A 60948-nucleotide genomic window follows, 5' to 3' on the forward strand; every position below is an offset into this window, starting at 1 on the left:
AAAAGAAATGGGTGACATTTCGGCTCCCGGCTCTTCTTCAGACAATGGATTCATGATAAGGGAATATGGTGCTGAGGGAAAGTATCAGCCCCCTCTCCCTCCCCCACCTCCCCCCCTTCCCCCTCTCCCCTCCCCCACCTCCCCCCCTTCCCTCCCTCCCCTCCCCCACCTTCCCCTCTCCCCCTCCCCCCCTTCCCTCCCTCCCCCCCCCACCTTCCCCCTCTCCCCCCTTCCCTCCCTCCCCTCCCCCACCTCCCCCCCCTCCCCTCCCCCACCTCCCCTCCCCTCCCCCCCCCACCTTCCCCCCTCTCCCCTCCCCCCCCTTCCCCCTCCCCTCCCCCCCCCCTCCCCCCCCTTCCCCCTCTCCCCTCCCTCCCCCCCTCCCCCCCCCTCTCCCTCCCCCCCTTCCTCTCCCCCCCTTCCCCCCTCTCCCCCCCCCCCCCCCCTCCCCCCTCTCCCCCCCCCCCTCCCCCTCCCCCCCCCCCCCCCAACCCATATCCCCCCCTTCCCTTATGTCCCTCTCCCCTCCCCCCTTACCTTCCCCCCCCCCCCCACCTCCCCCTCCTCTCCCCCTCTCCCCCCTCCCCTCCCCCCCTCCCCCCCCTCCCCCCCTCCCCCCCCCCCCCCCCTCCCCCCCCCCCTCCCCCCCCCCCCCCCCCCCCCCTCCCTCCCTCCCCCCCTCCCCCCCTCCCCCCCCCCCCCCCCCTCCCCCCCCTCCCCCCCTCCCTCCCCCCCCCCCCCTCCCCCCCCCCCCCTCCCCCCCCCCCCTCCCCCCCCCCCCCCCCCACCTCCCCCCCCCCTTCCCCCCTCCCCCCTCCCCCCCCCCCCCCCCCCCCCCCCCCCCCCCCCCCCCCTCCCCTCCCCCCCCCACCCTCCCCCCCCCCCTTCCCCCCCCCCCCCCCCCCCCTCCCTTCCCCCCCCCCCCCCCCCCCCCCCCCCCCCTTCCCTCCCCCCCTCCCCCCCCCCCCCCCCCCTCCCCCCCCCCCCCCCACCCCCCCTCCCCCCTTCCCCCCTCCCCCTCTCCCCCCCCCCCCACCTCCCCCCCTCTCTCCCCCCCCCCCCCTCCCCCCCCCCCCCTCCCCCCCCCCCCCTCCCCCCTCCCCCCCCCTCCCCTTCCCCCTCTCCCCCCCCACCCCCCCCCTCCCCCCCTCCCCTCCCCCCCCCCTCCCCACTCACCCCCCCCCTCCCCCCCCCCCTCCCCCTCCCCCCCTTCCCCCCTTCTCCTCCCCCCCCCCCCCCCCACCCCCCCCTTCCCCCTCTCCCCCTCCCCCTCCCCCCTTCCCCCCCCCCCCCTTCCCCCTCCCTCCCCCCTCCCCTCCCCCCCCCCTCCCCCGCCTTCCCCCTCCCCCTTCCCCCCCCCCCTCCCCCTCCCCCCCCCCCTCCCCCTCTCCCCCCCCCCCCCCCCCCCCCCTCCCCCTCCCCCCCCTCCCCCCCTCCCCCCCCCCCCCCCTCCCCTCCCCCCTTCCCCCCCCCCCCTCCCCCCCCCCCCCCCACCTTCCCCCTCTCCCCTCCCCTTCCCCTCCCCCTGCGCTGGGCTGTTGCCGGAAGCCGGCGCGGTGAGTCAGAGAGAGGAAGCGCCGAGCCGGGCCGCCCCTCACAGGATGCTCGGAGCTCGGAGCGTCTCTGCCCAGAGACGGAGCCGCCGGCATGGGAGAGGTGAGTGTAGAGGCCGGCGGTGCAGCTGCCGAGACCCAGCCAGACTCCCTGTGCGGCCGGGATGTACCGGCGAGAGTCCGGGGCCTATGGCCGGGCGGGGCGGGGGCTTGGAGCCAGGGGGCTGCGGGCCGGGCCGGGCCTGGGGTCCACGGCCTGGGTCAGTGATCAGTGGTCTGGGGTCTGGGTCAGTGATCAATGGTCTGGGGTCTGGGTCAGTGCTCAATGGTCTGGGTCAGTGCTCAATGGTCTGGGGTCTGGGTCAGTGCTCAATGGTCTGGGGTCTGGGTCAGTGATCAATGGTCTGGGGTCTGGGTCAGTGCTCAATGGTCTGGGGTCCTTGGCCTGGGTCAGTCAGCCCGGTCTGGGGTCAGCGATCAATGGTCTGGGTCAGTGTTCAATGGTCTGGGGTCTGGGTCAGCGATCAATGGTCTGGGTCAGTGTTCAATGGTCTGGGGTCTGGGTCAGTGATCAATGGTCTGGGTCAGTGTTCAATGGCCTGGAGTCTGGGTCAGTGATCAATGGTCTGGGTCAGTGTTCAATGGCCTGGAGTCTGGGTCAGTGATCAATGGTCTGGGTCAGTATTCAATGGTCTGGGGTCTGGGTCAGTGCTCAATGGTCTGCTCAGTGATCAATGGTCTGGGTCAGTGTTCAATGGCCTGGAGTCTGGGTCAGTGATCAATGGTCTGGGTCATGGTCTGGGTCAGTGTTCAATGGTCTGGGGTCTGGGTCAGTGCTCAATGGTCTGGGGTCTGGGTCAGTGCTCAATGGTCTGGGGTCTGGGTCAGTGATCAATGGTCTGGGGTATACAGCCTGCTTCGGAGATCCATGTCTGGGGCCCATAGCCTGGGTCTCGGGGTCTATGAGGTTTGGGCCTGGGCTGGAGCCTGGTAGGATTGGGGTTCTGTTAAAGGAATCGGTGTGAGTTCAGCATGTGGGGTGACGTGATCTGGATTTGGTCCCTTCAGGGATTTGGATTTGAATCAAAGATGAAGGTTGGGGGGTAGGGCTGTGGGGTGGCGGTAGATTTGTATGGTCAGGGTTGCTGCTCTCGGGTCCTGACAGTTGGGGGCTTGTTTCTCCTTTCTTGCTAACACTCAAATGTCTCCCTCTCTCCCCCAGGAAGGGGGCTGTCAGGGCCATGCTGGCTGGGTCCGCAAGCAATGCAGCCGCGGGCTCCTGGGGGGTGGCTGGAAGGAACGCTACATCCGACTGGACAGAGGCCGCCTCCTCATCTACGAACAGCAGGTAAAACATTGGGGCCATGACTCGAGATTCCAGCTCTGTGATCATGGCTTGTGTTTAATGTTTCCTGGGTAATGGGAGTTGGCCTCGGTTAACCCAGAACTCTGAGGACTAGTTTACCTCTGGGAGTGGTAGGATTAAATTGTAAGTTAATTAGGATTTGGTAAAAAAAATTGTAAATTGTGCTTAGTGTGTAGAATTGTGCTAGAGTGCGGGGGTTGCTGGTCGACAAGGACTCAGTGGACTGAAGGGCCTGTTTCCGTGCTATATCTCTTAATAAATTAAAAAAAACCCGCTTCAATCCAGGAATTTGGGGTCTTCTCTGGTTTCTCTTGAGCAAAGAGGTTATTATCTTTCTGGATGATTCGCATGATCAAGATAAGGAGAAGAGCCCGTTTCCATACTCATCACCTGCAGGTCTTGTACCTGAACCTGGTTTGCTTCCAGATCTGGTATATGTGGTTAGCCTCTTGTGGTCATTCTCTGGGGATTTCGGGTCAGTTTTTTTTTAGCCTGGGGGCTCACATCATTCGGTACACATCATTGATTTTTTTCCCTAGGATGTGATCTCAGTCACAGGGTTCGGAGTTTGCCTCTGATTACTAGCTGATACTGATTTGGTGTCTGTTTCTCTTGGATTCTGAGGATTGCAGTCCGTTAACAGTTTCCCTCGTACCAAACTGAAAATCATACTACCGTTTCAGGGTGACATCCAGTGTGAGGAGACAGTGGACCTTGCAAAGTACCAGTGCTGTCAGGAGCTGCGAGGATTGATAAAGAAAAGAAAACAATTTAGACTGGCTCTTGTCCGTAGCACAGGAACTAAGGTAAGTAACTGTTGGATAAGAGTATCAACATGGACACATTCATGATGGGAATTAGCACAGGGGACTGCATAGTGGTGGTAATGATTGGCTGCAGAATTGGAACATGCAGTGGTGTCAAGAGCAGGCTAAACTCTGAACGATGGTGGACTTAGATGCAGAGTGGTTGTATGTGCTGCGTTCAGCATAGCTGGAGTTTTGCTCGATCACGTTTCCCAAACAGGAATACATTTTGTGCGAGTGATGAATTAGGGAACGGTATTTCATTTGGAAATTGACAAGCAGAAAAAAGAATTGTCTTAGATTTAAGCAGTGTTGGGTAAAGATCCTGTTTCCATGTTACCTCTATGCACTAATCATTGTCACCACTGTCTTATAATACAGCAAATGCTTGATTGAAATTGACAAGTAATCACTTCTGTTGACATTTATGCAACGATACGCTATTAAACAATATACCTTTAGTATTTTGGCTTACAGTAACAATAATACGTTTATTGCTATTGAAAAGATCCTGTAGGGAAAAATAACATTGCAAATCTGAAACTCCCCAGCCTCTAAACCTCTTCCCCATTGCAAATTGTCGTGATAAGATTAATTTATTTGACACAAAGTTTCTTTGCAATGCAACTATTGTGTTACAACAGACCTATGTGCGTCAAACGGGCTTTACACATTCTCCCTGTAACCACACATAGGTCGGTAGTTTAAACAGCTTCTGTAAATTGTTTGCTTGATAATCAAAGAGTTTGATTGATAATCTTGTTGTTAAGGCATCTTTGGGAGGTGGTGGTGGAGCAGAATGACCATCAGATTTTACTTTGGGGTTGAAAGTGATGTTCAATGCACAGATATGGTTACAAATCTACACCAAGGGAAGAATGAGAGAAGTGTTTACATTGTTGAAAGGCTTTACAGTGGACTGCGATTGAAAGAAATAATGCACAAATTACAAAACAGTATTGGTAATTCCCCCATGATCTGCATCCCAGATATTGAATTGGTGGTGTCAGAGACACACGTTACGATCTTTCAAGATTTTACAGATGCTGGAATTGTTGCTTGTGGTTTGATGGGTAACAAATGTGACTCCACTGTTTAAGAAAGGAAGGAGAGATAAGTTAACACAATGTTAGCCGGCATCGACAAAGATATAATGACAGAACACATGGAAAATAATATTAGGACTTTGCAAAGTCAATATAGATTTATGATACATCTTTGATTAATCTATTGGCTATTCTTTGACTATGTACATAGTTGAATAGAGAACCAGTTGATATGGTGTATTTAGATGTCTGAATGACTTGGGATACATTTCTTGATAGGCAATTAACTGACAAGTTTAGAGCAAATGGAATTGGGAGGCAGGGTAATGTGCTGAGATTGATTGTGAATTGATTATTGGACAGAAAACAAATAGGGAATCAATGGATCCATCAATTTGGCTGGTGATGACCATTGGCTGTATCTGATTGGCCGGCTGTTACCAGTGGACCTACAGGGACTGATGTTTGAGTTCCAGCTATTCACAATCGACATAAGTGAAGTTAAATAATTTTAGGTTTAGGTTTATCATTGTCACATGTACAAAGGTACAATGAAAAGCTTTGTTTGGCATGCTAACCAATCAAATCAGATAATATACGTAAATACAATCTAACCAAACTCAAGTGCAATATGCAGAGCAAGAGAAAAGATACAGAATGCATCTTTCCCAGTTTGCTAATAATACTGAACAAAGTTGATTTGAGAATACAGAAGAGTATGTATAAAATTCTATCAATCAATCAATCAACTCTGATTATTAATAACCCATTATCTGTTATTTGCACTTTATCAGTTTATTTATTCATGTGTGTATATATTTATATTATGGTATATGGACACACTGATCTGTTCTGTAGTCAATGCCGACTATGTTCTGTGTGCAAGAATTTAATTGTCCTATTAGGGACACATGACAATAAACTCACTTGAACTTGAACTTGAACTAGTCCCTGGTGAGATAGGAGTTTACAGTCCTAATGGCCTCTGGGAAGAAATTCCTTCTCATCCTCTCTATTTTCACAGCATGGCAACGGAGGCGTTTGCCTAACCGTAGCAGCTGGAACAGTCTGTTGCTGGGGTGGAAGGGGTCCCCCATAATGTTGCTGGCTCTGGATCTGCACCTTCTGGTGTACAGTTCCTGCAGGGGGGCGAGTGTAGTTCTCATAGTGCGTTCGGCCGAACACACTACTCTCTGCAGAGCCTTCTTGTCCTGGGCAATTCCCAAACCAGATTGTGATGTTTCCGGACAAGATGCTTCTCACAACCGCTGAGTAGAAGCACTGGTGGATCCTCAGAGACGCTCAGAATTTCTTCAATTGCCTGAGGTGGTAAAGGCGCTGCCTTGCCTTACTCACCAGTGCGGTAGCATGTGATGTCCATGTCAGATCCTCTGAGATGTGGACGCCCAGGTATATTTAAAGCAGTTCACCCTATCCACAGTATCCTCATTTTCTTCAATGGTGTGTATGTCCTCGGATGATGTGCCCTCCTAAAGAATTAAATATTCTTTTGAATGTCTCCAACTTGTTATAGGTTTACCTGTTAATAGTTTAGGTCTCAAAGAAGTTAGCCTCACTTAAGAACTGCAGATGCTGGTTTATACCAAAGATATAGACAGTTTCACGAGCTACAAGGAAAGGTATTGGGATAGGTGATATTAAAATAGAAGCTTGGTCAAAAATAAGGTATTTAGGAATGTCTTGAAGGATTTGTACAATCTATAGGAAAATCATAGTCACAATTAGTTTTAGCATCCTTCTCGCAAGTCTTAATTATTTCTTGATTTATATTCTCTGACAGTGTAGCTGCCATCAAGCTCCTATAGATAATTCCCATCATTTTCTTGCTCTTTCTTACCTCCAACCGTTGATTCTACTTCTTTGTCATCTCAGCCATGATCATCTCTCACACCTAAACCAACCAATTAACAGAACCATACCATCTTCTTTTCCTACTTATCTATCCTTACAAATGTTAAGATCCCTGGATAATTCAGTCCCCAGCCTTGGTCATCATGCAATCACATCTCTCCAGTGGCTATTAAGCCAGACATTCTCTGTGTGCCATTAGTTCATCTGTCATTATGAATTCTGTGTGCATTTGGGTAGAGCTTTTAAACATGCTTTTTCACCATTTTCTCCACTCTTGCCTTTTCACGCTGTTCTTTCTCGTCCCACTCTGGTTAGGGCATCCAAATCAATACCTGCACAATTATCTTCCCCTTTTCCTTTCCTTTCTGGCATCTGAATATTCCATTCCTCCCTTCCTCCCCTATGCACACACATGCTCACACACATCGGGTTTTAGTAGCATTTTGGAGATTTGTTGTTGATACAGGAATCCCTCTCTTTACAAATTGTTGCTGTCACACAATTGATTCTATGTGTTCTCAATTTACAGGTGGTAGGAAGAGGACGGGGAACAGGGTTCATGGTTAGATTGATGGTGGAAAGAGTGGCTGGAGCCAAAGGAGAGAGTTAGCAAGAGCCAGAGTGGGAACAGTTGAGGAGGTGATATTGCATGTGTGAGTGACTAGAGGGATTAGATGTGGTGAGAGGAGGGAGACTGCTCTGAAGAATTGGAAAAGAAGAGTGCCCACAAGAGCTAAAGAGAGAGAATAGGCTGGTGAGAGTGGGGGCATAGAAAGCACCTGAGATAACTGTGAGAGGGAGTGGACTGACGAGGATGGGAGAGAGGATGGGCTGACAAGAGCTGGGGTGGGGTGGGGTGGGGAGAGAGAGAGAGTTGGTGGGTACCCTAAAACAGTACATTATGTATGTTATTATTGTCTTATTTTACTGATGAGATTAATAGTATATTTCATTACTTTCATTTGCATTTTTGATCAAAATTCTTGAACTCCAGAATGTAGCAAGTGGCTTATATTGAAAATAATGGGATACACCTTCCAATTTATGAAATATTAATGCAGATCACAACACTAATGTGGCCAAATTTTCACCTGATGAATCGTTTATCCAGTAAATATCCCCTTGCATGACAATGACAACTGGAACTTGTCCCTCCAATTTCAAGTCGTCCTCCAACCCCAAGGAGATATCTTTATCCACGGCACTGGGCAGCCACACAACTTTTGAAACTTATGCTTGTGACTTAACAAGACCGCATGTAGATCCTTCCTGTGCTATTCCTTTTCACTCTTTCAACATGAATGGCTTCCTGTATCAGTGCTATAGTCAATTTGTGTAATTTCCTAAGGTCTCTGCTCCTATCTGCAATGTACGAAGGCAGAGACTCCAGCAATACCATATTCTGGATCCCCAACTTGCCTCACTCCAGACCCAGCCTTCTATCCCTGACCTCTGCTCAAATATACATTAAACAACTTATGGAATGTGACTTCTTCCCAGAACAAACTAATTTTATTATTTCCTGGATGTTATCCTTCCTATCAAACTGTGAAACTCTGATTGCAGCTCATTAAATATGAGAGCAATTTCATCTGATTGCAGATATCTTCTGCCAATGTGGCTGCTGTGGAACACAATGGTTCCTAACACCCTCCACATTACTAAACAGCAATACATCACCTGCCCAACCACCTCGGCTACAATTCAATTTATTCTATCTGTAATTACATTTTCATCTATTTATAACTTTAATTATAATTTAGATTAATTAATAATCTGGTTGTAAAGTACCAACTGTGGTTACATTGTTTGCTGTATATTGTAATTTACAGTAAATGTATTTAAATCGGAGAGGAAGAAGCTGCAAAACCTACCAGCTAATAGTCTTCCTGTGATGTTACACACCGATTTTCTTCCCATAATTGGGAACACTCGAGTTGATTGTACCTTCTGGTACCTCTCATTAATTCATCCCTCCCACATAAGACACCAATGCAACACCTTTTTGCCTACTCACAGCACGAAAACACGCCCTTTGGCCCAACTTGTCCATGCCGACCAAAATGCCCCATCAATGCGAGCCTCATCTGCCCGCATTTAGCCCATATCCCTCTAAACGTTTACTATACATGTCCATATTCAAATATCTTTTAAATGTTGTAATAGTACCTGCCTCAACTATCTTCACTGGCAGCACGTTCCATATACCTGGCAACCTCTGTGTAAAGAAAGTTACACCTTAGGTTCCTTGATGCCCCTACTCTGAGTACATATTGCAATTACACAAGAGGTTTAAGTTTACCTTAGGATTTAAAAAGGTAAAGTACATTTGTAGAGTCTTTTTCAGTGCAGACAGTTACCACGAAGAGGGAGAGATTTAGTACTTGAGGAAAAGAGTTTGTAACCAGTGTCTTGGGCGGATATTCAGGGTTTCATGTAATTCAGATGCCATCAAATGATCTAGTTTATTAGCATAAATACTTTCAATGTAGTTCACCACAAGCTTTCTCTTCAGTACCATCTTGGCAACGTGAGCACTGCTTGGGCTCAGCATGAAAAATATTTTCGTTAATATTTCCATGTATTGATAAAAGAGTTTGGCCTTTGGAATACACTATAACTTTCTTAGCTTAAGATGGACACAAAATGCTGGAGTAATCTGCACTATCTTTAGTATAAACTGGCATCCACAGTTACTCCAGCATTTTGTGTCTATCTTTGGTATAAACTAGCAGTCTGAAGTTCCTTTTTACTAGCTCTCCATGCAGACACACAGTCTGTGTACCACTAATAAAGCTCTGTTGCAATGCTGCCTGTGATTGAGAAAGATTTTCAACAACTCATCTAGGCAGCACTGTGGCACAGCTGGCAGAGGTGTTGCTTCACAGAACCATAAACCCAGGTTTAATCCTGACCTCAGGTGCTGTCTGTGTGGAGTTTGCACATTCTCCCTGTGACTGTGCGGATTTCCTCCCACATTCCAAAGACGTGCAGGTTTATAGGTTAATTGTCCTCCATAATTTGTCCCTAGTGTGTAGGAAGTGGGTGAGAAATGGGAATAATGTTGAGCTACTGTGAACGGGTGATTAGTGGTGAACGTGGGCTCAGTGGGCTGAAGGGCCTGTTTCCACGCTGTATTTCTAATAAACTACTGGCTTGATGATCTGTGTGGATTTGTGGCCATATATATATATTTCTATGATCCTGTTAAATTGCTGCGCTGATGTATGAAGCAGTGACTTTAGCTCACCTCTGGAATTCATCATTTGGTCTATGTTTAATTGTATAAATTGTTGTGCTGAATGGTGGTGTTATCGGATGTAAAATGTTATCATGTCATCGTGAGAATATATAAAGAAATTGTTATGAAAATCTAAGCAATGCTGAAGGTATTTTTTTATACGAGAGCTAAATTAACTAACTTACTGAGAAAGCAGAAGGTTACTGTAAGGAGAAGTGGACTCTTGCCCCAAGATGTTTAAGTTAACATAGAGGTATGTGGCGTCAGCAATGGCTGCCTCGCCAGCAGCCTGTCACGTCCCCTTTCTGTTTTTATTATTTTAAGTATGTTTTAAATGTGTGTTTCAATGTTTCTTGGTTAGTTTATATGTGTGGGGGGAGGGGGGAATAAGGGAAAACTTTTTCAGTTACTTACCTCGACGGAGATGCGACTTTCTCAGTGTCTCATCACCCCCCCCTCCCCCCGGCAGCCTAACAACTGGAATGGTGCGGCCTTTCCTGGAGACTGGCCTGGAGCTTCAAGCCACAAGTTGTGGCGTGGAATTTAACATCGCGGAGCTGCGATCCTTTGCCGAGGATCACCAGAAGAAGTGCTCCAACCACGGGGCATGTGGACTTTTAACACCGTGAAGCCGCAGTCTACGGGAACTCCATGCCGCGCGCGGAGTGTTCCGATCCATCCCGACGTCGGAGTTTCGATCATCCCGAACATCAGAACAGTCTGGAGCGGTGAACTGCGGAGGGTTCAAAGGCCCCGACCAAGGGTAAACAAAGGAGGAAGATAACTGAACTTTATTGCCTTCCATCACAGTGAGGATTGTTGATTCCACTGTGGTGGATGCTTATGTTTAATTATATTTTATGTGTGTATTGTGTTCTTTTCACTTAGTATGGCTGTATGGTAACTCAAATGTAACTGTATCTCAATTGGTTAAGTGACAATAAATGCGAACTTGAACTTAAAAGAAAATTGCATGCAAGCCTCTCGTTTCCAATTGGTATCTATTGACTAATAAATGAAACTACTTTATTTTATTTTATTTCTCACATGGAAATTTGAGTATTAAAGGTTGTTTCACAGTTTGTGAAATGTGAAAGGCTCCCTGTAATCATCCCTGTACAAGTTAGCCAATAGTATCTGTGAGATTAACTCAGCATACAGAGTTCCTTTAGCGTTAGGAAATTGTGTCATTGTTCTGTGTGTTGCAGTCTGGAGTTCCATTGTATAGTTTTGCTTAATTCTACAGTATGTCTCTCGTTCAGAGGTTTAGGCAGAGCTCAATGTTACTTGTTTTTTGTGGTAGGAACAGTCTAATGAGAACTGGTGACTACGCAGCAGATGGTCACTTGGATGACTGAATATGACATGCTGGTGCACTCGAATGACCAATCTGAATACAGTTCAGCTGTCTTGATGTGCACTGGCTTGATAAAGCTATATTGCAATTGTCTGTATTTAATTAATTTTGCAAAGAACCCAACTTGGCCTCCTGTCATTCTCCCTTCCTACCTCTGCAATATGTGTTTGGCTGACTATTATCTTTGGCAGCATCTTTGGAGAGAGGGAATGGGTGATGTTTCGGGTCGAGACCCTTCTTCAGACCTGACCAGAAAGGTCTATAGGAGCAAAGAGGTCCTTCTGCAAATGCAATATGGACAAATCGTGGGCAGGTGGGACAAGTGTAGCTGGGACATGTTGGCCAGTGTGGGCAAGTTGGGCGAAGGGCCTATTTCCACACTGTATCGCTCTATGACTCAAGTTCCAACAGATTTGTCAGGCAAAATATCCCCTTCAAAAAACCATGCTGACTACGGCCTTTTTTATCATGTGTTTCTCAGTACCTGGAAACCATAATAATCATCAAATCTACCAACTACTGGTCAGGCTTCTGGCCCATAGTTTTTCCTCTTTTGCCTCTCTACCATCTTGAACAGTGGAGTAACATTTGCCATTTTCCAGTCAAACCCAACAAATGAGGGACGATCTTATTCAAACAGGAAAGATCCAAAGAGGGCTTGACGGGATACATTTTTAAAATTCACTAGTTGGAGAATCTCAAACAAAGAGAGATAGCTACAAGATAAGGGACCAGTCATTTAAATTGCAAGTGTATCAACATTTCTTTTCACAGTGGGTGTGACTTTTAGACAGATAGACGTAGGACCGGTTTAGAGGGATATGGGCCAAACGCAGGCAGGTGGGACATGTTGGCTGGTGTGGGCAAGTTGTGCTGAAGGGCCTGTTTCCACACTCTGTGGCTCTATGTATGATTCTAGAACCCTTTGCTGAGTCAAGTTGCTTTGCAGGAATCCACAGCCCTTTAGATACTTTTCAGGGTGGGGGTCTGGCATAGATCTACAGATGTTTGTTAGTGAGCAGGTATTTAAATGTTTGTCGTGCCCTGGCCATTAAAGGAGAGAAAGCAATCAAGATTTGATATTGCAGGACCAAATCCACTTCGATCTAATAACTGGTGGTAGACAAAAATGCTGGAGAAACAGCGGATGAGGCAGCATCTATGGAGCGTAGGAAATAGGCGATGTTTCGGGTTGAAACCCTTCTTCAGACTGATGTGGGGGTGGGGGAGGAAGAAAGGAAGAGGTGGAGACAGTGGGCTGAGAGGGAGCTGAGAAGGGGAGGAGAAAGTAAGGACTACCTGAAATTAGAGAAGTCAATGTTCATACCGCAGGGGTACAAACTGCCCAAGTGAAATATGAGGTGCTGCTCCTCCAATTTACGGCGGTCCTCACTCTGGCCATGGAGGAGGCCCAGGACAGAGAGGGCGGATTCGGAATGGGAGGGGGTTGAAGTGCTGAGCCACCGGGAGATAAGGTTGGTTATTGCGAACCGAGCTGAGGTGTTTGGCAAAGCGATTGCTAAACCTACGCTTGGTCTCACCGATGTAGAGCAGCTGATACCTAGAGCAGCGGATGCAATAAATGAGGTAGGAGGAGGTGCACCTGGAAAGACTGCTTGGGTCCTTGAATGGAGCCAAGGGGGGAGGTAAAGTGATAAGTGTAGCATTTCTTGCGATTGCAAGGGAAAGTGCCCGGAGAGGGGGTGGTTCAGGTGGGAAGGGACTAATTGACCAGGGAGTTACGGAGGGAGCGGTCTGTGGAAAGCAGACAGGGGAGGAGATGGAAAGATGTGGCAAGTGGTGGGATCACGTTGGAGGTGGCGTGAATGTCGGAGGATTGTTTGTTGTATGTGACGGCTGGTAGGGTGGAAGGTGAGGACAAGGGCGACTCTGCCCTTGTTATGCGTGGGGGGATGGGGAGTGAGAGCAGAGTCATGGGGTATAGAGTAGACCCTGGTGAGAGTCTCATCTATGGTAGAAAAGGGGAATCCCTGTTCCCAGAAGAATGAGGACATCTCCGATGCCCTGGTGTGGAACACCTCATCCTGGGTGCAGATGCGGCGTAGATGGAGGAATTGGGAGTAGGGGATGGAGTCCTTACAGGAAGCAGGGTGGGAAGAAGTGTAGCCCAGATGACCATGGGAGTCAGTGAGTTTATAGTGGATGTCGGTCAGTAGTCTGTCACCTGCGATGGAGATAGTGAGGTCAAGAGATGGTAGGGAAATGTCAGAAATGGTCCAGGTGTATTTGAGTGCCGGATGAAAGTTAGTGGTGAAATGTATGAAGTCAGTGAGTTGGGTGCAGGAGGTAGCACCAATGCAGTCGTCGATGTAGCGGAGGTAGAGTTCGGGCATAGGGCCACGGTACGTCTCGAACAAGGATTGTTCGACGTACCCGACAAAGAGGAAGGCATAGCTGGGGTCCATGCACGTGCCCATAGCTACGCCTTGTATTTTGAGGAAATGGGAGCAGTCAAACGAAAAGTTATTAAGGGGAAGGACAAGTTCCACTAGGCAGAGGAGTGTATCAATAGATGGGAACAGAATCAGCAATCTATCTGTGCTGTGAAGACTAGATAATTACAGATAGTTTGGGAGTGGTTTGAAGATAAGGTACTACCCAGTATTCCGCAGGTTTCCGCCTTCTGCAGGGATCGTTCCTTCCGCAACTCCTTGGCTCACTCATCTCTAACCCTCACTCATTTAAGAATAAGGAGTAAGCCATTTAGAACGGAGACGAGGAAACACTTTTTCTCACAGAGAGTGGTGAGTCTGTGGAATTCTCTGCCTCAGAGGGCAGTGGAGGCAGGTTCCCTGGATGCTTTCAAGAGAGAGCTAGATGGGGCGCTTAAAAATAACAGTCAGGGGATATGGGGAGAAGGCAGGAATGGGGTACTGATTGGGGATGATCAGTCATGATCACATTGAATGGTGGTGCTGGCTCGAAGGGCCGAATGGCCTCCTCCTGCACCTATTGTCTATTATTTCTTCCCACCCAAAGTATTGCTTCCCCAGGTACTTTCTTCTGCAACTGTAGGAGATGCAAAACCTGTCCTTATACTTCCTTCCTCAACTCCATACAAGGACCCTGACAGTCCTTTCAGGCTAGACAGAGATTCACATGCACCTCCTCTAACCTCATCTACTGCATTCGGTATTCCCGATGTGTGCTCCAGTGCTTTAGCGAGACCAAACATAGGCTCACTGACTGTTTCGCTGAACACATACGCTCGGTCCATCTAGGCCTATGGGATCTTCCAGTTGCTAACTATTTCAGCTCCCCTTCCCATTCCCACACTGACCTTTCTGTCCTGGGCATCTTCCATTGTCAGAGTGAGACCACCTGCAAATTTGAGGAACAGCACGTCATATTTTGCTTAGGTAGCTTACAACCCAGTGGTATGAACATCGAAGTCTGTAATTTTAAGTAACTTCTACTTACACTCCCCTCCCCTCCCTCCTCTTTTGTCCACACCTGCCCTTCGCCCACCCTTGCTGTTTTACCAGTTCCACACATGGTTTCTTTTGAGATCACACCTTCCCTTGGCAACAATGGGGCCACCAGGCACTCTCTGCCTGAGCACATTTGTGGATGGCCCTGAGTGGTCCTGGTGTTTCCTCGCCTCTAGCTCTTCACCTCCCCCCCCCCCCCCCCCCCCCCCCACCCCCACCTTTCAGTCTGAAGAAAGGACCCGATTCGAAACATCATCCATCCTTTTTCTCCAGAGATGCTGCCTGACCCGTTGAGTTACTCAAGCACTGAGAGGCAGATCAGGGGACAGTCCTTGGAGAGAGTATGCCGGCAGAAGAAAAATAGTTGCATAACATTGAAATGACTAAAGAGATTCAGGGATGGTTAGCTGTGGGTTGTTCTCAAGGGAAATGAAACAGGAATTGTGCACTTGAGGGGGTATTTGCTGGGACTAATAGAGGAAGTTGCAGTAAGAAAGAATTAATTACTGGATTTTAACTTGTCTTTCCCAAAGAAAGGGTTAGGATTCATGAGCAAGCAGATTTCCAGTTTGTCATGTTTGGGAACTAAGATAGACACAAAGTGCTGGAGTAACTCAGCGGGTCAGGCTGTATCTCTAGACAAAAAGGATAGGTAACGGATTGGGTTGGAACCCTTCAGTCTGACGAAGGGTCTGACCCAAAACAACACGCATCCTTTTTGTCCAGAGATGCTGCCTGACCAGCTCAGTTACTCCAGCACTTTAGTATAAACCAGCATCTGCAGTTTCTTTGATGTCCACCATTGGGATATAATTTCATGCCAAGTTTGGGAAACACTAGAGATTCCAGTGTTGGCTACCCACCTAGGAATAGAGGCAGGAAGCACTGGCAGGTGCAAAATGGACATGTTCAGAACACAAGGGCATTAGTAGCCCTGGGATAGGAACAGATTAGGTTTAGGATTATTCTTGTCATGTGTATCGAGGTGCAGTGAAATGCTTTGATTTTGTTTTGTTTTGAGATATAGTATGGAAACAAGCCCTTCAGCCCACCTACTCCACACTGACCATCGATCACCTATTCACACTAGTTCCCTGTTATCCCATTTTTGCATGTACTCCCTACACACTGAGGGTAGTTTTACAGAGGGCTAGTAAATCTATAAACCTGCATGTCTTTAGCATGTGTGAGGAAACATGAGCACACAGAGGATAAAGTCACAGGGAGAACATGCAAACTCCGCACAGACAGCACCCGAGGTCAGGATCAATCCCGGCTTTTTGCCATTGTGAGGCAACAGTTCTACCAGTGGCGCTGCTGTGCTGCCCTAATTTGCATGTTATCCAATCAGATCAGATAGTACTTTACATAAATACATTGGTCAAACTTATGCACAATAGATAGATGAAAGGGGAAGATTCAGTGCAGACTATCATTTTCAGCATTGTAGCACATCAGTTCCATAGAATGCATGTGTAAAATTAGAAGGCCATTTAGAGATGCAAATAGTTCCCTAAAGAAAAGAAAAACCTAAAATATTCCTGATTGTGGAACTAAACTCTAAAATAAAACAGAGCTTGCCTGAAACAGTCAGCAAGAAGTTTATGTGTGGATCGGATATTTCAGCTGTTTCTTGCAACAATGACAAATATTGCAGGTCAGAGCTCTCCGACTGCACATCTGAGTACTGCTTGAATCTGATGAACGTTTTGCCTCTCCAACCCTTTAGGTTGTGAGTTCCACATTCCTGGGTGAAAAATATATTTACCTCGTCTCCAATCCTTTCACAAATAAAGTGATATTTGCTGAGGTCCTCCGTGTTCATTCTATCTAGGCCCCTCATCATTTTATGACCTTGGAGATTATACTCTGTCTTCAATCCCAAAGAAAGTAACAGTAAATTATCTAATCAAACAATAGCTACAGTTTTCCATTCTGGCAACATCTTTGTAGATCTCCTCCACATCCTCACAATCATATCTTTCCTGTGAAATGGTGATTAGAACTATGCACAGTTTTCAAACTGTGAACTCTGACCTGAATAATGTTGTACACAGTTCCAGTGTGATCTATTGTATTCTATACAAATAAAGTATCCCATATACCTTTTTAACCTTAGTTGACTTGCTAGACTTGAAGATCTGCAGATATACACATGAAAATCCCTTTCTTCATTCACATCACTCAATATACTCCCATTCGCCTCTCAAAATGCACTGTATTGCACTTTTCCTGATTTAATTCAATTGACCATTTTTCTGACTAAATGTTCAGTATCCTGGAGGGATAATGAAAGAGAATTGATGAAGTGTAGCTGTTTCTCTTGTTTTTCAGGTACCCGAACCAAAGTTTCAAGTTCCAAATGCTGAAGAAAAGGATTTGTGGCTGACTGCCTTAAATGAAGCAATCAAAGAGGCCAACAATGAACAGTTTGATCAGGTGATTGTTTTCAGTGTCAGTAAACTGCTGTGCAGACTGGATTGGTAATCAACTCGTGGCCCAGGTGTTATAGGGTACAGCAGAAACAAGACAAGAATCACCCTCTGTTCACATTGAGCCAATTCTGTGAAACACAAAGTACTGGAGTAAAGCAGTGGGTCAGGCAGCATCTCTGGGGGACATAGATATGTGACCCTTATGTCAGTCAGGACCCTTATGGAGCATGTAAAAGGATCCAACCCAAACGTTGCCTATCCATTCCCTCTACAGATACTCCCTGACCCACTGAGCTATTCCAAAACGTTGTGTTTTAATCAAGATTCCATTTGCAGTTTCTTGTGCCTCCCTGTACACTTCTCACAGAAATGTTAATCTTCATGAGAAGGTCCATGTGGCATCTTACACAAAATGGTGTACCCTTTATCCTTACTATATGGACAGATTGATTGTGATCACGTATAGTCTTTTCTTTGACTGGACAGCATGCAACAAAAAAGATTTTCACTGTACCTCAGTACATATGACACTAATAATAACTAAACTAAACTAATTTAAAAATTAAAATCTAAAAGGATGCCATTGATCAGGCATGTAGGCATGTCAGCACAGTGATGACAGTAAATAATTATACATTATCACATGGTCTTACGAAAGCTCAGCATCCACGGTTTCCAGTTTCACTTCCCAGGGGCTTACCAGTCTCTCGCTTAGATCAGATAAAGAGAGGAACACTATTTCCTGTACAGTGAAGTTAAGAACATAGACTTAAAGTGATGGAAAAAGGCAGGGAATCTGAGAAGAAATCTTCTTACATAGAATAGTTAAGCACTGCAGTGCATTGCAATGTTGTGAAAATGGAGAACCACTCACTGCACTACAGGAATTAGAATCACAGAATGGTTTAAGCAGAGACAGAGGCCTTTCATCCTATGAATTCTCTGCCAGTTCTTTGTGGAGAAATCCCATTAGTCCAATATCCCTTTTTCCTTGCGGCTCGGCAATAAATCCCACTTAAATGCCCATAGAACTGTTCCATCACCCTGATAGGCAGTGCACTCCAGTGCTTCACCATTCTGTAAGTTTGTATGTTTCCTTTCATATCCTTGTGTCTTTTCATATCATTTTAAAGTCTGTCTTGCCTGGATCTCACTGTAATGGGAATAGGTTCTCTCCATTGATCTTGCATAAGCACATTATGATCATCTATACCTTCCACAGTAACACCATAACACTGTAACCTCATGGTTAAAATATTTCATTCATGGATCCATTCCAGTCAATCTTTTCTAAACCTTGTCCTATTTCTACACATCATTCCTCAAGATAAATGACTAGAATTGAATGCTATACTCAAGTAACTTCAATTTGTTGCTAAATTATGTTATTAAATATTCAAAATAACCATAATGATTTAGCCATGGAAACATCTTAGGTTGCTGAAAATCTGAAGTAAAACAGAAATTGTTTCAAATACTCAGCAGGCCAAGTGACATCAGTGCACAGAGAAACAGAGTTAACATTTTAGGATTATTGGAGTTTTAAGGGCCTGTCCCACTTGGCGATTTTTTTCGGCAACTGCCAGCATCATTGACTGACGTATCAGGGTCAAAATCTTTTGGTGACACTGATATGACGCCGGCAGCCTACTTTGCCATCTTCATTCTCAATGTGATCTGTTACTTTCAAATATTTTTGGCCATATAATATCACACTTTTCAGTGTTAAACTTCAGCTGCCACTTGTCTACACATCATGTTAGGGTTAGGTTAATGCACTATCACCATCCTCTTCAGTTTGAAGACATATACAGATTTTTTAAACTCTATCCCCATTAATATATGTCCCAGTGTATATCTCAAGGAAACCTCTTCCTACAATTTCCACTCCTTAATCCCATTTCCTAATGATGTTACAACTGACCCTTTATTTTCCCCAGGCATGATTCTGATCATTTTTTTACGCCTTTGTCTGATATTTCATCAAAACAATTAATAGTTCAATTCACTTCACATTTTTAATGGCAAAGTTAAATTATGAAATGTGTAAAACAAAGAAAATTAGATGCTGTGGTAAGGGATAGAATTTAACGTCCTATAATGATCACAGTCTGAGGTGGTTTGCTGCTGTTTGCCAATGATAAAGCTTTTACTTGACCGATTTATTCTGGTAAAAGTTGCTGTATGTTGCAAAGAACCTGAACCCCAAATTATGCTGATGCACAAAACGGAAGTAGAGTGAAATCTGTCAGGACTGTCCTTGCCTTCATTTTCAGATCATAAATGTGATCAGATATCATACCTGCAGTGTCAGCAGTGTTCTGTCAAGCCCCTGAATATTTTAGCATCATTTACTGAATATTTGTGTTTAGGTTACAGTGGATGAAAAAAATTCTCTGGATCACTTGACACGTAACAGAGTGAAAATAAACCACAGCAGAAGACCACCAACCAGACAACATCGAAGAGAAGTAAGTTCCGCTGTAAAATTAGAAATTCCTTGTGTGGAGCACATACATTCACTTGCAATGTTCACAAGATCCACATGACAACCACGTTTTTAAACAATTAAGAGTTACATTCAAGAATGTTACACATCAAGGTTCAAGATTAATCAACCACTGCAGTTAGTAAGAACCAAATATTACAGCATCCGATGTGACACAGTCAGGCTTATCAAAACACTCTAAGCTTCCAGCTTCATTTCCTGCCTTGGGATCCACCCACCTGGAAAGGTCATTGGTACAAAAAACATTCACTTGTTAAAAAAACCATTTAATTGGTCAGAGATTATGCACTTGATCCCTGAATTTTGATCTATGTTAGAAACATAGAAAATGGGTGCAGGAATAGGCCATTCGGCCCTTCGAATCATGGCTGATCATCGAAAATCAGTACCCCATTCCTGCTTTTTTCCCATATCCCTTGATTCCCTTAGCCCTAAGAGCTAAATCTAACTCTCTTGAAAACATCCAGTGAATTGGCCTGTTCCTGTTATTGGGGAAAAGTCAACATTTTGTCTTCACAAAGGTGATGTGGATATTGTAAGAACCTTTTTTGTTTTGAATTAGCTTTGTTGACAGCAAAAGAAACCAAGTGCTGGAATAACTCAGTGGGTCAGGCAGTATCTTTGGAGAACATGGATAGGTGAAGTTTCAAATCGTGACCCTTCTTCAGACCGTTCTCCAGAGATGCTGCCTTACTTTGTGTCTTTTTTTGGTAAACCAGCAAATGCAGTTCCTTGTTTCCAGATTTATTGCAATTTTGATTACCTATCACACTGAGTCTCTTGTGCAGAGTAAGTGAAGCAAGGACCAGAGGCCATAGGTTTAAGGTGAAGGGGGAAATATTCAATAGGGATCTGAGAGGTAGCTCTTTCACACAAAGGTGTATGGAACAAGCTGCCAGAGGATGTAGTTGAGGCTGGGACTGGCCAAATGTTTAAGAAACAGTTAAGACAGGTACATGGATAAGACAGGGATATGGACCAAATGCAGGCAGGTGGGATTAGTGTAGATGGGACATGTTGACCAGGGTGTGCGCAAGTTGGGCTGAAGGGCCTGTTTCCATGCTGTATCACTATGACCTGTAACTGACCCATCATTTGTAGTTCTTAAGCTCCACTTTCATTCTGTCTTGTACATTACATCTGCCGTGCCATTTAACCACGTTATGGGCTGAAGGATCATCTAATGAAAAAGGGATGGAAAGGCCAAATTATCTCTCTATAGTTTTGACCTCTGAGGTTCCTATGTACCTGGGGTTAGTATTCAGGGGTTGGGAATTTGATTGAATCCCATCTCTCAGCAAAATTTGGTTAATGAAACACAACATTAGATGAACTCTAAAAATGAAATAAAGCTGATGCAGAATGCTAGATTTTGGAAATCTGAAATTAACAGAAAACGACTGAAAGGCATCAGATTAGACGTCATTCACGCTGAGTGAAGAGTAAACACTTCAGATAACAATTGCTCAAGAAAGGGTTATTAAACATTAGGATTAAAGAGGAACCAGCAATAATGTTACAGAAACTGAAGTAGCCCACTCATGAAGATCATGGCCAACTTTTACCTCTTTACTGCAACCCTATCTCTAGATTCTCTTGATGTCTAAAAAACAATTAAGACTGTTTCCTGACACCACTGAACCCTCGGGTGGAGTATTCCAAAGGTTCACTACACTCTGGGTGGAAAGATTTCTCCTCTGGCCTGAATTGCTGATCCCTGGTTGTAGATATTACAGTAAGGGGAAACATCATCTGCTGAGCTCATTCGAACATAGAATGTAATTTATGATTCATATCATTCAACATTTTTCTTTAGTACAACTGATTTCTGCATGGATTTCCCCCTAAAGCAGTGTTTACTCTATTTTAATGTGTATTGACCTGAAATTGCCCATACTCAATCAATTGCTGTTTTATATTGAGCTATAATTCTGAAATTGAAGTCCCAGCCCTCTCTGTGAAATTTGACTGTTCACTTGCCAGTGTGTCAGCTCCTCACCTAAACTGTTTTAGAGATTGCTGCTGTTAAATACTTAACAGATCAGGCAGCAGAGGACAGATGACATTTCAGGTCGATAACCTTTAGATTAATCTTCTGATTCATTTGTATGAAGGAGGGCCCCAGCCTGAAATGTCATTCTCTCCCCCCCCCCCCCCCCCCCCCCCCCCCACCCCCCCCCCCCCCCCCCCCCCCCCCCCCCCCCCCCCCCCCCCCCCCACAGATACTGCCTGACCTGCTAAGTTCCTCCAGCACTTTGAGTTTTGCTCACGATTCCTGCGTCTGCAGCCTCATAGGAATCCACGTATCAATCCACACCTGATTCATCAGCTGCTTTGTCACCTCCAAAGATGCTGCCCAGCCAAATGTATTGTTCTTCACTTTTCTGTTGGCTCAATTGTGTTGCATCTCAGCATGTTAAAGAGTAATTATGCGCTCTAATCAATTCTTTTTAAATGGTAGGTTGCCACTGCTGTGTCTGATGGAATGCAGAGATTGGAACTTGGTGCTCAGAATCTTATAACTGAAGACAAAAGTGAAGAGAATTCAAAGGGAAATGTTCGTGACCATGCCAACACGAATAGACCTATCCTCATGCCTAAGGTGAAACCCAGTAATGCAAAAGTCAACATTGGGCCAGAGGTTTTGGACAGCCAGGGCAAGGAGCCTGTGACCAAGGAAGGGGAGGGGCCTGTGACCAAGGAAGGGGAGGAGTCAGCATCCAATGAAGGGGCGGGGCCGATGACCAAGAAAGAGGCGGAACCGGCGACCAATGAGGACAAGGAGACGGCTGGAGCAGACCCCATAGAATGGGAAAATGCAAATGAATCTGATTGCCAAGCAAATGTATCCAGGGGTGATGAAGTGAAGAAGCTATCTTCTGAAACAAACAGTATTAGTTCACTTTCTAGAGCAAATCTATCCAGAGTTAAATGTTCTTCCATGGGGAATCTCTTGGGCGAATCCAAACCGAAAGGAATGAAGAAAGGATTCAATGCCTATTTTGCTGACCTAAAGAATGAGAATGTGGCAAAAATGGAAGGTGAAATAGCGTTGGAGCTAAAAGTAACACAGAAACTTCTCCATCAAGTGACTCAGGTCTTGGATCCAGGTAATGACACACCTGGTGAGCAGAGTGATGCCACACAGAATGGCCAATCAACCAAGCATGCCGCGCACTTACTAAACGAAGCTATGGCCAAATGGTCAGAGGCTGACAAAGTCTTGCAGGAACTTAAAGATTTAAAAGAATTATGCAAGAAATCTGAGACACTCACCTTGGAGGAGAATGTGAGACGCAAAAATCTGTTGATTATCCACAGAAGAAGTATGCCATAGTTTGACTCTGTAATGTACAGGAATGCCAGTACAAACTTGCTGGTAGACTAATTGTTATATCCAAATCTTAAACCAGGTTTCTTACATTATCTTAAATTTGTCTGCAGTAAGTGGACAAGAAGTGGGAGAGCTATGCAGTTGGCCAGAACATCTTTGATGAAGTAATAGATTTTTTGTAAAATAATTATTTGTATGGTATTGAGCTGAGAATCTGGGATCATGCAATGATCACACCAGTATGGTTATGCTAATCACCAGCTTGACTGCTACAGAGTCAAACATTTTGCACACGCTCAGTTTTTTAATCTTAGCTAATAAGAGCTTCCTCAGATTTTTTTTGTTCTCATTTTCCTTTGTTCTTGTTGTTTCAACTCTCTAGCTTTCCTGTTGTGTTGTTCAACTATGATTTGCAGCAAATGCAGGGGTTCTAGAGTTCCCTCTGCATGCTGTATGTCTTTTTTTAAATTATCCAATGGTATGATGAAGGTTGTTACAATAGATTTATTTCTGACAGTCGTGATGGCAAGAATGTTGTTTGTGAGTCCTGTTGTGAAGGAGACAGGCTACTGAGTCTATTCCTGCCCAGGGTCAGAAGGCAATTATGTTCAAATTCAGTAATCATTAAAATATGAATGTAAAGTTGCTGATTTGTAATTTCCAGTCAGTATTTCAGTTACCGCAAGTATTACTGTATTTAATTTAACTGCATTGTTCAAACAATATTTGTACAAGTATTTCTGCAAAAACACGATTTGTAAGAAACCACATTTTCAAAGATTGTGTTTTAAAAACAACTGTCATTGGGGATAAGAGGGGGTTAGGGGCTAGAATGTTTCAGATTTGCAATAATAGTTATTCTTCCTGCAGGATTTTCAAAACTAAAGGTATTTACAATAGCTACAAGTTTTGTTACTGCAAACTACAAATACTGAAGGTTGCGTATTATTTTATTTAATGGAGCATCATTGTACAAGTGTCAATACAAATGATTCGTGTCAATTTCCAGTGGCCTCCCACATTGAAACCAGCAGCTGCATTCTGAAGAGAGTCTTATTACTGCATGGAGGTTACATGGAACAAAGTATTTACTCCAAACTTGTTTTCCCCAAGACAGCTTTTTTCCCCTGCTTATCAATTTCCAAAGTAATTTAAACGTGGCTCTCTACAGTTTGAGATTGAAATTGCATTATAACCAATTTGCGCTATGGAAACAAGCATTATAGCAGAACTACCTGTATTTCTGTGACCTCCAATTATTTTTACTGCCAGTATTAATAATTATGCAAAAATAAAACAAAATGACTGTCTTAGTATATACCAAGTGGAATGTTTTATATATCCTACCAATTAACACTGGCTTATTGCTTTATTTATATTTTAACCATGTTTATATTTTTCCGTAATGAAGTAAATATACCATGAAATAATGTAGAAACATTTTAAAATAAAATGGCATTCTGTCAACCACAGTATTAAATGCGTTAGGATTTATTGAATGATTTGGGATATGCCAAATTTTAAATGTTCTGATGTGGCTAGGACTAATACCACTTCGGATGCTTTACTGTTACTCCTGAAGTCCAACATGTACTCCTGCAAATGCCTCGCCAATGAGTTTTGAATTGTTTGTAGAAGGTCCATAAAGCAATCCTTGAAATGGTCATGATTGTGTGGCTGGTTTCTGGAGGTTTGCTTCCCTGCTCTTATTGTGTCCCAGAATCTGTGGAGTTGTGTAACTACCTGACACAACAAGCAACGACTTACCCCCAAAAGCTGACCCTTTCCTGGTGCAATCCCTCAGTGTTGTATTTTACTTTACCACCAACAACATAGGTAGCAAGAAGAATGAGGTCTTGCAGGCAGAATTGCAGTAAATGTTAGTAAGTAAAGAAAAAGGAAGATAAAACAGATGTAGATGGTGTCAAGGAGCAGTTTCAGTGAGAAGAGGACTTTTAATAAATCAGATGGATTGCACCTCCATAAGAATAGAACCAATATTCTAACGGGAGTTTGCTGGTGCTACGGAGGGGATTACAGAAGGAGAAGGAGACTACTTTAGCAGGGGGTTGTGAACAAGATTAGCTGCTAATATAAATGGGTATATAAGTAGTAAATGGGCGGTACATGGAGGAGACGTATTAAGCACGAAAATGGAACTTGCATGTGTATGCAGAAAGCAATGATTAAGGAACAAAATGAGTACTCTGCATCTGTCTTCAGGGAAGGGGGTACTTCTACAGTAATAGTGGAGCAGAAATAATAGTAATGTTAAAAATGGATAGTATGAAGGGTGTTGGTGAATTAAAAATATGAAAACCACTTGAACCAGAATGCTGCGCATCCAAGGATTTTGACGGATGTTTAGGAGGAAGTCACAAAGGCAATGTCATCACAGTTTAATGTTCTCTCTATAAAGATGGTGCCAGAGAACTGGTGACAGTTGCAAGCGTTACATCCTGTTCAAAAAATATAGAGTAAGCATAAAGTACTGGCTGATCTATTTAGCCTTGGTAATGGGAACAGTTTTAGAAACATTGAACTGTGGCACGATTAATGAAGGCAAACCCACACCCTTACATTAAGTGTCAATTATGTTTAAACAGTCTGATGGAAGTTCTTGTTGCAATGTTGGATGGAATAATGAGGGTAATGTAGTCAATTGGTGTAAATGTATTTCTAGAAGGCGTTTGATAAGATGCCACAGAACAGGCTTATCAGCAAAATTTAAACATGTATTAAAGGGACATTGATGAGATGGATATGAAGTAACAGAACAGAGGGTATTGGTTGTTCTGTCAGAAGGAAAGGAAATAATGGTGTTACCCAGGGAACAGTGTTAGGACCATTGTTTATTTTGGTCTATGTAAATGATTTAGATTGGGGGATGCAACCCACAATTTATAAATTTACAGATGACATAAAACTAGGTAGACAAAAATGCTGGAGAAACTCAGCGGGTGAGGCATCATCTATGGAGCGAAGGAATAGGCGACCCGTACCTTTGATTTTCCGGCATCTGCAGTTCCTTCTTAAACATAAACCTTAGCAGTGTTTTGAACTGAGATGAGGAAAGTGACAGATGATGAAGATATAAACTGGCTAGTGATAGATGATCAGACACTTGGTAGATGGTCTAATCATAAGCGGGGTGATGCATCTTGTTCGAATAAGTGAGAAGTAAGTGCTTTAGATCTTGAGAATCGCTCCAGCCGAGAGCTGGGTTTCACACAATGGGCCAAATGGCCTCCTCCTGCACTGGAACCATCCTATGATTCCATCTCAGCCTACAAATTTGTGTTACAGTGTCTGGAACGGGACTTGAACACACAACCTGTAGGAATAGAACCTTCGCCGCCCTCCATGTTTACAACAGACCAATAACCAGATTACTCAACTGTGCTGAAGTCCTGTCGACGTTTTTGTAAATAACAAACCTGAATGCATATCCGGTGGTGAAATGTTCTTAATGATATAGCTGACATAAGGACCCCATTCCCTTTCTCTTCCCCCAGCCATGCTTTGAGTTAAGGCCTGGGTATTTTCACAATGGCTCTGCGAGTCGATCCCCCAATCCGATCGCTCTCCCAGTGAATGTTCAGCTCACCTCCTTGGCCACAGCCCCTCTGACTGGTTCCACTGATACCGGCTGGAGAGTTACCAGTTCCCCCTGACAATAACCATGTGACAACTACTTGCTAGGTGAACGGCCACCAGCATGACCAACTGAAACGTCAAAGTTCACTTTCACCCAGCATTATATTCACATTCCTCTTGCCTCTGGCCTGAGATAAGTACTCCAGCTCCCTTCCTACCTAGTGCCGTATCGGTGGTTGGTCGTATTTGAATAGTTACAATGAGCGCACACTTTAACTGCTGAAGTAAAAGCTTTTTAACTTCCCAGAGTCAGTTTCCTGCCTGTCCAGTTTCTTTCAGCCCTCACCCTTATAAACGTTTGGTCTCTACAAATGTGATGGTAAGTGAAGTCTAATTTTTTTCATTCAATTTGGTACCGGTTCATTATTATTTTCTTCCCCTCTCCTGACCAATACCTGTGTTAGCTGATCAATTCAATTTGAAGACTTAGGAGAAGATAAACGGTTGATGGCAAGACCTTAAACTGCATTGATGTGCACAGGAATCTTTGGGTTCAGGTCCATAGCCAAACTAGTTTGAATGGTAAAGAAGGTATATGGTACGCTTGCCTTCATTGATTGAGGCATTGAATAGTCAGAAAGTCATGATGCAGCTGTGTCAAACTTTAGCATGCTGCATTTGGAGCATTGCGTGCGATTCTGGTCAAATATGGAGGCTTACCAGAATGATGCCTTGATACGGGATTATTAGCTAAAGGGTTGGAGAGACATGGATTGTTTTCTCTGAAATGCCGTAGGCAGGGTTCGTACACTTAGAACTATAAATTCAAGGACTTTCAAGGTCCAAAAATCCCATTTTCAAAACATTGATGGTTTATCGGAGACCTGTATATAAATTGCTTGGTATTGGATGATTTGATTCTGTACCAGTTAAAAGTAAGTAAGAAGGTTAGCTGGTCACCATGTCAGATTTGATAGAAAATCATGTTTGGCACATCTCTGGTACACAGCAGAAAAAACAACTTTCAACTCAAAGTTCCTTCGAAGTTATAGCTCGAATTATTGCCTAATGTCCATTAAAATTTGGAGTTGAGACCAAAGATCCTATAGCGAGCAAGATAGTCCACTCGACGAAAAAGACATTGTAAGGGCATATTCATGGGTAATTTTTGGCCCTATTTCCGTAACCGGCTTCCGTCTCCGCACCAAAGATCCCACAGGATACTAGTGCGGAGACGGAAGCCGGTTACGGAAACACCCTCGTAAAAATAAAAGTTATTTGGGAAAAATCTTCTCATTTTCAGAATTATAATTTATTAACACAAACTGTTCCCCCGCAACGTTGATTAAACTGCGAGTCGGGTCGGGTTACTAAAATGGACGAAAAAAAGGCCTATGTTCCGCTCCGTTGCGTACTACACGTCAGCCCATTGCATTTAGAAGAAGTGGTCTATCTTGCTCCGCTGTAGGATCTTTGGTTGAGACCTTGTTTTCTGTTGTGTTACTTGTGTGCTCTGATGTACAGACACTGATTTTCAGGGAAATCTGAGAAGATGATCAGTTAATTCATTAGTCCAGGTTGCACAGAACGACACTAAACTAGGGTGAAAGCAGGGTGTGGCACCAATTTAGCCGATAATATCACCAATATATGTTCCAGAACAGGTGGTGAAGGAGGGAGCCTGTCAAGACTCAAACAAGGACTGTTCTTGTATCCTATGGGCACCATCTGCAGATCCCAATAACTGCCCTTTTCATTTGGAGGAAATGAGTATAAAAAGAGTGTTTAATGTTAGACACAGTTCAGCCAGGCAAAGAAGTGTAGACAAGATCTGAAAGAGGTTCTTATAAATAGTAAGGATTTAAATGACAACCCAGTTCCAGTGAGACAAGCAATAAACGAGTGATGCATTTAAAGATAGATAGACACAAGGATGGGCATCAAAAGACATAGGCTGTGGGCCGAGCATCAAAAATGTGTCTAGAATTTAACTTTTCTGACCCATGTCTGGGAACTACTTGATATTTTGCACAGATTTAGATAAAATATAATTGAGAAGGAAGTCATAACTCGTCAGTGCCAAAAGTTGCACATTAATTAATTAAGCTAATTAGAAAATGAGATCGAAAACTTCTCGCAAATTTCTACAGTTGCACCATCGAGAGTCTGCTGACGGGCTGCATCACAGTCTGGTACGGGAACTGTTCTGCCCACAGCCACAAATCACTACAGAGAGTGGTGAAGGCGGCAAAGCACATCACTGGCAACTGTCTCCTGGCCATTCAGGGCATTTTCCACAGGCGGTGCCTGCGGAAGGCACACAGCATCATCAAGGACCACAGCCACCCAGCACGCAGACTGTTCTCATTGTTACCCTCAGGCAGACAATACATGAGCATGGCTGCACGTACCACTAGACTTCAGAACATTTTTTATCATCATGCCATCAGGCTTCTGAACTCATAAACACATCATTATGTTAACTGCCAGTGTGCATAGTGGGGGTTACAGCCATAGTGGGTCTGGGGCAGTGCCAGGCTGGGGGAAGGCTAAGGCATCTTCCATGTGATTTGGAAAGACTAAATTTTACCTCCAGCTTTCTGTCATTTTCAAATCTGCTTGAGATGCAATTTAAATTTTCTTTACGTAATGAAAATAAGAATTATCACATGCTAATGCTTTGGAAAGTACCATCACACCCATTTAAGGAATGAACAGATATTTTAGAATAACATTACGCTACGTTGCTGCTTGATGAGTGATAATGGCAAGGAGAAGTTGAGAACAGACTAAAAATAACTGTATACTCACACCCACCGCAGAGAACTGCACAAATAGGAACAGCGTTTCCTCTACGTTTATGAGTAATACACTGGAAGTGAAATGTAAACTGAAATCTATAAAGTCTTCCTGCAAATTTTCTGGCCATTAATGCAAAATAGAAGTACTTTATTTTCAGAATTCGGTTGCTGTTAAAACCAATAGATTTTCCAAGTGGATGAATCTTGCAGGTTCCATGGAATTATGTAAGGTCGATATAATTCAGCTGCAGGCTCTTATTTTGAGGTTAAATATTTTAGTAGTTATTATCGGGCTGAATGTAAAAATGTAATAATTACATCTTATATTGTATTATAGGGCTGTATTTGATTACATTACAGGTTATGAGACCAGGGGCATGAACGGTGGTAGGGATCAGGTAACTGGGACATTGAGGGCATCAGGGGTCAGGAGGGGATCAGGATGTTCTAAGAATATAAAAGGAGATATTGGGAGTTGTGGCTGGTGGGTGTAGAACAGGAGGCAAAGAAGGTTGGCTTGCTTTGGCAAGGCATCATAAACTCATTGCACAACTGGAGGCTTTTATGCCCACTGACCCTAATCCCTTGTGTGGGACCTTGCCAAAGGCTTTTTGAAAGTCCAGACTGGTTCTCCCTTATCCATTCTACTTGTTACATCTTCAAAAAATTTCAGAAGATTAGACAAGCATGATTTCCCCTTCATAACTCCATGCTGAATTTGACCGATCCTGTCACTGCTTTCCAAATGCGCTGCTATTACATCTTTAACAATCAACTCAAGCATCTTGCCCACTACCGATGTAAGACTAACTGGTCTATAATTCCCTGTTTTCTCTCTCCCTCCTTTCTTAAAAAGTGCAGTTACATTAGCTACCCTCCAGTCCACAGGAACTGATCCAGTCTATATTACATTCCAACATTCTATAAATGTTGGAAAATGATCACCAATTTCTAGGGCCACCTCGAGTACTCTGGGATGTAAACCATCAGGTCCTGAGGATTGATCTGCCTTCAGTCCCAACAGTTCACCTAAAACCATTTTCTGACTAATGTGGATTCCCATCAGTTCCTCCCTCCCACAAGATCGTCGGTCCCCTAGTATTCATGCTCTTTTCCCCTTTTCATTAGCCCCTTTGTCCTCCTCTGTTGAATGTTAAATTTCTCCCAGTCCTTCGGTTTGCTGCTTCCTCTGGCCAATTTATATGCCTCTTCATTGGATGTAACACTATCTTTGGTTTCCCTCATTAGCCTTCGTTGAGCCACCTTCCCCGTTTTTTTAATTTGCCAGACAGGGATGATCAATTTTTGGAGTTCATTCGTGCGAACTTTAAATCTTTGCCATTGCATCTCCACCATCAACCCTTTAAGTATAATTTGCCAGTCCATCCTAGCCAATTCCTGTCTCATACCTTCAAAGTCTCCTTTATTCAAGTTCAGGACCCTGGTCTCTGAATTAACTGTGTCACTCTCCATCCTAATACAGAATTCCACCATATTGTGGACACTTGCCCAAAAGCCCTTGCACAACAAGATCGCTAACTAATCCTTCCTCATTACACAATACCCAGACTAGGATGACCTGTCCTCCAGTCGGTTCCTCTACATATTGGCTTAAAAAACCCATCCTGTATACATTCCAGGAAATCCTCCTCCTCAGCACAGTTACCAATTGGGTTGGCCCATATCTATTTAGATATGTAAAATGGAAATGATTAGTGAAGACAAATGTAGGTCCCTGAAAATCAGAGACAGATGAATTTATAACTACCCATGATAACTGCTGTACCTTTGCTACACGCATCCCTAATTTCTACTTGATGCTATCCCCAACCTCCCTACTGCTGTTTGGTGGGCTGTACACAACTCCAACAAGCATTTTCTGCCCTTAGCTATTTTGCAGTTCCACCCATACCCATTCTACAGCATCCAAGCTAATGTGTATCCTTACTATTGCATTTAAAAAACAATGCCACCCCACCTTCTCTTCCTTTCTGTCTATCCTTGATGAATATCGAACACCCCTGCATGTTTAGCTTCCAGCCTTGGTCACCCTGGAGCCATGCCTCCATAATCCCAACTATATCAAATGCTTGTCTTTCTGTGACTGTGTACAAGGACATCCCTTTGCACATCAATCATTTAAATAGCAATTCTCTCTTTAAACTGAAGTGGATAACCTCAGTTTTCCACAATGGCCTGTGTGCATTCCATATTTCCCCATTCATCTATCTTGCCACCTCTTTACATCGGAGTTTGGTGTATTGTTTTTTTATTGTCATATGTACTGAGATACAGTGGAAAAAACATGGTATTGCATAGTATGTAGGAAAATCAAGAGCAACGGGAAGTTAAACCAGAGTATTTAGCTCGACCAATCAGACAAAATGTGTAAGAAGGAACTGCAGATGTTGGTTTAAACCGAAGACAGACACAAAAAGCTGGAGTAACTCAGTGGGACAGGCAGCATCTCTGGTGAGAAGTCTCAAGAAGGGTCTCAACTCAAAACGTCACCCATTCCTTCTCTCCAGAGATGCTGCCTGTCCCGCTGAGTTACTCCAGCATTTTGTGTCTATCAACCAGCCAGATATTGACCCAAATATAGCAGAAGATGCTGCAGCCAGCAAATCCAACCCAATCATCTCCCAAATGTTAGCTCATACGTATTGGCTGTGCATCAGTCGTCAGTTCATAACGTGGAGAGAAATTGTACTACCATCTCTGACGACAAAGGGCCATGTTTACCTCAAAGACTCTAGTTTGTTCTCTCATTTTGTTTATCATTTATTGGACTCTAAAACATTCACACTCATCAGGGTCACTGGTATAGGGGGGTTGAAGGTAGGTCATCGGGTCAAAGGGCGTGACGCACGGATCAACTCAATCCTTCTGGAGGACATGACAGCCTCCGGCATACACTGTTAACACACGAAACGCGTACTATCTTACCTGTTAAAAAAATGCCGAAATGGTCAATTTTTGTGCTGTAAATAATTCGGGAGGGTGAATGAGCACTCTGAACCAAATGCTCTAGTATCTTTGCTCTGAACCCGGGCACCTAAGTGTAAGCGGCCAAAGGAACGCATCCCTCGGGACAGCCCCCACTTTTCCCATGGGGTCAGTGCTGTCCGGCCACAGCTGCCCTCCGCCCCGTGCATTCGCACTGTCACGGGCTATGAGCCGGCAGCGCCCACACACTGGGACAAAAACCCGGCAACGTCCCCGTCAGCTGCAGCAGAGTTGGGGACAGTCTGGTCCCTCCGACAACCCAGTCACTGACCACACTACACCGACACCCCGACCCCCCTGCCCCACCCACGAGTGTGGAACCAGTCAGCATGGAGTCTGGATGCTGGGACAGAAGACAGGCCCATTGTACTGGCAGCCATAGTGAGTGCTTACCTGATGTTCACCGCTTGTACTCCAGAAGGCGTTGCATGGCAACAGTACGGGTCACAGGTCGTGACCTTGACTGCCGTGCAACCTCTCTATTTCTGCCAAGCCCTTTTCTTGGGGTTAATGCCTTCTTTAATTCCTCTATGAATGTTAACAGGCAGTTCTGAAGTTCATTCGGCCCATCATGTCTACTCCTCCATTCAATCATGGCTGATCTATCTTTCCCTCTCAGTCCCATTCTCCTGCCTTTTCCCCGTAAGCCATCCGTACTAATCAAGAACCTGCCAATTTCTGCCTTCAAAATACCCAATGCCGGCCTCCACCATCTGTGGCAATGAATTCCACAGATTCACCACCCTCGGACTAAAGAAACTCCTCCTCATCTTCTTTCTAAAGGTACCTTTTAATCGGCCTTTCACTATTCGACAGTCAGGCCAGGGGCATCTGCAGTCATGGAACCTGTTTTTGTCTGGGTGGGGGTGGGGTTGGGGCACACACAGATTGTAAAGAACAACGAAAGTGTGGAATGAAGTGAAAGCAGAGAAACAAGAGGGATTGATGTAGATTTAGTGTGAGGTGGGCAGTGGGCAGATTCTGATTCGATGATACCTGCTGTTACTTTATTCACGATAATCACAATTCTCTCAGAGCCGCCTTCACCTCCGTTCTCAAACTCTCCCTCCCTCACTCAGAGCGATGATCCACTCGAGTCCCGCCTCGGGCACCACGGTGACTGTCCCCCAGATTAATCTCAGGGCAAACTAACCGGTGACCGAGGTTGCGGCCCGGCCCGGCTCCTGCGGCATCCTGGGAGTGAGGTCAGGGCCTCAAACGCATCATGGGAGTGAGGTATGGTCCTCCGATGCATCATGGGAATGAGGTCTGACTCCCTGAGGCATCATCGGAGCGAGGCATCATGGGAGTGAGGTCCGAGCCCGGTCGCATCATGGGAGCGAGGTCCAGGCTACTGGGACATCCCGGGAATGAGTTTTGAGTCCCTGAGGAATCATGGCTGTGAGCAAAGATCTTAGATCTTTGGCTGTGAGTTCCAGGTTTCTGAGGCATTATGGGAGTGAGGTCTGGCCCCTGAGGCATCATGGGAATGAAGGCTGGGCCCTCGATGCATCCTGGGTGTGAGGTCTGGGCCCTGAGGTATCATGGGAGTGAGGTCCGGACCCTGAGGTATCATGGGAGTGAGGTCCGCACCCTGAGGTATCATGGGAGTGAGGTCAGCACCCTGAGGTATCATGGGAGTGAGGTCAGCACCCTGAGGTATCATGGGAGTGAGGTCCGCACCCTGAGGTATCATGGGAATGAGGTCCGGACCCTGAGGTATCATGGGAATGAGGTCCGGACCCTGAGTTATCATGGGAGTGAGGTCCGGACCCTGAGGTATCATGGGAGTGAGGTCCGCACCCTGAGGTATCATGGGAGTGAGGTCCGCACCCTGAGGTATCATGGGAGTGAGGTGAGGTCCGGACCCTGAGGTATCATGGGAATGAGGTCCGGACCCTGAGGTATCATGGGAATGAGGTCCGCACCCTGTGGTATCATGGGAGTGAGGTCCGCACCCTGAGGTATCATGGGTATCATGGGAATGAGGTCCGGACCCTGAGGTATCATGGGAGTGAGGTCCGGACCCTGAGGTATCATGGGAATGAGGTCCGGACCCTGAGGTATCATGGGAGTTAGGTCCGGGCCCTGAGGTATCATGGGAATGAGGTCCGGACCCTGAGGTATCATGGGAGTGAGGTCCGGACCCTGAGGTATCATGGGAGTAAAATTATCCCCCGTGGAATCATGGGAGTGAGGTCCGGACCCTGAGGTATCATGGGAGTGAAAGTATCCCCCGTGGAATCATGGGAGTGAGGTCGGTGGCCCCGAAATCTGGCGGAAGTGCTGGCGTGCGGAGCATTGTGGGATCGCGGCAGCATGGTGAAGCTGACGGCGGAGCTGATCGAGTTGGCGGCGCAGTTCACCAACGCCGTGCGGGACCGGGAACTCGACCTTCGCGGTGAGGCCCGGAGTATCTGCCCGTCCCCGCCCCCCCCTTCTTCCTCCTCCACCCCTCGGGCCAAGGACCGTTTCCCCGTCGCCGACCTCACGTCCCTCAGCCGCCGAGTTCCCGGCTGAAGGCGAGGCGGCGGATTTGTTTTGTTTCGCTGCCAGAGTCACGGGACAAATATTTTTATTGTTGCAGGATATAAGATTCCAGTTGTGGAGAATTTGGGGGCGACTCTTGATCAGTTCGACTCCATTGACTTCTCGGACAATGAAATACGGAAATTGGATGGATTTCCATTGCTGCGGAGACTGAAGAGTCTGTTGTTGAACAATAACCGGATCTGGTGAGTCTCTCCCCCCCCCTCAGTCGGAGTATTGAATACACAAGTTTGGAGGTCTTGGTGCAGTTGTATAAGATTATGTTCAGTTATGGGCACCAATTTAAAGGAAAGATGCCAAGCTGGAAAGGGTACAGAGAGGATTTACAAGGATGTTACCAGGGCTAGAAGGTCTGAGCTATAGGGAGAGGTTGAATAGGTCGGGACTGTATTCTTTGGAGCACAGGAGGATGAGGGGTTATCTTATTGAGGTGTATAAAATCATGAGGAATAGATCGGGTAGATGCAGAGAGTCTCTTGCCCAGAGTAGGTGAATCGCGGACCAGGGACATAGGTTTAAGGTGAAGGGGAAAAATAATTAATAGGGGTAACTTTTTCACACAAAGGATAGTGGTTGTATGGAACAAGCTGCCAGAGGAGGTAGTTGAGGCTGGGACTATCCCAACGTTTAAGAAACAGACAGATACATGAATAGGACGGGTTTGGAGGGATTTGGACCAAACCCTGGCAGATGGGACGTGTGTAGATGGGACATGTTGGCTGGTGCGGGCCATTTGGGCCGAAGGGCCTGTTTCCACACTGTATCACTCTATGCCTAGGAGAAATAAGAAATAAAAAACGTGTGTTGTGAGTGGTCCTTGATTATGTTGGCTGCTTTCCCGAGGCAGCATGCCGTATATGTGGATGGAGGAGGGGGAGCTGATTCCTGGGACAGATCCACCACTGCAATTTCATGTAGTCTGGGCAGTTGCCAGCCAACCCAATCGGATGCATTCTACGGTGTGCCTGCAGAAGTTGGAGCCATACAGACATGGTCATTGGAGGAAGTAGAGATGCTGGTGCAGTTGTGGGCTGCCGTTCCACTTTACAGAAGGATGGCGGTGAGCCGTGGCCTAGAGGAGGGGGGAAGCCGTCATGCCCCGACCCTGCTCATCCTCCAAAGCTCAGGGAACCGAGCAAGAGGAGGGATCTGGCAACGGCGGCCATGAGGAGCAAGGCTGGTGGACCGGGGGTTGTACCATGCGCACCCTCGAGGTTGGCTGCAGGAGGTGTTCCCAGAACAGACGGGTGGCCGGGCAAGGAGAGGGAAAACCAAGACAAAGGTGATGGCTAGAGGCCCAGCAGCAGCCTGGGACTCGCCTGGATTGGGCACCACTCCGTAAGTCCGTGCGCACGGGCCTTTGGAAATTGTGCCAAATCTGGCAACTCTGAATTTAACTGTCAAACTAACGCACCATTGTATTGCATTGTCACCCTGGACAGTGTCTGCAGTGAAGTCGTTTTCTGTACTCGATCGTGTCTGGTTCAATGATTTGTTTGTGGTTCATAAATCGTGACCAGTAAGCATCCCTATGCAGGATTCAATAATCTGAAATGATTTTGTTTCAGTCGTATCGGTGAAGGCCTTGAACAGGCGCTGCCGAACCTGCGGGAATTGGTCCTCACCAACAACAATCTGCAGGAACTGGTGAGTTGAAGAAACTTTTGAACCTGTAAATAATGTTGTTTTTAGTCGTAGGCAGCCAGTCTCAATCTTCCCCGCGTTCAGTGATTTCGAACTTCCCTTGAAATGTTTTGATGGTGAAAATTGTGGTTATTAATGTGTGTTATGGCACTCGGTTCAGTTGTGGCATTGTCACTTGTCAGCTCGAATATTAGTAAGCCCCAAGCAGACACAGAAAGCATAACAAGCTGAGTGCATGATAGCAGGTGGCAGAATGTGGGCAAGCACAAGTTTGAAAGGACTAAATACCAGTGCGAGCAGCAAAAAAGGAAACATGGAGCAAGTTATCATATAATGTAAAGCAAATGACACGGGTCCCAGTGAAAGATAAATATCAGAATAAGAGTGTGGGTCAACAGGATTATATCATGGATGCTGAAATATCAAACGATTAATAATAAATAATACACAATTCTGCAAACACTCAGTAGATTTTATCAGCACCTGTAAGAAGACTCAAATTATCCTTACAGCCTGTGTAGAATGCTGAGATCAGCCTCTCATTTCCATTTCCAAATAGTAATGCTGTTGTGTAGAGCTGTGTGGTGACCCAAATGTTCCATGGTGCATGAGAGTAAGGTGCGTTAGCAGCCTGAGAGCTACTGCCAAGTGACTCAGCGGGTCAGGCAACATCACTGGAGAACATGGATAGGTGACGTTTCATAGAGTGCTGGAGTAACTCAGCGGGTTAGGCAGCATCTGTGGAGAAAAGTAATTGGTCATCCTCCTGCAGGCTACTTGGATTCAGAACAGTTTGTGGTCATTGTCAAAAATTGAATTATCAAAGTTTAAAGTAAGGATAGATGCAAGAATGTAACTGATCAGTGGATTTTTTTTTGGAGGGGGCTAGAAAGTCGTGTTGTAACCAGCCAATCCATTGGTGAGCCCACAGTGGGAATTGTGCAATCATGGGCAATGTACACCACCTAGCCTTCACACCTTCTTCCCAAAGACCCCTTGGTATTGGCAGATTATTGGATGGGTTTCGAGAACCTAGACAAGTACTGGAGTTAGTTCACAGGTCATCCTCGAGGGCAGGGCCTCTATGGTTGTCTTGTCCTGTTCCTGTAATTATTCAGTTGGCTTAACTTTGGTTGGGTGTGTGCTGTCAATTTCCCTGGGCCTGTAATAAAAATACTATAGCCGTTCCTTTGGCCGGCCGAGTTCATGCTAGTCTTCCATCTTCCCCCGTAGGGCGATCTGGATACACTTTCAACCATCAAGTCGCTTGAGTTTCTGAGGTATGTTCACTACTCTTCATTAATGTTAAGATATTGGCTTATTATTGTTGTGGTCATAAGACAGAATGAGGTCATTCAGCCCATCAAGTCTGCCTTGCCATTCGATCATGGCTGATCTGTTTTTCCACCTCAACCCTTCTCCTCCCTCCTATCTGTAGTGGACACTCTTCCTAATCAATAACCCATCAATCTCCAATGACTTGGCTTCCACAGCTGTCTCTACCAACTAATGCCACAGTTTCACCCTCTGGCTAAAGAAATTCCTCCTCTTCTTTCTAAAGGTATAACCTCTTATTCTGAGGCTGTGCCCTCTGGCCCTAGACTCTGCTTCTGGAGGGGCAGTGTGTTTTACTATAGCTATAACTGCCATTTTCTGATTGCATGTTTTCTCTTTACGAGGTCTTACTGGCTGCTAATATTTTTGAAATGTTTAAGGGAGCATCTTGAAGCTGTTTCTGATTTGCTGTTCATGAATATGTTGCTGGCAGTTTGCCTGTGCTATTGGGAATAAACATGTGCACAACTTGTAAGTACTGCTTGTGCATTCTCTGTCCAAGGTACAATCATCTTTAATGTAGTGGCTTGTTTATTTGTATTTAATTGGAGTTGGGTGTTCAATTTATAATTTACATGCCTGGATATGACTGGAGAAGATCACCCATAAGTATGAATATGTTTCCAGCTGTTTTAAACCCCACTTAGTTTCAGTCAGATGCTGATAAACCTTGAGTGTAATATACAAATTGCTGGCTTTGGAAATTAATAAATGATATGGCCTTTTGTACGAGGAAGAGGACATGGGTTGTTCCACTTTCTTGTGGCCTTGTGATTGCTGCCAGCAGGTGGCAGTGTTACACCACTTACATTCACACTTGTCTGGCCAACATTCTGCTTGGATCACCAAGACCTGCAGAATTCTGATGACCTGTTGGCAACCAGTTTTAACACAGGCATCAGTAGTGACTTGCATAATGAGTATTCAGTTATGTAAACTTCCTACTGCACCCTGCCTTGTGCATCTTCCTAGTTTTATTTCTGCAGCCTGCCAGCCATCCTATGGTGCACCTTGTCTGAGCCAAGCCATTAACTTGTTCTATTCCATCCTGCCCTTTATCTACTCCTTTTCTTCCATTCACTGACTGTCAGACTCTTAGCGAGATTTTCGGTTTGGTCAAATGCATTTGAATTATGAACATTGATTTTGCAGCCTCCTGAGAAATCCTGTCACAAGTAAGAAGCATTATCGCCTCTATGTGATCCACAAAGCTCCACAGATCAGAGTTCTGGATTTCCAGAAGGTCAAGCTGAAGGTATGGTTTGGACTTGCCGCTCTAGGTACCAGTTTTAGTACTGTGTCGCTTTGTATCCTGAAATATGATATGGTATCCCTTTAAATGAAATGGTTTTTATTTTGTAGTTCCTGAACTTTTGTGTGGTATGTTTAGGGCTGCTTCCAGCAAGCTCTCCTGACTTATTGAATCAGATTTATGCTTGTTCCTATGTGTTGAGGGATGTTAGGTCACCTGGTTTCAGATCAAGCTGGAAAAGGTACAGAGATTTACAAGGATGTTGCCAGGATTCGAGGGTCTGAGCTATGGGGAGAGGTTGCGTAGGCTGGGATTCTATTGCTTGCAGCGCAGGAAGATAAAGGGTGATCTTATAGAGGTGCACAAAATCATTAGAGGAGGTGGTCCGGGCCTGGCTTTAGCCGGGAAGGCGGAGAAGCACTGGATGTTGTGGTGGCCATCTCGGCATCGTGGTGGTAGGGCAGGTGGCGCCCAATCCAGTGGTGGAGCTCCGGGCCTGCGGGTGGGCGGTCGAGGAGTGTCCGATAAACCATCAATGTTTGCTGGATTTTGGTCCTTAAATGGGATTTTTGGACCTTGAAACTGTACGAACCTCACCAATGGCATTTCAGAGAAAACAATCCAAGTCTGTCTTTGTCTGCTGATGTGTCAGGACTTGGATATGCCTCTGAATAGTTACCTAGCCCTCTGAATTATATGCATGGTCACATAACCATTGTTAACATGGTATAGATGCACAGGAGGATTTCTATCTTGCTCTGCTTGTATTTCTATTCAACTTCAGTGTGTCACTGTCGTTAGTGTTGCTCCATTGTTTATGGGTGAGAGGCCAGTGTTAAACTATGATCAGCCCTTGCCACCAGTTCAGTTCATGTTGAGAGTCCAGATAACATTAGCAGTCCACACCTGATATTGAAGTTCCAAGGTACGTACTGTTCTGTTCACCAAGCTCATCAACAGCGCTCCCACAATTGGAACCAACTCCAACTGCCGCAGAGTCAAACCTTTTGACAAGTGGAAATGTGAAGCTGCTTTTGTTTGGGTGACTGAATAGCTGCTTCTTCCAAAAGTACCCACTGTCATCTTTTTTTGCCATCCAGGATGTTTTGTTTTTAAATTGCCTGATGATTCTTTACCTTGGACCTGATATAGGATACATTTCACTCTTACGGTACGATAGTTTTCTGAAGTGATCATTTCAGGATTTTGACTATCAACTCTTTACTTTACTGCTATTTTTGTGCTCTCAATTTTTTTAATTTATTATAGCATATAACACATGTGGGTAGGCAGAATGTGACTGGCTGGGATGAGCCGTTCAGTTTGTTTGTAACTGAATGTGATGTATCGTCACAGGAACGTCAGGAAGCGGATCGGATGTTTAAAGGCAAACGTGGGGCGCAGCTTGCCAAGGATATAACCAAGAAAACCAAGACGTAAGATACAGACACTACACTTGACTTGATGCCTTGCCTCAGAAACACTGCAATTGGGCAAGAATCAACCAGAGAGATGTCTTTATTCAAGACCAACAGTGCTTCCAAATTGCTGATCTTTTCAGCAAGTGCTGCCTTCCCAGCACATTTGTGTTTCTGAGGGAAGTTATTTCAAGTAATGATCTGTTCAGGGCAGAGTTGTAATATGTATCAGTTAATGAAAAGATCAGATACTGCACTGGTTTTTAAACATTGTGGCTTTAAAGGTCCAGAGAAGATCTTGTGTGGCAGCTTAATTGACTAAATTCTCTGTGTCCTTAAGTTTCACACCAGGTGCAGGATTGTCAGGGGAGAAGAAGAAAGCAGGTCCTACAGGACCTGAAGTTGAAGCTATTAAGGTAAGCAGATGCACCCCGCTCGCTACAGGTTTAACTGGGCCCTGCAAGAGCAAATGCTGGAATCAGACAAAGAAACGAGGAATCTTAGGGGCTAGGTTGGCGTCTGGAGAATTGCTTGTTTGACAATGCTGAAGCCAATGCATGAGCAAGATTTCAGAAATGAAATAAAAACAGAACTAAAGCAGAGATGACATGGATGCACAACATGAATCAAGCTAATTGCAGGTAGTCCTGTTGAACTGTTCTGTGAGGAGGTGAAGTCTCAGAGCAGGAGGAGTGATCTGTTCACTTGGGCCATTTAATTCCATTGGTTGATTATATTTGCACCATATCCCAGAATAATTTTGCCCAATTATACAGAGCAGTGGGAATTACCAGATGAAGGATGAATGATATCAGATGGGTCCAATTCGCCCTCCTCTCTTATTTCAATTCCCTGTCGCACGTTGTTGGGGGGGGGGGGGGGGGGGGGGGGGGGGCGGCAATGGAGCCGGTATGTTTCTGTGCCAAATGTTTTAGGAACTTAATAAGGAGCAGCAGGATGTCGGCTGGCCTTTGAGTTAGCTCCACTATTCATGAGATTCAAGACCAATCTACTTCTCTTTCTGATTTGATTGAGCTCATTGTTGAGCGGCAGGGCAGACGATTCCAACGGTTTATCTTCTGAGTAAATAATTATTTTTTCATCTTGGTCCTAATTTGCTTACCCCTTATTTCCAACATGTTCTGCATTCCTAGACTTCTCAGTCAGAGAAAACATCTTTACAACATCTGACCTGTCGAGGCCTTTCCTAGTTTGGTAGGTTTCCATGAGGTCTCCCCTCATCCCCCACACTCTGCGCTCTGCTCTACTCGATCTCTGTACAGGAAACACACCGTCCCCTGAACAAATCCAGCAAAGCATTGTTGCACTTCCATCATTTCTCAAGTAAAAAGATTAGATCTGTGCACAATACTCCCGGTGCAGTCTGACTGAGGCCTTGTACAATTATCTAGGTGTTCTTTACCCTGTAATCAAGCACTTCTGTTTATAAATGGAGCCCGTTTAAGTTTGCACTCTTCCTGCGTGTTTGACTTTGGTGACGTGTAGAAGCACCACCCAATGTCTGATATTGAACAAATACTCTGCTTCACCCACTTTAGTCTATACTATACTATAATACTTTAGTCTATAATCACAGATGCAATAATCGGATTGTGCAGACTTGCAAGTCTGATGTATGGTCGGTCCCCTTAGTTGATAGATGGTGAACAGCTTTGGCCCAACCACTGATCCGAGAAGTTCCCCAATAGTCACCTCTGCTGACGGAAGGAAGGACCTCTTTGTTGCCACTCTTTGCTTTCTATCCAATGACAGGTTCTCTAACCATGCCACTCCCTTGCTTCCACTTCCAAGTGCTTTGACCATTATGTTCCCGCTGAAGTTCCAATTACACCATATTACTGGGTGCACCATGTCTATTCACAAGTTGCATCTTCATTCTAGGACAATTTATTTGTAAGTCCATATTGACTCCTCAATCCTAGTATTGCATCATTGATTATAGATTTCACATTTTCCACTCCATTGACATTAACCTGATGGATTGATTATTCCCCTTTTTCTCTCCAGCCTTCATTAAACTGGGCTACCTTGCAATCCATCGGAAAAATTCCAGGATCTTTAAAACCATGGAATAATACCCACCATCTCTGAAGTCGTCTCTTTCAAAATTCTGCACATAATTTACTTTAATCTTGGTGTTTATCAGCTTTCACACTGCGTTTCTTGACTATTAGTAAATTCCAGTTCATTGGGTTCTCTCGACTCTTGATTTTCTAATATGTCTGGCAGGTCATGGAAAGCAAACAGATGCGTTGATAGAGATTGTGGGTTGGCATCAAACATGGAGCAAGCCTGGAGCGCTGCTGCGTAGAAACAGGCCCTTTGACCCACTCTGTGCCAAACATGGTCAAATTCAGTTTCAGATTGCAGGTGTATTCTTTTTTGCTCATGAATGGCTAGTGTATTATCTCCTAGACTTTGGGCCAACTGAGTACTTTAGTACCTGGAGAGACAGCAGATCTGTGGAAAGGCTGAAGGGTCACTTGGTTAAAAGGGCACCTTTGAACGTGTCAATCTCTGAAGCTATGCTGCTGTTTGATTTGCAGAATGCGATTGCCAATGCATCAACCCTGGCTGAGGTGGAGAAATTGAAAGGAATGTTGCAGGCTGGGCAAATCCCAGGCAGAGACAGGAAGACTGGTGAGTTGAGAGCATGAACATAAAATCAAATGGTCCAAAGCAAGGAAAGTCCTGTTCTCCACAAAGCCCAATCTGCCGATAATGCATTTAGCAGTTTTGTTGCAGACTTCGCGTCCTTCTGCTTCACAAAACTATATTCCTTGTGGTAGACACAAAATACTGGAGTAACTCAGCGGGACAGGCGGCAACTCTGGAGAGAAGGAATGGGTGACATTTTTGGGTCGAGACCCTTCTTCAGAGCTACTATATTTCCTATCCCCCTCGAGATTCAAAAAGGAACAAGCAGAGTATGTAAGATCAGAGAAAACTCTGCCTTCCCTTTTCTAGACTGATCAGATTAAACCAAACCTCCAGTCTCCCCCTCCCTGACTCTGTCTGATGAAGGGTCTTGACCCAAAAAATAATCTATTCATTTTCTCCAGAAATGCTGCCTGACCTGCCGAATTATTCCAGCATTTTGTGTCAATCTTTGATCAGATTAAAATTTGTCCAGTGTGTTCATTTCTGAGCTCCCATGGATTGAGCCCCCATTTTATTGATTGGAGAGGCTGTTTCTATCAGAACATAAGAGACTGGAAGATTTAATTGGGGTGTAAAATATTATGAAGGATCTAGATACTGTAATTAGAGAACACCTTTTTGCAGAAGGCTAAAAAATCAGACAATTTAGAATCTGTTGAAAAGTGAAAGCTTTATAGCTGGGTGTGAGCCTGGAAGGTGAATAGAGACACAACCCCACATTTTAAATAAAACTTGGAATTGTACATGAAAAGGCCTAACTAGTGATGGATAGTGAGATGGTACACAAAAATGCTGGAGAAACTCAGCGGATGCAGCAGAATCTATGGAGCGAAGGAAATAGGCAACGTTTCGGGCCGAAACCCTTCTTTAAGGATAGTGAGATTATGTTTGGCAGTTCTTTTTCATTTGGCATGAATATAATGGCTGAATGGCTCTGTTATAATTTTTTTGCAATTCTACACTTGTTTGGTTTAGTTCCTTTTTTATTTGCCCAGATCTCTGCCGATCTCCCCTTTCTATAAAGCAAGGCCAGACTTTTTCCATTATGTCAACAAACATTATTATCTCTCCACTGCTGTCACTACACGCTGACTGGTAGTAAACACTATCTGAGTGAACTGTGCAGCCCAGGTACTATTACTAATTGATAATGTAATACTGAGCTCCGTTACAGTACTGGTTAAAGCAACCCTCAACATCCTTGTGAAACTATTTTATTAACAATTGTCAATCTTTTAATCTTTGAATAAAAAGAGTAGCAAGTTTAAGATGTCAGACATTTATGTTTTTACAGGCGCTACAGATGAAGTTGAGGAAGAAGATATGGAGGCGGATTCTGTAACCAACGGCAACTAATGCTTCCCTAATGTGTTTATGTTAAAGTTCTTTGTTGGGTGGTCTCCGCTTTGGAGATGAACCTTGAATTTAGTGAAGTGATGAGCATTGTGCTTGTGTGTGGTCTTGTCTATGGGCAGGCTCTGATCACCTGGAAACTGCAATGTCCTGTTATCACCCAATGGAATACTGCTCAGGAACAACTTATTGTCCAAGTCAGACCTCACTGCAGAAAAGATTGGTTTGTGTTTTCACTCTAACTCCAAGTATCATTCACTTCAATTATCATGTTCAGGCTGTATATGTTTTGCTTGTCAGGATTTTGATAATAAACATTTTTTGAGGTAATTGTCAGTTTTTACTTTCACAAAGATGTAAATATTCAGGTCAAGCGGGATGGTTGCTGATTCTAGTAGGTCACCTTCTCAAAGTATTTGAGACGAGAGGCTTTTGTTAGGTACAGAGCCTGGGATGGGAGGTGGAAAGCAAGGTCCATGCAGAGCAGAGTAACTGTTGGAGTGGAGGAGCAGCATTCAAGATGCATTGAGAACATCCTGTGTCAGGAGCAGATGGACAATGGAAGGAAAGGACCTGCCACTCATCCCATCAGGCACAACCTGTCTGTCCCCTCTGGGAGAGTGCAGGTCCCACCAATCACCTCGCAACCCACAGAACCCAATCATCCTTGATCCTCAGGTTGACGCAGGAAGAAGATAAAGGCGTCACCTTCCCCGTCTCTTTAATAAGTAACCCATCGGAACTCATCAGTGGGGGAGGGATGAGAGCTTCTATCCAGTTTCGTGCTCTGTTCTCATCGTGAGGGGTACCTTGATGGGCCTAATGCCAAGGAGCAGAGTGTAATTGGCACCAAAGCTTAACCATGGCACAAAAGTCAAGGAAGCTGAAGGAACTCGGCAAGTCAGAGTCAGTTTCTGCACAGAGAGAGAGAGAGAATAAATTAGCAGGCTAATAATCTTTTGTTAGGAAGGAGGAAGGTTGATGTGTTTTGTTCTGAAGGCATCGCTCTCTGATGTGCTATTTGAATTGCTGGAGTCGGGTTGTCAATGAATTGTGTAAACATAGAATGTGTGCATATAACCTGAGTTTCAACAGAGGGCAGAGGAGGCCAGTGTATCTAACATCAGTGGTAACAAGGTACTCTGTGGCGCATTGAGTCCAACCATTATTACATTGCTTCATTATCTGAGAAGTCTCGGCTGGAGTGGAACATTGTGCAATTATCAATGAACATTCCCATTTCTGAACCGAGTTCATTGATGAAGGACACGACCCAGAGGAACTCCTAACAAGAAGCCTGTGGCTGAGATGATTGACCATCCATCACAACTGCCTTCCTTTGTGCTATGTGTGATTCCATGGAGGGATTACCCCTTGATTCCTACTGACTCCAGTGTGGCCATTGCTGCTTGAAAAGCAGAGGTTAGAGCCTGGAGAAATGTTTGCAATCGGGCTCCGCGAAGGTTTTTGCAAGGTGTGGTATATTTGTGGTTTATGTCAATGATTTAGCTGTATGTAAAGAAGGTATCAACATTGACCACTCTCCATCTCCACTAGCACGTCCACCACTGTCATAATGCTGAGTGATGTTCTACCTAAAGTAGTACATCCAGATCCACACAGTCTTTAGAGTAAGAATAAGATAAAAACGTGTACTTAAACACGACGAAATGTAATGAGGAGCGGATACTTAGAAAGAAAAGTGAAATCTCTACCGAAATGGAAAAGATGTCGGCGATTCTGCGTCTGGTTTCGGAGTTGCAGGGAATCAAAGGAAGAAAGTCCGATTGGACATCAGTGAGCATTGGGCATTGTGCCATCACACGATGGAAACGAATCAAAAGGAAGAAAGGCAGCCGGCAGCCACAGACTTTTATATAATATATATATATATATATATACACACACACACACACACACACATATGGTAAATGGACACACTGATCTGCATTTATGCGTACAATATTCTGTTGTGCTGCAGCAAGCAAGAATTTCATTGTTCTATCTGGGACACATGACAATAAACTCTTGACTTGAAGGGCCTGTTTCCATGCTGTATTTCTAAACTAAAGACATGATGGGCATGCATGATTCTGTGATTAGTTGTACAGGAGGATTGGAGTTGGAAAGGAAACAGAATCTCGGTTGGGATAGAGTCCGGATGGAGTGACAATTATACTGCAACACCTGCTGTGAAAATCCAGGGGGATCAGACATGATCCAGCACAGTCTGTGGTGCGAAACGGGCCCTTATGTCCAGTAGCCAGATGTTCCATCAACAGGTACACAAAAAAGCTGGAGAAACTCAGCGGGTGCAGCAGCATCTATGGAGCGAAGGAAATAGTCAACGTTTCGGGCCGAAACCCCCATCAACAAACAGCCTTTAGCTCCTGCTGTGGGCCCCACCCCACCGGCGCCGCCGGCGTTACCCTTTTAAACGCGGATGCAGGTCCTGATTTGCCACGTCAGTCGCTGCTCTGATTGGTCGAGCGGTCCCGGATGTCACGTGACCAACGGATCAGTCGGAAGTGAAACGATGGAGGAGCGCGAGGGGCCGGCGGTGACAGCAGGTGGTTCAGTGTAGACAGTGGGGTAGATAGTGTGTGTATAGTGGTGTAGTGTGTGGGGTATAGAGTGTGTGTATATGTGTGGTGTAGAGTGTGTAGTGTGGGGTAGATAGTGGTGTAGTGTGTGGGGTATAGAGTGTATATGTGTAGTGTGGTGTAGATAGTGTGTAGACAGTGGGGTAGATAGTGTCTGTATAGTGGTGTAGAGTGTGGGGTACAGTGTAGAGTGTGGGGTAGATAGAGTGTATAGGGGAGTGTGTGTAGTGTGGTGTGGGGTAGAGTGACAGCAGGTGGTGGGTGTATATAGAGTGTGTAGTGTGGGGTACAGAGTGTGTGTGTATGTGTGGTGTAGAGTGGTGTAGTGTGGGGTAGATAGTGTGTGTAGTGTGTGGGGTATAGAGTGTGTGTATATGTGTCCTGTAGAGTGTGGGGTATAGAGTGTGTAGTGTGTAGTGTGGGGTAGCGTGTGGGGTACACAGAGTGTGTGGGGTATATGTGTCCTGTAGTGTGTGGGGTATAGAGTGTGTGTAGTGTGGGGTAGATGGTGTGTAGGTGTAGTGGGGGTAGAGTGTGTCTGTATAGTGTGTGTAGAGGTGTAGGGTATAGAGTGTAGTAGTGTGTGTAGTAGATAGTGTGTATAGGGTGTAGTGTGACAGCAGGTGGTTCAGTGTAGACAGTGGGGTAGATGTGTCCTGTAGAGTGTATGTGTATGTGTGCGTAGTGTGTGGGGTAGATAGTGTGTATAGTGGTGTGTAGTGTGTGGGGTATAGAGAGTGTGGTATACTGTGGGGTACACTGTGTATGTGTAGTGTAGAGTGTATGTGTGGTATATAGTGGTGTAGACCGGTGTAGAGTGTGTGGGGTACACTGTGGTTCAGTGTAGAGTGTGGGGTAGAGAGTGTGTGTATGTGTGGTGTAGAGTGCGTGTAGTGTGGGGTATAGAGTGTGTGTGGTGTAGAGTGTGGGGTATATGTGTCCTGTAGAGTGCGTGTAGTGTGGGGTAGATAGTGTGTGTATGTGTAGAGTGTGGGGTACACTGGGGTTCAGTGTAGAGTGTATGTGTGGTATATAGTGGTGTAGACCGGTGTAGAGTGTGTGGGGTACACTGTGGTTCAGTGTAGACAGTGGGGTAGATAGTGTGTATAGTGGTGTAGTGTGGGGTACAGAGTGTAGAGAGTGTGTGTAGTGTGGGATAGAGTGTGGGATAGAGTGTGGGGTAGATAGTGTGTATAGTGGTGTATTTGTAGTGTGGGGTACACTGGGGTTCAGTGTAGATTGTGTAGAGTGTGTAGTGTAGAGTGTGTGTGTATATGTGTAGAGTGTGTGTGTATGTATAGTGTGGACTGGTGTAGAGTGTGGGGTACACTGGGGTTCAGTGTGGGGCCGATAGTGGTATAGAGTGTGTATAGTGTAGAGTGGTGTATAATGTGGGGTACACTGGTGTATAGTGTGGGTACAGTGTGGGGGGAGAGTGGGGTACGGTGTAGACTGGTGTACAGCGTGGGCTATAGCGTGGGGTACACGTGTACAGGGGGGGTACGCTGGTGTACAGTGGGGGAGGCCGAGGGGCCGGCGGTAATGGCAGGTGGTGGAGGGCTTCCAGTTTGGGGGATGGGGAGACTGGTAGAGTAGGGGAAGGGGGGAGAGAGAGGGGGAGACGGAGTGGGGGCAGGTGCGTGGGGGGGAGTGAGTGAGGGTCAGGTGGGAGGGTGAGTGCGGGGAGAGCTGGGCTCCAGTCTGAGAGGGGGAGGGGGTGGTGGAGAGGAGAGGAGAGATTGTGGAGGGAGGAGGAGATTGGTGCTGGAGGGGGAGTTGCAGTGAGAAATTTTGAGCTAAAACCATTTTCTTTGAATTTCCCCCTTACCTCGTTTCATTTGCATTCTTATCCTTTTACTCTGTGAAACAAAAATCTAAATTGCATTAGAATGTTTAACTACAAACCAATATAGACTATTTGGCTTCCTTCTGTATCATAGCTTGAAGGAATAAAGCAGGTGCAGGGATGCAATTAACAAGGAAATTAATAGCAAAAAAGCTGCATCAAAAATAATTACTAGTAAAATCAAGGTAAATCTGAAGGTGCTTAATGTACAGATTTGAACAAAAACAGAAAATATTTCTAACAATTCAGCAGGTCTAGCAGCATCTGTGAGAAGAGAAACCATCAACATTTTGGGTCTGGACTGGAAAGGGAAAATACACACTGATTTTCAGTAGGAGGGGAGGTCAGGGAGAGATGGATAGAACAAATGTGATACAATGAGTGAAAATGGCTTACTAGTAGTAGTTACTGCCACATTAGGTTTCATGGTCTGTGTAATGAGTTGTTAATGTGAGACTTGCCTGTCCGGCTACACCTGCTGAGTTTGTGCACAATTTGTATATCTTCAGCATCTGCAGTTTTGGAAACATAGAAAATAGGTGCAGGAGTAGGCCATTCAGCCCTTTGAGCCAGCACCACCATTCATTGTGATCATGGCTGATCATCCAGAATCAGTAGATTCTGCTTTCTCTCCATAACCTTTGATTCTGTTTCCCTAGGAGCAATATCCAACTCTCTTGAATACATCCAGTGAATTGGCCTCCACTGCCTTCTGTGGCAGAGAATTCCACAGATTCACAACTGGGTGAAAAGGTCTTTCCTCATCTCAGTCCTAAACCCTTATTTGTAAACTATGACCCCTGGATCTGGACTCCTCCAACATCGAGAACATTTTTCCTGCATCTAACCTGTATAATCCCTTAATAATTTTACATATTTCTATAATATCCCTTCTCATCCTTCAAAATTCCAGTGAATACAAGCCTATTCAATCCATTCTTTTATCATAATTTATTTCATTCTTTCGATCAATTTCCCTCCTGGGATAAATAAAGTTCTATCATATTGTATATCCCTGTCCCGTCATCCCGGGAATTAATCTAGTGAACCTAAACTGCACTCCCTCAATAGCAGGAATGTCCTTCTTCAAATTAGGAGACCAAAAACTGCACACAATACTCCAGGTGTGGTCTCACCAGGACCCTGTACAACTGCAGTAGGACCTCTTTGCTCCTATATTCAAATCCCCTCTGAATTGAAGGCCAACATGTCATTAGCTTTCTTTACTGCCTACTGACCCTGCATGCTTACTTTCAGTGACTCATGTACAAGGACACTCAGGTCTCGTTGTACTTCCCCTTTTCCTAATCTGACACCATAGATTTTTGTCTACCATTCAGATAATAATCTGCATTCTTGTTCTTGCCAGCAAAGTAGATAACCTCACATTTATTCACATTGTTATACTGCATCTGCCCAGTCATCCAATTTATCCAAGTCACCCTGCAGCCTCATAGTATCCTCCTTGCAGCTCACGCTGCCACCAAGCTTTGTGTCATTCACAAATGGAGATGTTACATTTAATTCCTTCGTCTAGATCGATAATATATTGTAAATAACTGGGGTCCCAGCTTTAAGTTTTGCGGCACCCTACTGGTCTCTGCCGGCCATTCTGAAATGGACCAGTTAATTCCTATAGTTTTGAACAAATGTATTTAATCTTTTAATGGGAGAAATATTATACGTATGGAAAAGGTGACACCACTGGAAATGCTAAATAAGGATAATTAAAAAGGATTGTCAACTTTACAGAGTGGCTCAGGTGTATTTTAAATGCTTAAGTGAACCACAGGAGGAAATTGTACCAGATATGTGGTATTTTCAAGGCGCAGATAGGTTGGTGTCAGCCAACTGGAAACTGCTGGTGTGCCGTAGTTTGAAAAGGGAGAAAGCACCAGGCTGAGGAACCTTGGGCCGGTCAACCTTCTGTTGGTCACTGAGGGTGAAGATAATTGTTGGAGAGTTCGAGGGAATTGAGAAATAATTATTTTACTCAACTGCCTGTGAAGTTGATGGAAGCATGGCATTTAAGTATTAATAAGCAAACTGCTAGATAAATTCAGTGGGTTGAGCAGTATCCGCAGGGGGAAAGAAATTTGCTGTGCCACCAGAAGTTTTCTTTTTTTGCTCCAGATTCAAGCATCTGCAGTCTCTTGTTTGAAGCAGTTCCTGGATAAGTACCTTTAAGTTGCTTCATCGGTAGCACTGGTTAACTAAATGGGATTAAGCTATATCCTGTGTTTGGCTAGCCCAAGTTTGAAGGGCCGAATAGGGTTGCGTTGTCCCGCAAGGTCCTGAGTCCCTGCAGTCCCATTTCCCTTGGCCCTGTTTACATTATCCATGCTCCTCATGAATTTGTACACTTCCACTAGGTCACACCTGAGCCTTCAATACTCCTCAGACAAAAGTCCCAGCCTATCCCTGTAACACAACCCCTTAATCATTAAAATATTAAAAAAAGTTCCAGCATTGACTCCTTGGAGGTGCCAATATCTGAGAAACAGCCATTTTACACCACACTCCATCTGACTTTCCTAACCATGCTGTGATAGATCCTGTAATTCCATGGGGCTAACGGGCCTTCTGAAAATTCATGTGGTCAACATCTTACACAATTCTTTAAGCTTCCTTTGTTATCTCACCAAAAAACATTCAGTCAGGTCAGTTAAACATAATTGTTCTTTATTATATCGGGGTCCTCTTTATCAAATGAACCTTTACCAAGTGCCTATTAATATTTTCTCTGATAATTGTCATTAAAAGCTGTTCCACAACTGAGAAACTGATTGGCCTGTAGTTGTCTGATAAATCTGTAGACGTTTTCTGAACACTCCATTCTGACCTAACTAGACAAGCAGGGCAGAATACTTTCCACAGATGGAAATCTCTGTACACCGTAAGAGACTGAACCTATTTTCATTCCATACCCATGGGGTCACCTGGTGAAGTTTGGGCAGGGACATCATCAGTCAGAGTATTGATTATAGAAGTTGGAAAGGTCATGTTGCAATTGTATAAGACGTTCATGAGAACGCATTTAGAATATTGTGATCAGTTCTGGGCACCGTTATAGAAAGATATTGTCAAGCTGGAAAGGGTTCAGAGAAAGTTTACAAGGATGTTGCCAGGACTAGAGGGTGTGAGCTATAGGGAGAGGTTGAGTAGGCTTGGTCTCTATTCCTTGGAGCGCACGTCGAGGAGGGGTGATCTTATAGAAGTGTATAAAATCATGAGATGAATTGATCGGATAGATGCACAGAATCTCTTGCCCAGAGTAGGGGAATAGAGGGCTTAGGTTCAAGGCGAAGAAGAAAAGATTTAATAAGAATCTGAGGGGTAACTTTTTCACACAAAGGGTGGTGGGTGTATGGAACAAGCTGCCAGAGAAGGTAGTTGAGGATGGGACTATCCCAACATTTAAGAAACAGTTAGACAAGTACATGGATAGGACGGGTTCAGAGGGATACGGGCCAAGCACGGGCAAGTGGGACTAGTGTAGCTGGGACATTTTGGCCGGTGTGTGCAAGTTGAGCCGAAGGGCCAGTTTCCACATTGTATCACTCTATGACTCCATAACTCCAATTTGTTCCCCAGCTACTCCTTGTATCAGGCCAACCTACCTGAGGTGTTTTAGCTGTCTAGACGATATTCATGTGTGGGTAAAATGTCAGCATTTGTTTCTGTTTCCCTTTCAGTGACACAGTTGCTCCACATCCTTTCGGAATATGGCTGGTATATCTTCTTCAGCTGCGTGGCTGGCTACTTTGTCCTTCAGAGAATTGGTTCCATAATGCGATTGAAGAGCCGCCAGCAGCCACAGGCCACGGAGGCTGAACTTGGTACAGAATTTTACAATATTTTACTTTAACGGGCATTTTTTAACTTTTATCCAGATTCTAAACTGAATTAATACATTTGTAATCTACAAGTGAGAATTGAATTTCAAAATGCAAGGAATCTTCGGCTGGAGTAACTCAGCGGGTCAGGCAGCATCTGTGGAGAACGTGGATAGGTGACGTTTCACAGAGTGCTGGAGTAACTCAGAGAGTCAGGCAGCATCTGTGGAGAACATGGATAGGTGACGTTTCACAGAGTGCTGGAGTAACTCAGCGGGTCAGGCAGCATCTGTGGAGAACATGGATAGGTGACGTTTCACAGAGTGCTGGAGTAACTCAGCCGGTCAGGCAGCATCTGTGGAGAACATGGATAGGTGACGTTTCACAGAGTGCTGGAGTAACTCAGCAGGTCAGGCAGCATCTGTGGAGAACATGGATGGGTGACGTTTCACAGAGTGCTGGAGTAACTCAGCGGGTCAGGCAGCATCTGTGGAGAACATGGATAGGTGACATTTCACAGAGTGCTGGAGTAACTCAGCGGGTCAGGCAGCATCAGTGGAGAACATGGATAGGTGACGTGAACAGGAATGGGTGGTCGGGGGTCCGGACCTTCTTCAGACAGGAATAAAATAGTTTGTAGACGGCTCCCAACCTGAAACGCCACCAACCTTTTTCTTCTGAGATGCTGACTGACTCGTTGAGTTACTCCAGCACTCAGTGTCTATCTTCTGTATAAACCAGCACCTGCAGTTAATTTTTACATAAATCTTGGGCTGGATTGGCTTGTGATTGACTAAAGTTTATTTCATGCTCTGGATTTGAATCTGTTTATTAGGGGCTACAGACCTTTTATTGGATGCTCGAAGTAGACATTGATGTGATAGTCAGAATGGCTTCTTGTACCGTATATTTTTTTATCATTCTGCAAACTTCTATTTGCTTTGTCATTGATAAGACAGGTTGATTGGTAGGGTGCAAAGTCGTTTTATGAGGATGTTTCTGGGACTGGAGGGTTTGCATTATGATAACTGATCCACACAAAAGGACACACAGTGCTGGAGTAACTCAGCTGGTCAGGCAGCATCTACGGGGAACATGGATAGATCCCGCTTCAGACTAATCCCTACAAGCTGGGTTCATGACATCCATTTGAGAAGGTTGAGCATATTATTAGAATTTATTATTTCTACTATATTTTCTCATCATATTTTAAGAGTTTTTGGAATAATTTTACATTTGAACTTTGATGCCATTGGACTTCAATTGTGATTTGATGGTGGTTTGTTAGTTTCACATTGTGGACAACCCACCTTCTAGATGTAACAGAAAACTCAGTAAATCATTGTCTTTGGACAGAAATGTAGTCTTCTCTCTGGTCAATTTATTAAGTTTGTCTTAGTTCTGCATTCATAAGAATTATTTGATCTATATTTCATAATATCGGATATGAACTATTCCTATGCCTATTCCTAAAGGTAAAATCTATTTTGCTTAAGGTTGGAGCTTCTTTAAATGTATTAATGTATTCTCCTTGTGTCCAGAACCATCATTAATTGTGAGACGGCAGGAAGCAATGGATGCTGCTCGGCATCGCATGCAGCAAGAACTGGATTCCCAAGCAGCGAAATACAAAGAGAAACAGAAAGAAGTAAGGGCGCATCAAATCATTTGGTCCTGATGGTAAAATGAAAGCCCATGCAAACAGATCTGAACATAGAAACATAGAAATTAGGTGCAGGAGTAGGCCATTCAGCCCTTCGAGCCTGCACCGCCATTCAATATGATCATGGCTGATCATCCAACTCAGTATCCCGTACCTGCCTTCTCTCCATACCCCCTGATCCCCTTAGCCACAAGGGCCACATCTAACTCCCTCTTAAATATAGCCAATGAACTGGCCTCAACTACCCTCTGTGGCAGAGAGTTCCAGAGATTCACCACTCTCTGTGTGAAAAAAGTTCTTCTCATCTCGGTTTTAAAGGATTTCCCCCTTATCCTTAAGCTGTGACCCCTTGTCCTGGACTTCCCCAACATCGGGAACAATCTTCCTGCATCTAGCCTGTCCAACCCCTTAAGAATTTCGTAAGTTTCTATAAGATCCCCTCTCAATCTCCTAAATTCTAGAGAGTATAAACCAAGTCTATCCAGTCTTTCTTCATAAGACAGTCCTGACATCCCAGGAATCAGTCTGGTGAACCTTCTCTGCACTCCCTCTATGGCAATAATGTCCTTCCTCAGATTTGGAGACCAAAACTGTACGCAATACTCCAGGTGTGGTCTCACCAAGACCCTGTACAACTGCAGTAGGACCTCCCTGCTCCTATACTCAAATCCTTTTGCAATGAAAGCTAACATACCATTCGCTTTCTTTACTGCCTGCTGCACCTGCATGTGTACCTTCAATGACTGGTGTACCATGACACCCAGGTCTCGCTGCATCTCCCCCTTTCCCAATAGGCCATCATTTAGATAATAGTCTGCTTTCCCGTTTTTGCCACCAAAATGGATAACCTCACATTTATCCACATCAGTACATGCAGCACGGGCTGACAATGCACGCATTATGTGTTCCACGGGTGTGGGAATTGTAAGCCAGGGGAAAACAAGGATTTAAAAATTGTGATTTTAAATATCCTTTGTCAAAGGCTGGGAATAGATTCGGAAGTCATTTAGTCAAGCATGTATAAAAGGAATAATATGAAGGGCTGTGAGTTTAGTCGGAAGTCAATGGAGGCGTGTTGGACTGGACAACTTCTGTACAATGTATCATCCCAGAAAGTTAGCAAACTGCGGGGAGAACTGAGAATGGGATTTGTTTAGTAGATTGCTGAGATGTTAGGAACATGGAAGATGTAATTTAATTTGGATGATTCTGATGTGGTAGATTTTTTGAAGAAGAAAACTAAGATTAAGAGCTAACAAGTAAACTAACAATGGTAAATGAACAAGTGGATGTGTGCAGCATTGGGCTAATTTGTTACTGTAAGACTGAATAAGACTCATTGGTTCAAGCTGTGCAGATTCGGCTCTGGGGCGGTGGCTATTTGACCTTGTTGTTTTCTTTAATGCAGGTTGAAGAAGAGAAAAGAAGGGAGAAAATCCAAGCCTGGGAAAATTTGCAAGAAGGAAAGAGCACCCGGAGGAAACCAATCACAGATCCTGTAACATGATCTTGTTATGTTTAGTTATTTACAATTGAGATGTCGTTAATGTATAATGTTCATGTTTATGAGATGAATAGGGCTAATTAGTTGTTTTATCATTGTTTGATATCAGGAGCCAGAATCCAACACACCAAGAGCAACAAAACCCAAATCTGACAAGAAGCCCTTGAGAGGAGGTGAGTGTTCCTAATCACCAAGTACTCACTGGTGTGGAGTCAAGTGTTCAGGGGAACAGCAACCATGTTTACATGGACATTGAATACTTTAACCCTGCATTTTATTCTCTGTTTCGAACAAATATTGCCAGGATATCCGCCTTAAGTTGTGGCAGAGTTGATTAATAGCTCCAGTGTATTAGTAGCATTATCACTTCAACGGGCCTTAGGAGTTCATCTGTGACCTGAGTTGATAACCTGGGTCACCTTGATTATGGTATGACTGATTGAAGCACAATTTCTCTGCCTCCTGCAGTAGTTTAACAGGTACTAGCAACATCATAGTGCATTTAGTAGAACTGCTAAATACTAAGTTTCTCAGATGCACAAAGAATGCAAAGACTCTTTTGCCCAGACTAGGGAATCAAGATCAGGGGGCATATGTTTAAGGGGAGAGAGGAAAGATTTAATAGGAAACTGACTGGCACCGTTTTCACATAGGGAGGTGGGTATTAGGAACAAGCTAGAGGAGATAATTGAGGCAGGTACTATATCAACATTTAAAAGACATTTGAAGGTACATGGATAGGGAAGGCTTCAAGGGATATAGGCCAAACATGACCAGATGGGCCTAGTGTAGCAGAGGCATCTTGGTCGGCGTGGGAAAGATGGGCAGAAGGGCCCTTTTCTGTGCTGTATGACTAACTTTAATCCAAGAAGCCTTGTATTTTAATTCTCTATACTTTTTTTGTATACATTTAATAGTAACATTTCTGCAGTTAAAATACCAGTTATTTATTTTGTCAATTTTTAATCCCTGTTGTACTTTGGAAAGCCAAATCAGTTGATCCTCAGAAGCTTACCTGTGGGGGTCACTCATCTTTACCTCCCCTCCCTCCCAACTTCCATGAACTTTCTTGAATCTGAGTGTGTGATGCCTTTCACTAATTATGGAAGTTAGTGCAGGTTGCAAGCCTTGGGATTCAATTTATCTTCTTTACAAAAGCAATTCTCCCTGCGGTCCAAAGTTTGGTCTAGTGTTTAATTGCCTGTAACACAATACATATAAATAATATATAATGGACAAATTCAATCAATTAATAAAGAAAATGTCCAAGTCCTTTGTGCAACCAAAGATAGTCCATAGTCCATTGGTTAGAGTTGAAGAGCCTGATGGTTGTTGGGAAGAAACTATTGTTTAACCTGATGGTCACGGTTTTCGACTCCCATGCCTTCCCGATGTTGGAGTGAAATGAGAGCATTGCTTGGGTGGTGTAGGTCCTTTTGCGGTTGCACCTCCCGTCTGGTCTGTTCTCCTGCTGTGGATGCATCAGATAATGTACACTCTGTTCACCACCTTGTGGTCACCCTGCTGCTCTCAATAATACTTCCATATATATTGACCTTGGGGGAGTACAGATTCACTAGCTGAGGGCCATTTGGATGGCAGTGATGTCTCCATGTATTGTACCTGTCTTCATATGTAATCTCAGAACTCCAGTAAAGAGACCCACACGCACAAACAGACATCTGCGGTGTAAGACTTAGTTTTTTTAATTCTTTCACTGAATGTGCCACTGCCAATGGTGGCACATTGATCATTTCTAAATATTTGGCACTCATCCACTTAGGTACCCAATGTACTACCATACCCCATGTCACAAAGTGTGATTTTCTGACTGCTCCATGCTCTTTGAAATGTCACAGTATTTTGCTGTTGGTCTTTCAGGTTTTAATCCCCTGACGGGTGACGGCGGTGGTTCGTGTTTGTGGAGACCAGGTCACAGAGGGCCTTCTTCTGGAGCGTGAGGTTAGAGAGCGGTCAGTGGCGTTACCAGAGCTACTGGCCATCTTTGGACACTGTCTACCCTGCTCCCTAGCTTGTCAATTTCAATCATTTTATTTTGTTACAGCTAGTTTCAATTTTCTGTTAGACCTAAATTTTATCATTCACTTTTTAATGTAAAGAGCATTGTTTACTCAAGTGAAACGTTATATGAATTGACAGCTATGAATGATGTTATCCCTGTAAATGGCATTGCCAGCGAGGATCTCTGAAAATGGGCGTGGGTAGTGACATTAAAACATCTTATTAAATCTTTGGTTTTGATACCAACATAAATACATTAATTTTGTTTTAGCTGATAATTAAAACCATTAACTATGTTTGAGATTCCAAATGTTTAATTAGTAGTTATGTTAAGTATATTTTCTATACTGGTTATGGATACCTGAGAAAAAACTTGATTTGTGTGCGTATATCTGCATGTGTTTGTTTTTTAATTGTCCTATCTACCTGTGCATGTCTTTATGCTTATGGAAAAGGAAAAGTTTGTGCAGATACATGTATTTTTGTGGACAATTCGTTTTTTGTAGATAAGAGAGCTATTTATAGATGAGTGAATATCATTCCATGAACACTTACACATGCTTCTGCAGTTTTGTGTGGATTTCTGTAGTCTAGTGTGCACATTTCTTTCAATCCATGTGGCTATTTCTATAGAATTGTTTCTGCGCAATGATCTGTGCATGTGTGCTTTCGTTAAAAAGTCTCTAGAATAAGCGAGTTCGGTATTCCGACTGCGCATGCCTGGGTCAAAGGTCACTATGCATAAACATTGCTGGAAAGCAGTGGAGCTGTGTACATATACACCTTCATTTCTTCCTTTTTTTCCAGGTTTGATTCTTCTGGGTAGAATCAGCTTTCAAACTACGAATTATTGTTTATTGTTCCTTTGTTAAAAACTAAGATTATTTTGTCATTTTTATTGCTTTATACTTTGGTGAGTGAGCGAGATCGTGCTCGTCTGGGGTCGGGCCCGGAGCTCTGGCGCTGTGGGCGCTGTTGAGTTGCTGCTGGGCTGTTCCAGTCCCCTCCCGAATGTCTCGTGACTGTCTGGGGGTGGCCAAAGGTGTCGGGCCAGGCATGCAGCCGGCGAGGCAGAGGCAGCCAAATTGCTGCAGCGCTTTGTGTGTTTCCCCATTGAAGGCTGGTGCTCATAGAAAATAGGTGCAGGAGTAGGCCATTCGGCCCTTCGGGCCTGCACCGCCATTCAATATGATCATGGATGATCATCCAACTCGGTATCCTGTACCTGCCTTCTCTCCATACCCCCTGATCCCTTTAGCCACAAAAGCCACATCTAATTCCCTCTTAAATATAGCCAATGAACTGGCCTCAACTACCTTCTGTGGCAGAGAATTCCACAGATTCACCACTCTCTGTTTAAAAAAAGATTTTCTCATCTCGGTCCTAAAAGATTTCCCCCTTATCCTTGAACTGTGACCCTTGTTCTGGACTTCCCCAACATCGGGAACAATCTTCCTGCATCTAGCCTGTCCAACCCCTGAAGAATTTTGTAAGTTTCTATAAGATCCCCCCCTCAATCTGCGCCAGCACGGGGGGGGGGGGGGGGGGTGTGGTTGGCCACTGGTGGTGCCTGGCCCCTCGGCGAGCGGGTTCCTCGGGAGTTGGGTTGGGCTGGAGTTGGCGCTTCTTCTCCGCGCTGGCTGTGGGCCTGGAGCCGCTGGGATGGGACACCCAGCTGCGGCTCGACAGCACCTGCGGCGCTGGGTACCCAGGTTCGATCCTGGCTGCGGATGAAGCGCAGGTCTGTGAGCAATCTCCGCTGTCTCTCACTCGCATCTGCCCCCTCTCTGTTGCTGTTACCCCGCTCTCCCGCTACCCTGTTTGTTTGGGGGGGGGGGGGGGGGTGAGGAGTTGACCATTTATGGGAGTCTCTCTGGAATCGAGAATTTAATTGCTCATTTGTATTCGTATTAGCAGGATAGTTTGACTCAGAAACTATCATCGTTGTGTTCTAGTCTGGAATACATTCACTTTCCTATAATGTGACCACACGGCACCCCTGTTCCTCAGATTAAAGATATTTTTACACATAAATTATGAACAAAGATGAGAATTTATATACTGTTTCTTCAGCCAGCTAGTTCGCTTTTGTTTATGGTGAAAGACCTTTGACAAATCCCATGAATCCTTGCGGTTTTTGGAATACCGAACTCGCTTATTGCTTACCTTTTTGGACATGGGGACGTTGTTCTTTAGTTTTAGTGTTTCTGTGAGCATGTAACTAGATTTGAAGGAAACTGTTGACATGTTTGTGGACACATGTATGATCAGAGTAGATAGGGGGATGATAGATGGCTCTGATTTGCTGGGCAGTAGAGCCTATTCCTGTGTTGCACCTCTCTATTACTCAGTTTGAGTATCATTCTGCATATTTGTGTATCCAATTCTGTCAGTCTTTGTGGGTGCGTTTCTATAGATTCTATGATGGGCCCAAGGGAGACTGTTTGTACATTTGTGTGTAAGTTTCTGTTTTTTTTAATCCTTGTGTATACATATTTCTGCAAATCTTTGTGTGTGGTGAAGGTTTGACATGGACATTTGAGTAGTTGTGATTCTGTAGATGTCTGTTGTTCACTTTAGTGGGTATGTACTTGTGAAGAATTGTCTGGATATTTCTGTATTTCTCTACTTTTGTGTGCAGGTGCGATTCTGAATGTAATCTTCAGTGGTTCTCTGTGTGTCTGCAGATTTGTGCAAACAGTTTAATATGTGAGGAGTTCTAAAGATCAGAGCATGCCAGTTTTGTAGATTTGTGTGTATTTTTGGAGAGAGCTGTCCAGTTTGCACAAATCTGTCAGTTATCTTTCACAAATTGGAGTTTCAGTACTCTTGAGTGTATTCGTAGATTCTGTACATCCTTAGATT

General features: G+C 44.7%; 3 protein-coding genes and 1 long non-coding RNA gene across 4 annotated transcripts; 3 read left to right on the forward strand and 1 right to left on the reverse strand.

Moving 5' to 3' along the window:
- The first annotated feature begins 1521 nt into the window (after positions 1–1521).
- On the forward strand, positions 1522–24443 carry LOC129712508 (pleckstrin homology domain-containing family O member 1-like). The gene is made up of 6 exons (XM_055660974.1): positions 1522–1656; positions 2776–2901; positions 3603–3725; positions 17028–17132; positions 19501–19599; positions 22099–24443. Exons 1-6 carry the CDS (start codon positions 1648–1650, stop codon positions 22972–22974), a joined length of 1338 nt encoding a protein of 445 aa, XP_055516949.1. The 5' UTR covers positions 1522–1647; the 3' UTR covers positions 22975–24443.
- LOC129712509 (uncharacterized) lies at positions 3735–16792 on the reverse strand. Its single transcript, XR_008726070.1, has 3 exons — positions 16462–16792; positions 14543–14583; positions 3735–4816 (listed from the first exon to the last, which is right to left on the reverse strand). It is a non-coding gene; the product is annotated as an uncharacterized LOC129712509 (long non-coding RNA).
- A 10178-nt stretch (positions 24444–34621) lies between the features above and the next one.
- snrpa1 (small nuclear ribonucleoprotein polypeptide A') lies at positions 34622–44939 on the forward strand. Its single transcript, XM_055660975.1, has 9 exons — positions 34622–34776; positions 34963–35110; positions 36494–36572; positions 37803–37849; positions 39057–39159; positions 40513–40592; positions 40915–40990; positions 43142–43235; positions 44551–44939. Exons 1-9 carry the CDS (start codon positions 34695–34697, stop codon positions 44610–44612), a joined length of 771 nt encoding a protein of 256 aa, XP_055516950.1. The 5' UTR covers positions 34622–34694; the 3' UTR covers positions 44613–44939.
- Positions 44940–47037: 2098 nt separating this feature from the next.
- On the forward strand, positions 47038–58379 carry selenos (selenoprotein S). Its single transcript, XM_055660977.1, has 6 exons — positions 47038–47179; positions 52754–52897; positions 54436–54542; positions 55966–56055; positions 56171–56234; positions 57943–58379. Exons 1-6 carry the CDS (start codon positions 47053–47055, stop codon positions 58020–58022), a joined length of 612 nt encoding a protein of 203 aa, XP_055516952.1. The 5' UTR covers positions 47038–47052; the 3' UTR covers positions 58023–58379.
- Positions 58380–60948: the final 2569 nt, after the last annotated feature.

The sequence above is a fragment of the Leucoraja erinacea genome, chromosome 33, assembly GCF_028641065.1.
Source record: "Leucoraja erinacea ecotype New England chromosome 33, Leri_hhj_1, whole genome shotgun sequence".
NCBI classification, from domain to species: domain Eukaryota; kingdom Metazoa; phylum Chordata; class Chondrichthyes; order Rajiformes; family Rajidae; genus Leucoraja; species Leucoraja erinaceus.

What these genes read in the sequence shown, in the direction of transcription:
- snrpa1 (XM_055660975.1), top strand. Translation starts at nt 34,695, where the DNA reads ATGGTGAAGCTGACGGCGGAGCTGATCGAGTTGGCGGCGCAGTTCACC. An exon ending in TTGAACAATAACCGGATCTG is followed by an intron (nt 35,111 to 36,493) that starts GTGAGTCTCTCC and finishes ATTTTGTTTCAG; the next exon opens with TCGTATCGGTGAAGGCCTTG. An exon ending in TCCAGAAGGTCAAGCTGAAG is followed by an intron (nt 39,160 to 40,512) that starts GTATGGTTTGGA and finishes GTATCGTCACAG; the next exon opens with GAACGTCAGGAAGCGGATCG.
- selenos (XM_055660977.1), top strand. Translation starts at nt 47,053, where the DNA reads ATGCAGGTCCTGATTTGCCACGTCAGTCGCTGCTCTGATTGGTCGAGC. An exon ending in GGAAACCAATCACAGATCCT is followed by an intron (nt 56,056 to 56,170) that starts GTAACATGATCT and finishes GTTTGATATCAG; the next exon opens with GAGCCAGAATCCAACACACC. An exon ending in CAAGAAGCCCTTGAGAGGAG is followed by an intron (nt 56,235 to 57,942) that starts GTGAGTGTTCCT and finishes TTGGTCTTTCAG; the next exon opens with GTTTTAATCCCCTGACGGGT.
- LOC129712508 (XM_055660974.1), top strand. An exon ending in TCCTCATCTACGAACAGCAG is followed by an intron (nt 2,902 to 3,602) that starts GTAAAACATTGG and finishes CTACCGTTTCAG; the next exon opens with GGTGACATCCAGTGTGAGGA. An exon ending in ACAATGAACAGTTTGATCAG is followed by an intron (nt 17,133 to 19,500) that starts GTGATTGTTTTC and finishes ATTTGTGTTTAG; the next exon opens with GTTACAGTGGATGAAAAAAA.